Here is a 72,089-nt window from a genome sequence, read left to right as displayed (position 1 = left end):
AACCTATTTTCATTTCTATGTCTGTGTTTTCCTCTTAACTCACCGTCATTATTTGTGGGGGCTGCTCTCACTATGGGGAAAATTTCTCTGAGGCCAGTGAGGCTTTGTTTCTCTCTAGGGGTAGCTAGTTTCTCAGGCTGTGCAGAGGCGTCTAGGCCGAGTTAGGAACGCTCCACGGCTGCCTATAGTGTGTGTTGATAGGATCAGGATTGCGGTCAGTAAAGTTCCCACATCCCCAGAGCTTGTCCTATGTTTTGGTTTACCTATCAGGTCAGTTCATGTGTTCTTACCACCAGAACCATAACAGGAATGCTTGCGGTCAGACGGAGCCTGGTCTCCTGCCGACCGGGTCATTACAATAATTAAACTATTTTCACTTTGCTTCATTAAATATGTAATTGTACTTGTACTTCTTGTCATATAATAAGGGTTTTTACCTAAAAGTGGGCATTCCGACTTGAGGAAAGTAATAGGGTCCAAGATGACCATTTGGAATATAATTTTTTTAAAGAATTATTTCTGAGAGCGCAAGAATGTTCAGAAGAATTATTCTTTTCATTATTTCTGAAATGGAGGGAACATCTATTGATTTCCACTTAGATGCCATAAGTATACAACATTTTCAAAACATCACCATATGTTTTGTATTGAGTATGAACACCACGGGCAGAAATACACCCACTTACCTCCCATGTGTTAAGCTAGTTACTACGCACGGACAAGCCGTGAAGCAGGGTAGTCAAGAGGTCTGGGGTCAAATACCATGAAAGCTTGTCATAAACTAAGGGGAAAGAAGGCACAGTCAGGTCACGGTCTGAGGTCAGAATTCCAGGAAAGTAGCGTATTGAGACAAAGGGGCTAGGGAAGTGGATGGTCAAAGGCAAGGTCTGAGTTCAGACAGCAATAGATCTGAAACAGCACAGAAACACAAGGCACACAAACACCACTGAGCTAAAGCTACGACTGTCAGTGATCAGATATAAATAGCCAGATAAATAGCCAGGTAATAACCAAGGACAGGAGGCATATGGAGAAAATCCAGCATGCCTCATGCCTGATTGGACGGCTGGATTGTCACTTGTAACCCTGATTGCTCAGCAAGCCCTAGCCTCAGATTGGACAGATGAGCTGTCAATCACAATACCAATAGCTCAGCATGCCCGTGCCCCAGATTGGAAGGCTGAACTGTCCCTCACTGCAACAAAATCATAATGCATTGTGGAATCATGACACAATGTCAGGCAATCAATGGTGTTATTAAAGGTTGCCTGTGGAATGTTCACTTGGGCATGCACACATCAAGATTCGCTGCTGGCAGCTCGATTTGCAATCGAGACACTATCACGATCCCTCATGAAGGCATATTCTTGGTGTTCGCCTTGTGGTCTCCAGGTGATACCCCAGTTATAATTGCATCTAAGGGACTCATCGCTGAAGATGATTGACCTCCATTCCAGCCTTCATTATGCTCTGCACCAGGATAGCTTTTGAGATTGGTGGCATTAGGTCAATGGAACATCTGTACTGGATGTTTAGCTTGTAGCCCGATTTTGTGCTAAAACTTTCTGATGGTTTGTGTAGATACTATTTGACGCCTTCATCGTAAAATGTAATGTCCAATTTCATTTTCCAAAATTACTATGCATCATTGTTTGAATATGACAAGATTAAGTGTACAATGTCTTTACAAGGGACATTCACATTAGTTTACTTCCGGGATTATGGTGTGGGGTGGTATATCTTTGGTAGGCGGAACCCTCTAGTCTTCATTCCAGGTACAATAACAACTTGACGTTACATTGATTTCTTCATGGTACCATATGTATGGCCATTTCTCCAAAGTGCCAGGAGCATATTTTCAATGCATAAATGTAAGGCTGCTTATGCTACTGCAAGCAGTCTGTATGACCTAAATATGCTAATATGGCCTGCAGTATCTCAGGACTTATTTCCTGCTCCGCACATCTTGGATATCATTGGTCGGCAATTGCTATTAGCTATCTTAATGATGTCACAACTGGTCACAGGTAGAGCTTCTCATGCTCTGCTCACTGTGAGCCGGCTGGAAAGGAGAGCAGATGCATCACTGATGTGACCACTCTCCAAACCATCCAGATCATTGTGGGACTTGGCTATTAATGGATTATCGGCGGATAGGTGAGTATAAGGGTGCTTTCACACTAGCGTCGTACGATGCATGTCGCAATGCGTCGTTTTTGAGGAAAAACGCATCCTGCAAAGTTGCCCGCAGAATGCATTTTTTCTTCATAGGCTTGCATTAGCGACGCATTGCCACATGTCGCATCCATCGTGCGATGGATGCGTCGTGTTTTGGCGGACCGTTGGCACAAAAAAACATTACATGTAACGTTTTTTTGTGCGTCGTGTCCGCCATTTCTGACCGCGCATGCGCGGCCGGAACTCCGTCCTCTCCTCCCAGGACATTACAATGGGGCAGCGGATGCGTTGTAAAACTGCATCCGCTGCCCCCATTGTCCTTTTTTTTCACAGCATGCGTCGGCCCAAAAATGGGCCAGACAAAAGTATTGGCACCCTCAGCCTAATACTTGGTTGCACAACCTTTAGCCAAAATAACTGCGACAAACGGCTTCCGGTAACCATCAATGAGTTTCTTACATAGCTCTACTGGAATTTTAGACCATTCTTCTTTGGCAAACTGCTCCAGGTCCCTGATATTTGAAGGGTGCCTTCTCTAAACTGCCATTTTTAGATCTCTCCACAGGTGTTCTATGGGATTCAGGTCTGGACTAATTGCTGGCCACCTTAGAAGTCTCCAGTGCTTTCTCTCACACCATTTTCTAGTGCTTTTTGAAGTGTCATTGTCCTGCTGGAAGACCCATGACCTCTGAGGTAGACCCAGCTTTCTCATACTGGGCCTTACATTATTCTGCAAAATTTGTTGGTAGTCTTCAGACTTCATAATGCCATGCACACGGTCAAGCAGGCCAGTGCCAGAGGCAGCAAAGCAACCCCAAAACATCAGGGAACCTCCGCCATGTTTGACTGTAGGGACCGTATTCTTTTCTTTGAATGCCTCTTTTTTTCTCCTGTAAACTCTATGTTGATGCCTTTGCCCAAAAAGCTCTACTTTTGTCTCATCTGACCAGAGAACATTCTTCAAAAATGTTTTAGGCTTTTTCAGGTAAGTTTTGGCAAACTCCAGCCTGGCTTTTTTATGTCTCGGGGTAAGAAGTGGGTTCTTCCTGGGTCTCCTACCATACAGTCCCTTTTCATTCAGATGCCGACGATTAGTATGGGTTGACACTGTTGTACCCTTGGACTGCAGGGCAGCCTGAACTTGTTTGGATGTTAGTCGAGGTTCTTTATCCAACATCCGCACAATCTTGAGTTGAAATCTCTTGTAATTTTTCTTTTCCGTCCACATCTAGGGAGGTTAGCCACAGTGCCATGGGCTTTAAACTTCTTGATGACACTGCGCACGGTAGACACAGGAACATTCAGGTCTTTGGAGATGGACTTGCAGCCTTGAGATTGCTCATGCTTCCTCACAATTTGGATTCTCAAGTCCTCAGACAGTTCTTTGGTCTTCTTTCTTTTCTCCATGCTCAATGTGGTACACACAAGGACACAGGACAGAGGTTGAGTCAACTTTAATCCATGTCAACTGGCTCCAAGTGTGATTTAGTTATTGCCAACACCTGTTAGGTGCCACAGGTAAGTTACAGATGCTGTTAAGAAGCACCACATGATTTTTCGAACATTGCCAATACTTTTGTCCACCCCCTTTTTTATGTTTGGTGTGGAATTATATCCAATTTGGCTTTAGGACAATTCTTTTTGTGTTTTTTCATTTATGACAAATTAAATGAAGATAATAATACCAAACAATTTGTGTTTGTTAGGGCTAGCGGAACGCACCGAGTAAATATAGATGTTTATTATTATTGATGCGTTCGCAGCCCGGGGTTCACCGTGCAGGGGGACCTGCTGCTAGTAAATGGTGGCACTATTTGGTGGTATAGACTAGCTCTGTTACCTCAGAGTAGCCAAGGAAGGAAAGCTCTGCGCCCTGTTAGACTTCACAGGAGCACAGGTTAACTGCCCATCAGAGAGCAGTCAGTGGTCATGCAAACATACAATCTCCTCACCGGAGGAGCCGGTATTCTAGGGGCTTATTTCAGCCGGGGCCCTAAATCCATGCACACAATCTCCTCGCCGGAGGTGTCGGCATTCTAGGGGCTTATTTCAGCCGAGTCCCTGAACACACATAAATGACCACACTGGCGCATGCATGTAACAGATTCAATACTAGCGCATGGCCGTGCGGTCATGAGAGCCTTAAATAGCTGCAGCAAGTACAGGACCTTCCTAGAAGGACCAATGAGAGGCTGCTACAGAGCCTGAGCACCTTCAGGACCTTCCTGGAGGACCAATGGATTTAGCTGCAGTATCTGAACATGTGACCCTCAATCCCCACTGAGAGATCTTACTCTGGGCATGCTCAGAACGAGAAAAGCAGGACTTAGTCCCAGAAGCGTCTGCTCGCCGCTGCCCAGCACTGACTTCAATGGCAGAAGCTGGAAAAGCAGCAGTAATCCTTTGTACAGAGTCAGACTGAGCGAGACACTGGGACTGACGTCTCTGCTGAGCAGGCTCCACTGCGGCAGGAGAAGAATGGGAGACCGCAGCGGAGATGGCCTGAGATTCCCCCTATGCAGAGGTGGGAACTCAACCCCTAACAGTGTTTACAATCATTTTCAGGAAGAATGAAAGAGTATTATCTGACAGAATTGCAGGGGTGTCAATACTTTTGGCCACAACTGTAGATATGTGGTGAGCATTTTGAACGCCCAAGTACTTCACAGAAGTTGGACGCAGAGCCATGAAAATGAAAAATCATTTTTCCCCCACAAAAATGATTTTTTAGCCCCCAATTTTTTTTCTATTTCGTAAGGGTAACAGGAGAAATTGGACCCCAAAAGTTGTTGTCCAATCAGTCCTGAGTACGCTGATACCCCATATGTGCAGAGCTCAGAAGGGAGGGAGCACCAATTGACTTTTTGAACGCAAAATTGGCTGTCGCGTTTGGAGACCCCCTGATGTACCTAAACAGTGGAAACCCCCCAATTCTAACTCCAATCATAACCCCAACACACCCCTAATGCTAATCCCATCCCAATCCATAATCCTAATCAAAACCCTAACCACAAAACACCCCTAACCCTAATCTCAACCCTAATCACAACCCTAACGCCAAAACACCTCTAACCCTAATCCCAACCCTAAACAAATCCCTAAGCCCAACACACCCCTAATCATAATCTGAACCCTAACCTCAAATCTAACCCCAACCTTAACCCTAATCCCAAACCTAACCCTTATCCCAAACGTAACTCTAATGCCCACCTTAACCCTAATACCAACCCTAATCCCAACCCTAACTTTTGCTCCAACCCTAACCCTAAGTTTAGCCCCAACCCTAACCCTAACTTTAGCCCGAACCCTAGCCCTAACCATAACTTTGGCCCCAACCCTAACCCTAACTTTAGCACCAACCCTAACCCTAGCCCTAACTTTAGCCCCAACCCTAATTGGAAAATAGAAATACATTTTTTTATTTTATTATTTTTCCTAACTAAGGAGGTGATAAAGGGGGGTATTTACTATTTTTTTTTATTTTGATCACTGTGATAGGATTTCAGAGTGACCAAAATAAAACAAGAGGAAGAATCTTCCTCTGCCAGCTGGCACATCACGGCGGGTGCACTGCGCCCATTTTCTTCCCGGAGGAAGAAGCCGGCGGCCAGGAGGGGACGGAGGAGGACCCAGGGACACCGGTAAGTATGATAGGGTCCCTGATCCCCCTATTTCCCTGTCCTCTGATGTGCGATCACATCAGAGGGCAGAGAATGACACGCCTTTTTTTTTCTTTTTGTGGTCGCCGGTAAACTGTTATTTACCGGCGATCACAAAACAGGGGGTCTGTAAAAACAGACCCCGATCATGTTCTTTGGGGTCTCAGCTACCCCAGCAGCCGAGACCCCAAAGATCTTCCGGGTGCCGGCCGGCGCACTGCGCCCGCCATTTTTTCCCCGGAAAAAGATGGCGGCGCCCATCGGGAGCCACGAGGAGCATCGGGGAGACGGGTGAGTATCGGGGGGCTATCTGGGACCCCATTTCTCTGTCCTCTGATGTACGATCACATCGAAGGACAGAGAAATTAAATGGGAAATCGCGTTTTTTTTTTTTTGCGGCCGCCGGTAAACGGTTATTTACCGGCGATCGCAACCAGGGGGTCGGTAAAAACCAACCCGAATCATGTTCTCTGGGGTCTCGGCTACTCCTGGCAACCGAGACCCCAGAGAAATTCTGACTCATTAACGGCGCTGTGGCTTAGATACCCTTAACTGCCGCAGTTAAAAGGCGTATCGGCGGTCGTTAAGGGGTTAAAGGACTTATACTGTCTGTGCTTTTATTACATTTGACTACGGAGTTAACAATAAGGGGTGTCTTATAGATGACTCTCCATTACAAACCCATAGGCTTAATGTCAGCGGCCATAAAACAGCTGACATCAACTCCACAACTATTACCCCACTTCCTATCATACCAGGGAATGTGGGAAGAGCCAGTCAAAGTAAAGATGTGCCTTACCTGGGGCAGCTGCAGGCTGCTATTTTAAGGCTGGGAAGGGCCAATATCCATGGTCCCTTCCAAGTCTGAGAATACCAGCCCCCATCTGTCTGCTTTAGCTTGGTTAGTTGTCAAAAATGAAGGGATCCATTTTTTTTTAACCCCTTAAGCCCTGAGGGTGGTTTGCACATTAATGACGGGGCCAATTTTTACAATTCTGACCACTGTCCCTTTATGAGGTTATAACTCTGGAACGCTTCAACGGATCTTGGCGATAATGACATTGTTTTCTCGTGAGATATTGTACTTCATGATAGTGGTAAAATTTATTCGATATAACTTGTGTTTATTTGTGAAAAAAACGGAAATTTGGCAAAAATTTTGAAAATTTCACAATTTTCCAACTTTGAATTTTTATGCCCTTAAATAACAGAGATACGTCACGCAAAATACTTAATAAGTAACATTTCCCACATGTCTACTTTACATCAGCACAATTTTGGAACCAACATTTTTTTTTGTTAAGGAGTTATAAGGGTTAAAAGTTGACCAGCAATTTCTCATTTTTACACCACCATTTTTCTTTAGGGACCACATCTCATTTGAAGTCATTTTGAGGGGTCTATATGATAGAAAATACCCAAGTGTGACACCATTCTAAAAACTGCACCCCTCAAGGTGCTCAAAACCACATTCAAGAAGTTTATTAACCCTTCAGGTGTTTCACAGGAATTTTTGGAATGTTTAAATAAAAATGAACATTTAACTTTTTTTCACACAAAATTTACTTCAGCTCCAATTTGTTTTATTTTACCAAGGGTAACAGGAGAAAATGGACCCCAAAAGATGTTGTACAATTTGTCCTGAGTACGCCGATACCCCATATGTGGGGGTAAACCACTTTTTGGGGACATAACAAAGCTCGGAAGCGAAGGAGCGTCATTTGACTTTTCAATGCAAAATTGACTGGATTTGAGATGGGACGCCATGTTGCGTTTGGAGAGCCCCTGATGTGCCTAAACATTGAAACCCCCCACAAGTGACACCATTTTGGAAAGTAGACCCCTTAAGGAACTTATCTAGATGTGTGGTGAGCACTTTGACCCAACAAGTGCTTCACAGAAGTTTATAATGCAGAGCCGTAAAAATAAAAAATCATATTTTTTCACAAAAATGATCTTTTCGCCCCCAATTTTTTATTTTCCCAAGGGTAAGAGAAGAAATTAGACCACAAAAGTTGTTGTGCAATTTGTCCTGAGTACAATGATACCCCATATGTGGGGGTAAACCACTGTTTGGGCGCATAGCAGAGCTCGGAAGGGAAGGAGCGCCATTTGACTTTTCAATGTAAAATTGACTGGAATTGAGATGGGACGCCATGTTGCGTTTGAAGAGCCGCTAATGTGCCTAAATATTGAAATCCCCCACAAGTGACACCATTTTGGAAAGTAGACCCCTTAAGGAACTTATCTAGATGTGTGGTGAGCACTTTGACCCAACAAGTGCTTCACAGAAGTTTCTAATGCAGAGCCGTAAAAATACAAAATCATATTTTTTCACAAAAATGATCTTTTTGCCCCCAATTTTTTATTTTCTCAAGGGTAAGAGAAGAAATTAGACCACAAAAGTTGTTGTGCAATTTGTCCTGAGTACAACGATCCCCCATATGTGGGGGTAGACCACTGTTTGGGCGTATAGCAGAGCTCGGAAGTGAAGGATCGCCATTTGACTTTTCAATGCAAAATTAACTGGAATTGAGATGGGACACCATGTCGCGTTTGGAGAGCCCCTGATGTGCCTAAACATTAAAACCCCCCACAAGTGACACCATTTTGGAAAGTAGACCCCCTAAGGAACTTATCTTGATGTGTTTTGAGAGCTTTGAACCCCCAAGTGTTTCACTACAGTTTATAACGCAGAGCCGTGAAACTAAAAATTCTTTTTTTTTCAGAAAAATGATTTTTTTAGCCCCCAGTTTTGTATTTTCACAAGGGTAACAGGATAAATTGGACCCCAAAAGTTGTTGTCCAATTTGTCCTGAGTACGCTGATACCCCATATGTGGGGGGGAACCACTGTTTGGGCGCATGGCAGAGCTCGGAAGGGAAGGAGCGCCATTTGGAATGCAGACTTAGATGGATTGGTCTGCAGGCGTCACTGTGCATTTGCAGAGCCCCTGATGTACCCAAACAGTACAACCCCCCCACAAGTGACCCCACATTGGAAACTAGACCTCCCAAAGAACTTATCTAGATGTGTTTTGAGAGCTTTGAACCCCCAAGTGTTTCACTACAGTTTATAACGCAGAGCCGTGAAACTAAAAATTCTTTTTTTTTTTTCAGAAAAATGATTTTTTAGCCCCCAGTTTTGCTTTTTCACAAGGGTAACAGGATAAATTGGACCCCAAAAGTTGTTGTCCAATTTGTCCTGAGTACGCTGATACCCCATATGTGGGGGGGAACCACTGTTTGGGCGCATGGCAGAGCTCGGAAGAAAAGGAGCGCCATTTGGGATGCAGACTTAGATGGATTGGTCTGCAGGCGTCATGTTGCATTTGCAGAGCCCCTGATGTACCCAAACAGTATAAACCCCCCATAAGTGACCCCATATTGGAAACTAGACCTCCCAAGGAACTTATCTAGATGTATTGTGAGAACTTTGAACCCCCAAGTGTTTCACTACAGTTTACAACGCAGTGCCGTGAAAATAAAAAATCCTTTTTTTCCCACAAAAATGATTTTTAGCCCCCCAAATTTTTATTTTCCCAGAGATAACTGTCAAGGTGAAAATATATATCTTTATACTCTTTTTGTACTGCTATACTCTTATACTGTGAAACAATAAGTTTTTCCTAATTGCTTGCTAATGTAAATGTAACTGTATTAAAGATGGCTGCCAGTGTTCATTCTTCATTTCAGTTAGAGTCCAAAAGGGTTAACTTTCATTTCTTCAGAAATGAAACTTAAGGAATGAGAAGAAAAGGAGAATCCACCAGAAGATGTCCAGCGAATCAGGAGGAGATTGAGCACTAGACGTATACTGTTCAAACCCCGCCTAATGCACGCCTTCCCCTAACACTCAATATAGTATTGTGTATTTTAGAATAAAGCCAGTTGGTGTGACCGTTGCGGACATGTGTGGACGCACGGGGCATTAACTAAGTTTGAACCAGCTACCTGTCTGACTCATTCTTATCCGGTACCAGATGCCTTGCACACATATTAATTTGGAATGACTGGTGAATGAGGGTATATTGTCGTTTACGACCCCGACAATTTGGCGCCCAACGTGGGGCGTGGCCAGCGATCCGAGACCCTCTGGACCCATGCCTGGATGTCTGTGGATGATACCCGTAGTGGCTGACCTCGAGGACTGATCACCCTCCGAACACGGTAAGTGGCGATCATGTACACTGTATATGTCACACTTGCTAGTGTCTCAGCCGTTATTGGTTTGTCTGTGGTCTCCTTGGGTCCGGGAGGTGACCGATCGAGTGGTGAGATCGAATGTGATCCTGTGCCATGCTCTGAACCAGCAACTGAGAGACGTCGCATTTTGCGCGTTCTCGTGTACACCACGCCTCCTCCACCGGTCATTGTACTCCGTTCAACCACCCTACCCATGACTGTTGTCTAGTAGTGAAGTGGAGTGATAGATTGAGCTAGTTGTAGATTGTGGGGCGGTTTAGAGGAAGGGATAGGAGACGCAGCCTCTGTGATATTGTGCTGACAGGTAACTAAGGCGTTCCGTGAGGGGACCACCTGTCCAGACAGGTAACTAAGGCGTTCCGTGAGGGGACCACCTGTGCTGACAGGTAACTAAGGCGTTCCGTGAGGGGACCACCTGTCCAGATCGGTAACTTAAGACGTTCCGTGAGGGGACCACCTATATTTTTGTGGAGGGGTCTCATTAGGAGGCTGCCTCCCAACGGTTTAGAATATCGTGGCAGGATAGTCTGTTAATCACTGTGTTCAGGTTAGGGACAGGAAATATTGAGCGCGAGGCTCTTTTCTTAGTACGTTGAACGTGAGGCTCCGTACTGTGGAACACCAGTGTTGACATCGCTGCCAGTGGTTTTACTGCAGAAAACCATAGTATTCTGTAAGAGTCATGCTACGTCTCTTAAAGCAGAAGAAGTCTGTGCCCCACAAGTTAGATGAGGATTCTGTGGAAGTCAAGGCAATAGTGGAGTCACGGGAGGGAAAGAAGGCAGTCAAGAATGTTGAGAGATTGTATAAGCATGTAGGATTGCCCTCGTCAGGGAGATTGTAGCCGGCTATGTGGCCCAATCTCATAGAAAATAAAAGGGGCATGTTGAAAGATAAAGGATTGTTAGAACAAGCGCAAGCTCATCTGCGAGTTGCGCGAAGCTTAAAGAATGAAGGATGAAAATAGGTTGATGGAGAGGAAGGATCAGACAATATAGAACCCGTGTTTGGTTATAAAATGCCTTTGAACTGTGATTTTACAGATTGTAAAATGGCCGCCGTGCCACTGATGATGAAAATGCAGTCCCAGCCATCGCCCTGTAATGGCGGCGGGATGAGCTTTCCAGAAACGTAAGTGTGTCCTGTTTGTGTTGTGCAGAATCCAACCTGGGTGGAAACCTGCTGTGTGTGTGCGTACGGACCGTCCTTGGGGCTCCGCCCAGATCACGGAGGATCATAGGAAAGTTTTGTAGAAATTAAGTCTGAAAACTGCTGTAATTTGTTACTTTGTAGAAGATACTGAGCTTCTATTAATGCTATGTAGGAGATAGGAGGGGCGGAGCGGACCGCTGCGAGATTTCTTTGTCAGTTCTCCTCTTTTCTCCTTATCTGCGCAGAGGAATGCAGTACTAGATGGGAGGGGGTGAGTGAATCCCTGCGCGACCTGCTTGCAATTTTTCCCCTCGGTGCTGCGGGCTAGAGGGACGGGGAACCATGTATTGCATTCCAAAGTTTTCTCTGTCCTTGGTTTAGTACACGCTGAGAGATTTGTGTTTAAAGCAATAAGTACTGTATGAAATTGAAAGTGAAATAGACCTGTGCCTGGTCTTGGAGGAAAACTTGTAAATAATTGAAAGATTGGTAAATTAAGCCTCTTCTTCCGACTGTAAGCTCTGAGCCCCTCAATCCCAAAGCACCAATATATACTGGGTTGCCAAAACTTAGTGTGCCTCTATTCTATGATCCTGTCGGGTGGATTTGTGATGTATGCGGAGTTACTAATTCTCAGTGTAGAGAGGTCTGTTACAATTGTGGAGCGAGTAGATTCAGGGTCGTAGCCCCCACCTTTCGCTTGCTAAACGCTGACAGCAATTCCCCGCTCCAAATACAGCCCCCACCCCACCGCAGTCCGCAGTACAAGGACGAAGCTTCATTCCTTATCAGAGTTCAGCCCCTGCCCTCTCCACCTTACACAAATCTAGTCTCATACTAAAATATCCCTTTTAACCCTGTCTGGGAATCTCCCTCCCCAGCCCCATGTCAATTTTCAGACCAAGAGCTTGCTTTAATCAGTGTAAATGGCAGACCCCCCAGCCCAGAAAGGCCCCTACATCTCCTCTTCCCGTGAAACCTTTACACCTACAAGGCCAGACTTTCCAGGAATCTGAAGTTTGGTTCCCCTGTCATTCACGCTACTACATCACACCTCAGGAATCCCAGGTTCTTTTCTCAGTGGGGTATGGGGACATGATTACCTACCAGGTAGGAGCTATAAGTGAACCCAGCTAACTCTACCCTGTCATATAGAGGGTGTTTGGCCCAGCAGATAGCCAACAAGGGAAGCCCAGCCATAGCCCAAGAGTGTCAGGCCTACCTTGCCACTTATGGCCCCTTGTATCCAGGAGACGCTATGTCCACCCAAAGAGGGAATTTGCCCTGTGATATAGTGTTACACACCGCAGGCCCTGTATATGATTACAAGACACCCGAGCACTGCCGTACAGTATTGCAGACTGCCTTGCAGACAGAGCTCACCTATGCAGGACATGCTACAGGTGTGCTGACTCAGCTTCATGGAGACAAACAGAGATCTGTTGCTTATTACAGCGGCCGCTTGGATACGGTGGCAAGAGAAAGCCCCTTCTGTGTTCGGCCCGTGTTGTCTGTCCAGCTGTTGCTACACAAGTCTTCAGAGATTGTTTTGGATCACCCACTGATGGTCCACACCCCACACGATGTACATAGTATCCTTAACCAAGTACAACCTAGCCACATGTCCATGGCCAGGCAGCTGCGACTTCAGTGTGCTATTCTCATGCCTACTAATGTGACTTTGAAAAGGTGCACTGTCCCGAACCCCGCTACTCTTCTCCTAGTTCCTATGGATCCAAAGGGGGGAGGAGTAGGTGACATGAGCAAGGACACTCTTTTTCTTTTAAGAATGGATCCAGAGGAACAAGATTAGGTTTCCAAACCCCATGATTGTCTAGAATTGATGTCTCAGGAAACGGCTGGTCTCTAGTGTGCCTATTCTAATGCTGATTTTGAGCTTTTTGTAGATGGATCCCGTCACCAAGATGACCAAGGACGCTTCTGTATCAGATATGCTGTGGTCTCAGAACATGAGGTAATCAAGGCAGAGTCAATGCCAGCTCATATGTCTGCACAAGAAGCAGAGCGTGCAAACTAGCAGAAGGTAAGACTGTAAATATCTACACTGACTCCAGGTATGCTTTTGGCATTGCACACGATTATGGGCCTATCTGGAGAGCCAGGGCTTTCCTGACAGCAAATGGCCACCCCTTTAAACGTGCTGAGGCAGTCCAGCAACTTATGAATGCATTACAGTTTCCCACCCAAGCAGGCATTATAAAGGTAAAGGCACATACCAGAGGCACTGATGGACGGACAAAGGGTAACGCACTGGCAGACCAGGCTGCCAAGAAAGCAGCAAGCACTCCTGTAGCCTCTAGAGTACATCACCTAGACACCCCACCATCTCCACTTGTGTTGAAAGACATCTTAGCCCGGTTACAAGAACAGGCAAGAGAGGAGGAGAAAAATAGGTGGCAAAAGATAGGGGCTTGCTCTGATACCATCACTGGACTATGGGGGAGGGGTGAAAAGGTCTGCCTACCACAGGTACTGTACCCAATGATGGCACAGGTTCTGCACGGGAATGTGCACCACTCGAAGACGGCCATGTGTGACACCCTACAGAAACAATGGATTGCCCCCGGGTTTTCCACCTGCGCAGAAAGGCAGGTACAGAGCTGCATGATATGTGCCACACATAATCAGGGTAGGACAGTGAAAACTCCATCCAAACACACTCCCCGGCCCTTTAACCAATTCCAGAGACTGCAGATTGATTAAATTCAGTTACCCAGGGTAGGGACGTATGAGTATGTGTTGGTCTGCATTGATTTATTTTCAGGTTGGCCAGAAGCCTACCCAGTTGCCAAAGCTACGGCAAAGACAACGGCGAAGAAACTGATGGCTGAGATCACATGCAGGTATGGAGTTCCTGAAGTCATTGAAAGCGATCGGGGTTCCCATTTTACTGGAGAGATCATGTCAGAGGTAATGGCAGCACTGGGGGTAAGTTAAGCATTGCATACTCCATCCACAGAGAAGTGGAAGAGTGGAGAGACTAAATGGAATTTTTAAGCTTAAAATCCAGAAGGCAATGGTAGAGACTGGTAAACCACGGACAGAATGCCTTCCTCTAGCTTTGTTTTCAGTAAGATATACCCCAAACAGGAAGACAGGACTGTCACCGTATGAGATTCTGTTTGGCAGGAGCCCCAATTTTGAATGTTTCTTTCCACAACAGTTGCAACTCAAGTACCAGGACTTGACTAGCTATGTGCAGGCCTTACATGGACACCTTGCCAAAGTGCATTTAACTGTCTTCAGTTCTCTTCCAGACCCAGACAAGGTTCCTGGACACCATCCCTTTGTGCCAGGAGACCTGGTGTATGTGAAAAAGTTTGTGCGCAGAGATTGTCTCCAGCCGAGATTTGAAGGACCTCACACGGTGATCCCGGTCACCCCCACTGCAGTAAAATTTGAAGGAAAGAGCACCTGGATCCACGCCTCATATTGTAAAAGAGACCGAACCAGTGTTTAGTCACAGTAGTGACTGAAGGGAAATGTTGCTGTTGTTTTTGGTCCTGGGGCTGGGGGCCATCCTCGCCCCTACCTCTTCGTCCCCTATTGCAAAAATAAGAATTTTGGTCCCACTATTCTCTGGGTAAACCTGACAGCCCTGGTGAATATCTGGCGATTTGATTTCTGTGATGTAGTCAAGTGCCTCGAGACTGAACGGGTGGTAGAGGGAATCATCCAGTTTTATATATGTGTTACCAGAAATGACAACAATAATCGTTATTATTGGTCAGATGCTGCCTGGAATACGGGAGATGATTGGGGATATAAACCTAGCGAAGCCACGTTCCCTAAGGATGGGACGGGTAGGAGTCATCGTGGGAGAATGCATCTAACAGCTTTTCCGCAACCACTTAGGGGTTGTAAATGGGGTAGAAGCTGTCACCCCCTTTTCCTGAATCTTGAAACCCCCAATCTGCTGATCTGCAGACGTATGTACTGGGAAGGCATTATAATTATGTATTTAGTAGTGGATATTATGGGAATTTAGGCCATGTACAGCTCCAGTATATTAGCTTCAGACCAACCATGACCCCTGTTACCAGTACAGTTAAAAACGGGCCCAGGTGAGCGTTTGCAAAATGTAGTTAATGAAGTGATACCCATTCCAGGTCTCAGTTGGCGAGAGGTTTTCTCCATAGAAACACAAACAGCCCCAAGGAAAAAACCTATGGTTAGAATGGGTGAGATACAATGTAAGAGTCCAGAATATCTCTGTAGGATGTATTGCTTGTGCTGCTGCGAATACACACCTATACACACATGCATTGCTTTTTCCTGATGACAACACCACTGCCTGTGTCATGAATCGGTTGAAAGGTTTGAAGCCCACTGATTGCCCAGATTACGTTCCACTAATTCATAAGGAACCTAAACTAAAGGTCCCAGGAGAAGTAACCGTATTAGCTGACAATTACACCTGCTACAATTCCCACAACACCACAGGTATACCAGTAGGGATCTTCGAGACAGGTTTCTGCAAGGAGAACAGTTCTCTAGATACTGACTTGCTAATCAAACATACACATTATATGTACGACATTTATTGGTTATGTGGAGACGGTAAGCTCCGTCCTAGGTTGCCTAATGCCTGGATAGGCCAATGCACCCTTGTTAAACTAGCCATGCAGTTCAAGATTTTATCTTGGGATCCAAAGATACCTGATGAACCTACCAGAAAAAGGAGAAGTCTCGATCAGCTCCACATGAGTTATGAAGAAGATCCACTAGTATATATTGATGCCATTGGAGTGCCAAGGGGGGTGCCTGACCAGTTTAAAGCCCAGAACCAGATTTATGCCGGCATTGTTTCTATAATCCCATAGGTGCAGATTAATAAAAATGTTGAATGGATCAATAATATATATATTACAGTGAACAAAGATTTGTTAATTATAGCTGTGATGCCTTTCAGGATATAGTTGAGGACTTGGGCCCTAACACTTGTATGACCCGTGCTGCAACCCGACCTAAGAGAATTACACTGAATCCTGTCCAGACAAGATCACATGTAGTGATATAAGAAGCTGACACAGGATTGTGGTTGGTGGATAGTGGGGACATTAACTTTTGGAAGTAGGCTGACAGTAATCCTTTTGGGAAGGAGCTGTAGACCAGCATGTCATGTCGCCCCCACCACCAGAGAACCAACCACATCAGGTAGGGTAAGACAGATACAGGAGTGTTATCCCTGGGGGCCCTCTGACTAGCTAGCTATGCAAAAACAAGTGGCTGACCCTGAGAACCAACCTTTCTCATTTTACAAACAAATAATGACAATATGATAGATGTATAAGTGCACCTAGGCAGGCCTAGGTAGTTAGTGAAAGCAATCCCGACTGGCACCTTCCTCAATCAAGAAGTAGACCCACCAGAGTACGATGGTACTGATCCAGGGGAGATCCCTAAGTATATTCCCCTCAAGAGAGTAGACAAAACCCCCCATTCTTAGATGATGCTAAGAGATTTAGTTTAGGGACAGTGGGAGAACTCCATGTGAGGTTAGTGAAGGGTTCAGCTGCCTGGAGGCCTCTCGCTAGGGGAGAGTTTCTGAGGTGTCTGGATGAAGAAATCCACCTCCCCTTTTCCCATCACATGGACAGTCTCAAAGGATCTTTCTTTAAGGGAAAAACTTAGTGTTTAGGGGGGATTGTCAAGGTGAAAATATATATCTTTATACTCTTTTTGTACTGCTATACTCTTATACTGTGAAACAATAAGTTTTTACTAATTGCTTGCTAATGTAAATGTAACTGTATTAAAGATGGCTGCCAGTGTTCATTCTTCATTTCAGTTAGAGTCCAAAAGGGTTAACTTTCATTTCTTCAGAAATGAAACTTAAGGAATGAGAAGAAAAGGAGAATCCACCAGAAGATGTCCAGCGAATCAGGAGGAGATTGAGCACTAGACGTATACTGTTCAAACCCCGCCTAATGCACGCCTTCCCCTAACACTCAATATAGTATTGTGTATTTTAGAATAAAGCCAGTTGGTGTGACCGTTGCGGACATGTGTGGACGCACGGGGCATTAACTAAGTTTGAACCAGCTACCTGTCTGACTCATTCTTATCCGGTACCAGATGCCTTGCACACATATTAATTTGGAATGACTGGTGAATGAGGGTATATTGTCGTTTACGACCCCGACATAACAAGAGAACTTGGACCCCAAAAGTTGTTCTCCAATTTGTCCCGAGTACGCTGACGCCTTATATGTTGGGGTAAACCCCTGTTTGGGCGCACGGGAGAGCTCGGAAGGGAAGGAGCACTGTTTTACTTTTTCAACGCAGAATTGTCTGGAATTGAGATCGGACGCCATGTCGCGTTTGGAGAGCCCCTGATGTGCCTGAACAGTGGAAACTCCCCAATTCTACCTGAAACTAATCCAAACACACCCCTAACCCTAATCCCAACTGTAACCCTAACCACACCCCTAACCCTGACACACCCCTAATTCTAATCCCAACCCTAATCCCAACCGTAAATGTAATCCAAACCCTAAACCTAACTTTAGCCCCAACCCTAACCCTAACTTTATCCCCAACCCTAACTTTAGCCCCAACCCTATCCCTAACTTTAGCCCCAACCCTAACTTAAGGGGGGTTTTATTTACTTTTATAGCGTTTTTTATATCGGATTTTTATGATTGGCAGCTGTCACACACTAAAAGACGCTTTTTATAGCAAAAAAGTTTTTGCGTCTCCACATTTTGAGACCTATAATTTTTCCGTATTTTGGTCCACAGAGTCATGTGAGGTCTTGTTTTTTGCGGGATGAGTTGCCGTTTTTATTGGTAACATTTTCGGACATGTGACAGTTTTTGATCACTTTTTATTCCGATTTTTGTGAGGCAGAATGACCAAAAACCAGCTATTCATGAATTTCTTTTGGGGGAGGCGTTTATACCGTTCCACGTTTGGTAAAATTGATAAAGCAGTTTTATTCGTCAGGTCAGTACGATTACAGCGATATCTCATTTATATCATTTTTTTTATGTTTTGCCGCTTTTATACGATAAAAGCTATTTTATAGAAAAAATAATTATTTTGGCATCGCTTTATTCTGAGGACTATAACTTTTTAATTTTTTTGGTTATGATGCTATATGGCGGCTCGTTTTTTGCGGGACAAGATGACGTTTTCAGCGGTACCATGGTTATTTATATCAGTCTTTTTGATCACGTGTTATTTCACTTTTTGTTCGGCGGTATGATAATAAAGCGTTGTTTTTTGGCTCGTTTTTTTTTTTCTTACGGTGTTCACTGAAGGGGTTAACTAGTGGGACAGTTTTATGGGTTGGGTCGTTACGGACGCGGCGATACTAAATATGTGTACTTTTGTTTTTTGGGTTTTTTTAGATAAAGAAATGTATTTATGGGAATATTTTTTTTTTTTCTTCTTTATTTTAGGAATTTTTTTTTAACTTTTTTACTTTGTCCCAGGGGGAGACATCACAGATCGCCGATCTGATAGTTTGCATAGCACTCTATCAGATCGGCGATCTCAGTCACATCACCGCAGGCTTACCAGCACCTGCACGGCACCCGGAAGTACTTCCTGCAGGACCCGGATGCAGCCCCGCGGCCATTTTGGATCCGGGGCCTGCAGGGAGGAGACGCTCGGTACAAGGTGAGTACATTCCCTTGTACCGATCGTCTCAGGGAAGCCTGCAGGGAGCCCCCTCCCTGCGCGATGCTTCCCTGTACCGCCGGTACACCGCGATCATGTTTGATCGCGGTGTGCCGGGGGTTAATGTGCCGGGGGCGGTCCGTGACCGCTCCTGGCACATAGTGCCGGTGTCAGCTGCGATAGGCAGCTGACACCCGGCCGCGATCGGCCGCGCTCCCCCCGTGAGTGCGGCCGATCGCTATGACATACTATCCCGTCACTGGGAATTAAGTTCCAGGTCACCTTGATGGGATAGTACGTCATATGGGATTAAGGGGTTAATTATTTTAAAAAAAATGTATGGGGACTTCTTTATTTTTGATAACCAGCCAAGATAATGCTGAAAGTTGAGGACTGCAGTCCACAGATGTCTGCTTTACCTGCACTGATTATCAAGAATAGAGGGGACCCCACGACATTTTTTTTAATTATTTTATTCATTTATTGCACAGCCGCAGGCTATCAGTGACACCAGGTGTAAAATAATTAGAGTAGTACTCATCAGCTGATGCCTGTGAATGGTGGTAACCTTTTTACCTCCAAAGATGCTGGCTCCCATGCTATCATCTGTGTGACAGTGTGTGAACTGCAGCACTCTGGTCGGCGGTAACAAACTTACCGCCGATCAGAGCAGGTGTTTCTCGGGCTGTCATACAGGTGACAGCATGTGCAACGCCCGATGTTCAGGCACCCCATTCATTTCAATGAGGTCTGACGGACCCGAACATTCACGGGTTCGCCCATCGCTATATATGAATAAAAACATAGAGCATAAATGAATCAATCTCAAAATACACCATTGAAATGAGAAAAAAACGTGAAAATAAAAAATATAAAGTGCACCAACCAAAAGTAGAAAAAATATGTTTTATTATATTAATTAAAATGAATCTGTCACTAGGATGACCGTTCATAAGGTATCTATATGGTTAAGCTGTTCATGTGAAGTTGAATAAAATGATAATTTGCATTTTTTTGCATGAAATAAGTATTTGATACAATAGAAAAAAAACTATTTCACCTGATTTTTTTTTTTGCAGGAGATATTCCACACTATGTACTTTAACTTCATGAGTGTCAATAACTATGAGCAGGACTGTATATTCAGTAGGGCACAGATAGGACAATCAGGCAACCACTTAGCGCAGGGGGGTTAATGTGTCCTTTCTAATGGCCCTAATCTCGGTAAGCGAGCAGCATTTGTAAAGAATAAATAGCACAAGAAACAGTTAGGGTACCGTCTCACTATACGATTTACCAACGATCACGACCTGCGATATGACCTGGCCGTGATCGTTGGTAAGTCGTTGTGTGGTCGCTGGAGAGCTGTCACACAGACCGCTCTCCAGCGACCAACGATGCCGAGGTTCGCTGGTAACCAGGGTAAACATCGGGTTACTAAGCGCAGGGCCGCACTTAGTAACCCGATGTTTACCGTGGTTACCAGCGTAAAAGTAAAAAAAAACAAACCCGTACATACTCACCATCTGATGTCCGTCAGGTCCCTTGCCGTCTGCTTCCCGCTCTGACTGAGTGCCGCCGTAAAGTGAAAGCAGATCACAGCGGTGACGTCACCGCTGCGCTCTGCTCTCACTTTCCGGCCGGCAGTCAGTCAGAGCGGGAAGCAGACGGCAAGGGACCTGACGGACATCAGATGGTGAGTATGTACGTTTTTTTTTTTTTTTACTTTTACGCTGGTAACCACGGTAAACATCGGGTTACTAAGCGCGGCCCTGCGCTTAGTAACCCGATGTTTACCCTGGTTACAAGCGAACGCATCGCTGGATCGCTGTCACACACAACGATCCAGCGATGACAGCGGGAGATCCAGCGACGAAAGAAAGTTTCAAACGATCTGCTACGACGTACGATTCTTAGCAGGGTCCCTGATCGCTGCTGCGTGTCAGACACTGCGAGATCGTAACTATATCGCTAGAACGTCACGAATCGTGCCGTCGTAGCGATGAAAATGCCACAGTGTGACGGTACCCTTAAAGTGCAAGTGATAAGGCTAATAAAAGGATTGTCCTCAGAAGGGTAGATCTGGTTAGGTAATGTAGTATTATTATAAGCATACAGCAAAAACATCTGCCTTTTTGCCTGACCTCGTAGGTTGGCCACTTTAAAGTAGAAACACAATGTGGCGCCCCTGCTCGTGTGTTGTCTGCCACTATATAAATATTCTAACAAATCACCTACTCTAAATAATACACTGCCACAAAAACTAATATAAAGTATGCGCAAGTGTGTACAAATGCCAGCATCTCATATCTAATGCTGCAAAAGTAATCCGAAATCAATCAGCAGGTAAGACGTAATCACCCCTCAGTAAAGGAATACCTTACAGTGGGGGAAATAGGAGTGCACCAAAATTCCTCCTGACATGTGCACAAACATCATCAACTACAACAAACATGACTGCTGTGCTTGCCAACAAGGGTTTTGCCACCAAGTCTTAAGTCTTGTTTGCCAGACCAGAGGGATCAAATACTTATTTTTCACAGAAAAATGCAAATAAATTTATATAATTTATACAATGTGATTTTCTGGATTTTATTTTTGATATTCTATATCTCAATGTTAAAATTAACCTACCCTTAAAATTATAGCCTGTCCATGTCAGTGGGCAAGCTTACAAAATCATCAAGGGATCAAATGCTTATTTCCCCCTTCTGTATCTTTCAAGATCTGTAGCATCTTGCTCTGATGTGTTTCCCTTCACAATCTAGAGGTTCATCAGGGGGGTTCGCTAGTAGTGATGAGCGAATATAATCGGTACTCGAGATTTCCCGAGCACGCTCGGGTGACCTCCGAGTATTTTTTTTAGTGCTCAGAGATTTAGCTTTCCTCACCGCAGCTGAATGATTTACAGCTATTAGCCAGCCAGCTTGATTACATGTGGGGATTCCCTAGCAACCAGGCAACCCCCACATGTACTTATGCTGGCTAACAGATGTAAATCATTCAGCTGCGGCAAGAAAAACGAAATCTCCGAGCACTAAAAAATACTCGGAGGACACCCGAGCGTGCTAGGGAAATCTCGAGTAACGAGTACATTCGCTCATCACCATTCCCTAGCAGTAGATATATATGGGATGATGCTATTTGCACGTTTCCACTTTTTTACCTTTCAGGAAAATGTGACATTTAATGTAATTTCTTTGACATTTTTTCCCAGTGCAGTTTTAGTGAAGTTCCATGGAAACTTGGAAAAAAGTGGCATTTAAAAATATGGCATAAATGAACACTTAAAACCCACTAAATTGGAAAATAAGGTAACGAGGACAGTTGCGGAGAATAAGCAGTCTAGGAGTTAAATTCTATATATGAATGACAGCTCGCACAGCACCCAGCTATGTGCCCTCTCTCCCCATGGGTGCAGGCAAATATCTGGTGGATGAGGATTTACCACGTATCAGCAGATGCTGCTTCTGCTGTGCAAAGTGAAGCTGTCAGCCTTTATTAAGATGCCGAGTGACAAGAGACAGGATGCAGTGTGTCAGCCGACATAGCAGTATGTGTTATGTACAAGTAAATGTGTAGACACAAGGCAGAAAGATAAAAATACCCTGCAAAAGTCAAGGGTATATATGTATAGTTTTACATATCTATCTAGGTGGTTCTTCTGCCATGTTGATATGGAGGAAGGCAAAAACCCACTTGAAGCAGAAGCCATTATTCCTAGTTTTGGGGAAAAAATCCTTTTCTCCATTAACATCTTATTTTTACACTCCTCATTGAAATTGCAGCATCAAGGGCAAGCCATAAGGTTATGCAAATCACGGAAGTAGCAGGTGTCGGTAAAATCTGCAAGGAATGAAGTTTTCAAGCACTTATCTGCAATCTGTGGCTCATGGGAGAGGCATAAGAGCCAGATTGAAATCATTTTTTTTTAAGCTCATAAAACCTCAAAAAGCAGATCAAGTCTTATGGAAAGATTGCATGATGCCTCCTGTTCATCAACATGCCAGTTAACCCCACTTGTCAAAAACTGAGAGGGACACGATCCTTGAAATAAGGTACCTGAACAAACCATGGGAAGGCATTTGCAGAACATTGGGATTCAGGCCAGATGTCCAGATGCAGGAATTTCACTGACCTCTTGCCATCGCTCACAAAGGCTATGATGGTGCAGAGCGAGACAACAATGGAGATCTATCCTTTTTGATGAGTAGGTACAATTATAGCCATAGATTGGTCTAGTAGCCATATGGGCAAAGCCATGAAGAGGCCTTCAAGAAGGAGAGTCACACTGGTTCTACTCCTGGGATTATGATGTGAGGTGGCATATTGCATAGTTTCCGGACCACTCTAGCCTTTATTCCAGGTACACTATCGGTTTGGAGTTACATGGATTTCTTGGTGGAACCAGTGGTAAGGCAAGTTCTCCAGTGTCCCAGGAGCTGTTTTCAACACAATAATGATAGGCTGCGTGTTCATCAAGCATGGTCAGCAGCATGTATGGTTTAAACATCCTACCATGGCAGCATCTCGGACTAGTCTCCCATCGAGCACATCTGGGACAGCATTGGACACCAACTATATAGGGAGCTGCCTGCACCAAATCTTGATTATTTGTGTGCATAAGAGCATTCATTGTGGAAGAACATTCCTCAGGCAAACATTAATAACCTTACTCATGCCAAAGTGTGTAAGTGTATGTATTTCTGTGTGTGGTGTATATATATTCGATAGTGAATTAATAGTTGGTAGAACCATCCTGGTTTAATGCTCCTTTGACGCATTCCATGAGCTTGTATTGGTTAGCACACTGGTTACTACGGCTGAGCTTACAAGTTCTTTCAAATGTCAACTTTATCGAAGGACTGCTATTCTTAAGATATGTACACTCTTTCAGCAAGTCTGCAGGAGCAGATCTTCACCAAGTGTTTCTGATAATTTCTCCACTAATGATGAGTGAATGTGCTCAGATAACGTGTTATCCGAGCATGCTCGGGTGTTAACCGACTATCTTGGACGTGCTTGGATAATATATTCGAGTCCCTGTGGCTGCATATTTTGAGGCGGTAGACAGACGCAAAAAATCTGGGGATTGCCTAACAAACAGACAATCCCTGCATGTGTTTGGCTGTCTACCGCCGCAAAACATGCAGCTGCCGGGATTCAAATATATTATCCGAGCAGGAGACTGTTGGAGCATCCGCACTGTGTCGGCTGGGAATGTTCAGATATAAGTAGTGCTTACTTTGCCATATTATAAGCGTCACAGCTGTTTTTCCCCATCATTTAAACGAGCCTTTAAAAAACACATTTCTAAATTTTGCCAAGCACCTGTTTTGAGCTTCAATGCTCTATTCTATTCTGTTAGAGGAACAAAGAAATGGAACTCATTAGGAAAAAAGGGTCTTCTGCAAAATAAAGCAGAAAGGTCCAGGTGACTGCGACATGGTCTGCCTAGTTTCAGCTTTGTGCCGCAGTATTATTCCCAACCAATCCTTGCTTTGAAGCACTACAATAATGAATGACCACAAATGCCACAAAAGGGACACCATACAACAATAAAGAAAATACAAACTTTTATTTAAAAAGAACACAATCAATAAAATCCATCTGAAAGAGAAGAAACAATACTTTTTTTTTTTTGTTTTTAATTTTCAAACATTAAATAATTCCTTAATCCCTCAAAAAAATAGAGAGAACGCTTAAGGCTCAATATTTTTGGCCCATTTTGTGCTTTATATGGATTAGAGCCTCTGCTATCAGGGGTGGCATACTCTATAGAGACATAATAAAGGTGGCCATACTTCCAAGTCAGCAATATGTGATGGCTGGCAAGTCATTCTTCTGCACTTTACACGAGTTGGTCTCATTTATTTGAACTGGTTGTCAATCAGCGTTCCTTTCATTTTTGCCTTCTTCGCTTCTAATTCAGCCTGGGGGAAAAAAACACCAGTAAATAAATAAGTATAAAATGAACCTTGAACCAAACGTCTGGCAATCTTAAAGCCCCTGAGGCATCGCAGGAGTGAAACATATGGCACCTGTGCACAGAAACAGCATACATTATCACCATTACATGACTCTTAATGAATGACTAGATGCTAATGAAGGGCGGGTCAGCACACAGAAGACGGGCCAAATTATAGTGAGATGTGGCAACTGGCTAGGTTTACAGTATCAGGGGTACCAAGAAGGATGATCACAGGGGACAAATAGTGTGAAGTGGCAGATGAAGGATTAAAAACTTTCTGCTTTTATCTTTAAGTCAAGGTTTTTTTTTACAAAAATATTACATTAACCATTTCAGAATTAGAGCCCATTGAGTCGTCTGTGAAAATCGGTCCGAGATCAGACTGCAATGCACGGACTGGCACCGGAGCGCGATAGCCTCATAGAAATATGGTATATGAAGTGGTCATGCTCAGTTTTGGAGAGCCGCAGGAAGTCTTGGCTTTATCTATCCGTAGACACTTGTTACAGAACTGGGCAAGACTTTGGCAGCTTTCCAGTCAGACCTTTCTGTTCTTGATCGTTCGTATCACATAAATATTCAGAAAGAAGTCTTAATCGTGGACTTTGGGCAAGTCAAGAACACCCAAAAAGATCAGTGTACCATCACCAAATGTTGGAAAGGGGTTTTCTTTGCCAAGAAAAGAGTTCAGGGATCATTCTCCTTAGTTGCCTGACATGGGCTTCTAGGTCTTAGGTGTTACTGAACTCACCGGTTTCTTCTTTATTTATTTTTTAATGTACCTGATTGCTGATTTGACCTCTCCTAAAGTTTCTGCTATTTCTCCCATAGAGTGATAGTTTTGCACACTGCATTTTTTTCAGTGTTTTTCCAACTTCATTATACCTCAGTTTGCGCTTTTTTGCTTTGTGATGCTTTTTCTTTACGTATGGTTCATTTTTTTAGTGCGTGACAAATAATCTTTCAAAGCACAGCATGGTCTAGGTGTAGAGTTTTCTTCACGCATTTTCCCGCATAGATCGTGAATGTTAACAAAAATGCTATCCAAAAACGGCATAATTTTAATGTCCTTTATATAAGGCAACAGAAATCCACCACTAAGTGTATAAACAAAGCCAATGTCATGAAATACTGGGATGACTGGCCAGACCAGACCATGAAATCTTTTATAGGCAATTTTCCAGTAACTTTTGAGCCTGTGAAAATTATGGTACAATGTACATAACCTATGCAATTCTTAAATGACTAATACAATATATGTTTGTACAAAAGTTGGAACTGAAGCTGAAAGTCCAGCTTTCAAAAATTAAAAAAAATAAATTAATTAATTCACCCTTCCAAGGTCAGTCACAGGGTCTCCACTCACGTCACCAATCAGTGAACTCTATGGCTCATGCTAGCTATTCAGGCAGAGCTCCTGAGCTCACTAATTAGCTGCAGCGCTGTTCACGTGACATTACCACTGCAGATAATAAAAGACACTGGGAGCAGAGGTGTAGACTCAGCGCGGAGCCCGCGAAAGGTGAATAAAGCAAAATTTGTCTTTTTAAGACAAGTTGTGCTTGGGGACACAGGCATTCTGGAAGTGGAAAGCCCCTTTAATGGCTTCATTTCAAATGTGACTATGCATATACACCTGGACGTACAAGTATATATAATAAATTATATATTCTCCAAATTGTGATTGTACTGCATCAATATTAAAAACGGCTTTTTCAGGTTAAAGGGTTATTTTCAAGATGGTACACTAGCCCCTGTAAACACTATTGCTGGTGGTCTGACTTCAGGTCCAAAAGAACAAGGTTCTGTAGTCATATCTTGAAAGGAGATGGGATGTGAACATCCCACCTTTGCTTCGTTCACGGTCATTCAATTGCAGTGCTTTTCAAACTGTGAAGCTTGCATAACCAATAAGGCGCCACCTAGCTGCTGGTGAGGCGACACCTAGCTGTTGGTGAGGCACCACCCAGCTGCTGCCACCCAGCTGCTGGTGAGGCGACACCCAGCTGCTGGTGAGGTGACACCCAGCTGCTGGTGAGGCGACACCCAGCTGCTGGTGAGGCGACACCCAGCTGCTGGTGAGGCGACACCCAGCTGCTGGTGAGGCGACACCCAGCTGCTGGTGAGGCGACACCCAGCTGCTGGTGAAGCATGCTCACAGAAGTGATTATAAGTAGCACAGTCCTTCTTTGGCTTCAGCATGCTGAAGTTAGGTAACATGATTGCCTCGCTTTGTACTTATTTTGTTGTACTACAGAGACAATTAAAATACAATTTGTGAGATATTTTTAGATTTTCTATTGGCTTCAACTACAATTTCTTTAGAGCTTGTGGAAATGGACATTACATTTTTGTGGAAAAAGTTTGAGAAGCCTTTATCTATGAAACTGGAAGAAATGGCCAAGCACTGTACTCCTTTTCTGGCAGCACCATAGACAATAAAGGTAAGGTCACACAACGGTTGGCATAGTTGGAGAAATTTCCAAATTGTGCATCAAAATAAATGGTCAGTATACTGAAGTCACAGATCTTCCACGCCAGCTCTAAGCACCAGTTCACACTGACTACATACCAGTTCCTGTAGTCTTCTCTTGCTCATGCCTTTTCTCTCCAATTGCTTCTCAATCACTTTAGCATTCTGGGCATAGGAGTCGGCCACCTCCCTCTGTAAAAAGCAGGGAAATATTGTAATCTAGCATCTGCAATGTGTGTTTTTTTTCCCAAAATGTCCGATAGACAAGGCGCAGTGTGGATTGTGCATAAGATGGTACGGTAATACACCTACCGCCTCTATCTCCTCCTCTTCTTCATCAATGGTGGAAACAGTAACAGAGCTAAACTTGCCCATGTCTTTGGTGCGTTTGGTCATCATCACCTAAGAATGAAAGGGAACACTATTAGTAGCAGATAAGTGATGTAACACTTGCATGAAGATGTCACAGCAAAACAGACCATAACAACAACCTCCTGCTTCCTCTCCACCTTATACAAGGCCATGTTTTGACCCCCTGTATCTCCTCCTCCACAGGAATATTTAAGTTGAGACTTTAAAGAAGCAAAGAAAGCCTTCTTGAAGAAAAAAAAAATAATAATGTTCCTTATCACTCCAAACCTACACTGCTCTGGTGGTCTCTACCAGGACTGGAAGTGATAAAGTCCCAACTGTCTTCCATGTGTAGCTTTGCAGGCAATTAGTCATCTCCGTAGTCCGGTCACTGCCAGATGGAACTTCATCACATCTGTTCCTGATAGACACCACTGGTGTGGTGAGGGATTATTAACAGTTATTAGTTACCAGTTACTAGGTTTTAGAAGGATATCTTTGCTCTAGACAATGTTGAAAACTCCTGGAGAAACCCCTTTCATTATCATAATAGCGTAGATGACATACCTTTTTAGGTGGATCAGGTTTTTGGGTATAGATGTTGGTTTTGCCGAAACCTTGTCCAAACTTGACCAGAGCTCCATTGAAAATAAAGGTTGCAGGGGCATTCTTTAGCTGGTGCTGGTAGAATAGAGGAAGGCTGCACCTGTGGATGAGCACAAGCACATGGTCAAGTACAAAACTGTTCCCGTACTATTACTAGAAATGTGCATGGTGCAGGGGAACAGCAGGGTCTGACAATGAAACATGAAGTACTCAACCGCACAAAGCGTGTAGACATTAAGGTGGGAAGTTGTGGTTTGCAGGGCAGGGTAGGCTTTAGAGCTGGAGAACCATTGGTTGCATGATTCTTAAATTAATCTTGTTTATAAGGGATATTTTATTTATTTTTGTTTTATTACTGGAGACGAGGGATTCAGTGGAATGGGCATTAGGCGAGTATAACTGTGTCTTATTACATTAACCCCTTCACCCCGAAGCCTGTTTTCACCTAAGTGACAGGGCCAATTTTTACAATTCTGACCACTGTCACTTTATGAGGTCATAACTCTGAAACGCTTCAACGGATCCTGGTGATTCTGACATTGTTTTCTCGTGACATATTGTACTTCATGATAGTGGTAAAACTTCTTCGATATGACTTGCATTTATTTGTGAAAAAAACAAAAATTTGTCGAAAATTATGAAAATTTAGCAATTTTCAAACTTTTAGTTTTTATGCCCTTAAATTAGAGAGGTATATCTCATAATATAGTTAATAAACAACATTTCCCACATGTCTGCTTTACATCAGCACAATTTTGGAAACACAATTTTTTTTTGTTAGGGAGTTAAGGGTTAAAAGTTGACCAGCGATTTCTCATTTTTGCAACAAAATTTGCAAAACCATTTTTTTTTACAGACCACCTCACACTTGAAGTGACTTTGAGGGGTCTATATGACAGAAAATGCCCAAAAGTGACACCATTCTAAAAACTGCACCCCTCAAGGTACTCAAAACCACATTCAAAAAGTTTATTAACCCTTCAGGTGCTTCACAGGAATTTTTGGAATGTTTAAAAAAAATTGAACATTTAACTTTTTTTTCACAAAATTTTTACTTCAGATCCAATTTGTTTTATTTTACCGAGGGTAACAGGAGAGATTAGACCAAAAAAGTCGTTGTACAATTTGTCCTGAGTACGCCGATACCCCACATGTTGGGGTAAACCATTGATTGGGCACATGGCAGAGCTCGGAAGGGAAGGAGCGCCATTTGACTTTTCAATGCAAAATTGGCTGGAATTGAGATCGGAACCCATGTCGTGTTTGGAGAGCCCCTGACGTGCCTAAACAGTGGAAACCCCCACAAGTGACACCATTTTGGAAAGTAGACCCTCTACGGAACTAATCTAGATGTGTGGTGAGCACTTTGAACCTCCAAGTGCTTCACAGAAGTTTATAATGTAGAGCCGTAAAAAAAAATTCATATTAATTTTCACAAAAAATGATCTTTTTGCCCCAAATTTTTTATTTTCCCAAGGGTAACAGGATAAATTGGACCCCAAAAGTTGTTGTGCAATTTGTCCTGAGTACGCTGATACTTCATATATGGGGATAAACCACTGTTTGGGCGCATGGCAGAGCTCGGAAAGGAAGGAGCACCATTTGACTTTTCAATGCAAAATTGGCTGGAATTGAGATCGGAACCCATGTCGTGTTTGGAGAGCCCCTGACGTGCCTAAACAGTGGAAACCCCCACAAGTGACACCATTTTGGAAAGAAGACCCCCTAAGGAACTTATCTAGATGTGTGGTGAGCACTTTTAACCCCCAATTGTTTCACTAAAGTTTAGAATGTAGCACTGTGAAAATTAAAAAATCATTTTTTCTTTCCACAAAATGATCTTTTAGCCCGCAATTTTTTTTTTCCCAAGGGTAACAGGAGAAATCGGACCACAAAAGTTATTGTCCAATTTGTCCTGAGTACGCTGATACCCCATACATTGGGGGGAACCACTGTTTGGGCGCACGGCAGAGCTCGGAAGGGAAGGAGCGCCGTTTGAAATGCAGACTTAGATGGATTGGTCTGCAGGTGTCATGTTGCATTTGCAGAGCCCCTGATGTACCTAAACAGTAGAAACCCCCCCACAAGTGACCCCATATTGGAAACTAGACCCCCCAAGGAACTTATCTAGATGTGTTGTGAGAACTTTGAACCAACAAGTGTTTCACTACAGTTTATCACGCAGAGCTGTGAAAATAAAAAATATTTTTTTTTCCACGAAAATGATATTTTAGCCCCCACGTTTTTATTTTCCCAAGGGTAACAGGACAAATTGGACCCCAAAAGTTGTTGTCCAACTTGTCCTGAGAACGCTGATACCCCATATGTTGGGGGGAACCACTGTTTGGGCGCACAGGAGAACTCGGAAGGGAAGGAGCACTGTTTTAGTTTTTCAAAGCAGAATTGGCTGGAATTGAGATCGGATGCCATGTCGCGTTTGGAGAGCCCCTGATGTGCCTAAACAGTGAAAACTCCCCAATTCTAACTGAAACCCTAACCCCAACCCTAACCCCAGCCCTAACCCTAGCCCTAACCCCAACCCCAACCCTAACCCTAGTCCTAACCCTAGCGCTACTTTCACACTAGCGTTTTTTTTGCATACGTCGCAATGCGTCGTTTTGGCGAAAAAACGCATCCTGCAAAGTCATCTGCAGGATGCATTTTTTCCCTTACAGACTAACATTAGCGACGCATTGCGACGTATTGACACACGTCGCAACCGTCGTGCGACGGTTGCGTCGTGTTGTGGCGGACCGCCAGCAGCAAAAAACGTTACATGTAACTTTTTTTGTGCCGACGGTCCACCATTTCCGACCGCGCATGTGCGGCTGGAACTCCGCCCCCACCTCCCCGCATCTCACAATGGGGCAGCGGATGCGTGGAAAAACAGCATCCGCTGCCCCCGTTGTGCGGCGCTTGCACAGTATGCGTCGGTACGTTGGGCCGACGCAGCGCGACGGCCCCGTACCGACGCTAGTGTGAAAGTAGCCTAACGGGAAAATGGAAATAAATATATTTTTTAAAATTTTATTATTTTTCCCTAACTAAGGGGGTGATGAAGGGGGATTTGATTCACTTTTATAGCGTTTTTTGGGCGGATTTTTATGGTTGGCAGCCATCACACACTAAAAGACGCTTTTTATTGCAAAAAATAGTTTTTGCATCACCACATTTTGAGAGCTATAATTTATCCATATTTTGGCCCACAGAGTCATGTGAGATCTTGTTTTTTGCGGGACGAGTTGACGTTTTTATTGGTACCATTTTCGGGCACATGACATTTTTTGATCGCTTTTTATTCCGATTTTTGGGAGGCGGAATGAACAAAAACCAGCAATTCCTGAAATTCTTTTAGGGGGGCGTTATACCGTTCCACGTGTGGTAAAATTGATAAAGCATCTTTATTCTTCAGGTCAGTACGATTACAGCGATACCTCATTTATGTAATTTTTTTATGTTTTGGCGCTTTTACACAATAAAAACTATTTTATATAAAAAAATAATTGTTTTTGCATCGCTTTATTCTGAGAGCTATAACTTTTTAATTTTTTTGTTGATGATGCTGTATGGCGGCTTTTTTTTTGAGGGACAAGATGACGTTTTCAACGGTACCATGGTTATTTATATCCGTCTTTTTGATCGCGTGTTATTCCACTTTTTGTTTGGCGGTATGATAATAAAGCGTTGTTTTTTGCCTTTTTTTTTTTTTTTTGCGGTGTTCACTGAAGGGGTTAACTAGTGGGATAGTTTTATAGAGCGGGTCGTTACGGACGCGGCGATACCAAATATTTTATTTTTATACATCCTATTTTTTTTTTTCTTTACTTTTTACCATTGTCCCAGGGTGGGACATCACTGTTTTAGATCAGATCGTTGATCTGACAGTGTGCATAGCACTCTGTCAGATGAACGATCTGACAGGCACAGTACAGAGTCTTGTCGGCGCCTGCTCTCAGCAGCTCTCAGCACTGCAGGCGCCGGCAAGCCAGGTCAGTAAATGACCCGGAAGGAGTCCCGCGGCCATCTTGGATCCGGGGACTCCTTCCAGGTCACCGGAGCAGCGCGATCTCATCGCCTTGCTCCGGTGGGAGAGCGCAGGGAGCCCCCGTCCCTGCGCGATCCCCCTCTATGCCGCTGTCACTATTGACAGCGGCATCAGAGGGGTTAAATGCCCGCGATCGGCGATAGCGCCGATCGTGGGCATTGCTGCGGGGTGTCAGCTGTCATACACAGCTGACACCCGCACCCGATCACCGCGGCGCTCAGCGCGAGACCGCAGTGATCGATGTGCCGTACTACTACTGCGGCTGGCACAAATGCAGTGCCGGCAGCGCAGTAATAGTACGGCGCGTGTCGCGAAGGGGTTAAAAAGAGAAGAGTGTGTTTTGTTCTCATTTCAAATAAAATACTTTATTCTGGCTGTGTTTTTATTTACCATATAACTATAAGACTAGTAATGGATAGGTGTCTTATAGATGCTTCTCCATTACTAATCCATGGGATTGATGTCACCAGACAATACAAAGGTGACATCAACCTCACCAATATGAACCCCACTTAGGCTGCTTTCACACTAGCGTCGGCCCGCGTGCCAACGCGCGTTGTGAAAATAAAGCCCGATGTGGGCAGCGGAAGCAGTCTTACGACGCTTCTGCTGCCCAATTGTAAGGTCTGGGGAGGAGGGGGCGGAGTTCCGGCCGCGCATGCGCGGTCGAAAATGGCGGACCTCACACGCAAAAAAAGTTACATGTAACGTTTTTTTGTGCCGACGGTCTGCCAAAACACGACGCAACCGTCGCACGATGGTTGCGACGTGTGGCCATACGTCGCAATGCGTCGCTAATGTGCAGACAACTTTGCAGGATGCGTTTTTTTCTCCTAAACGACGCATTGCGACGTACAGCCAACAACGCTAGTGTGAAAGTAGCCTTACCACCGCTATAGAGTAAGTGGGAACAGCTGGGCAAAGTGCCAGAATTGTTGCATCTAATAGATGTGACTTTTCTGGGCTGCTGTGGGAGGAGCAATATCCATGGCCCCTTACCAGCCTGAGAATACCAGCCCTCAGCTGTTTACTTTAGCTAGGCTGGTTGTGAAAAATGGGAGGTCCCCACGCCGTTTTTTAAATTATTTAAATAATAATAATTTAAAAAAAAAAAAATAAAAAAAAAAAAACAGCATCAGAACCCCTCTATTCTTGATAACCAGCCTTGCTAATGTGACAGCTGAGGGTTGCAGCCCCCAGCTGTGGGTTTTGCCAGAATCAAATCAATCCATTTAAAGGGCTTCGTTTATCAAAATGTTAACGGGAGAACTGGCCTCGTTGTTCATTGCAGCCAATCACAGAGCAGCTCTCATTTTCCTTCTGCAGTCACAGAAATGATGAGTGACGGATTCAGTTTGTCTCATACATTTGGGGAAAGCACGTAAAACATTTTCATATCTTCATGGCTCTCTGTGGACTTCTATGGACACCCACTATATGACAACGTGCGTTGTGTGCTCGCCACTTCTCGTTATTTCTTGTGTTCAGCGCAGTAACATAGGGACCTTTCCAGATAACTGGGCCCCTTAAATATGTCGTCACTGGAGATATTATATATAAGATAATTAGACATCACATAAATGAGCCCCTAATGTATGTGCCACTAGTCAATATGCTGTAGTTTTCACAAGCTATCGGGGCAGTACAACTCATGAGCAGTGCGTAGCCGGCCCTCCACCACCTGCTGACTGGAGAGTCATGGTGCCATGTCATTTTTACCACAAAATTAATGCTGTAAACAGCAGAACAGCGTTTTTTTTTACTATTTTATCTTAGTTGGAAATTATTTTCCTGGTTATTCAGTTCATTGCTTGGTAAAATGAATGGTTCAAACCTACAACTATATGTAGACAGAAAAAGAAAAAAAAAAAAAGTTATAGCTCTTGCAAAAAGCGGACGAATAAAAAAAAACACCACTCGGTTGTGAAGGGGTTAAGTGGAACAACAGACGGTATTGATATCACTTCAAATGGCGAGTTTTTTTTTTTTTGGTAAATATGAATATTTATAAATCTGGATTAACACATTATCGTCTGCTTACTTGCCACATTTCTTCCGATACTGCCGCTCAATGCCATCTGGTCTGCAAGAAAATGAAAATAAACATGAGAAAAATGTAAATTCATTGTTCTATTTTATTTCTTTCATCAAAAAGGAGGAAACCTCAGTGGAAGACTTATTGATGTGAATGGTAATTGAAAGCTAGCCTATCTGGTGCAATGCCAAAGAAAATCTGCAAAAAAAGTTGCAGAAAACGGTAAAGCTGGGCTATGATATAAAGGTGTCAGACGGCCGCGCATCTCAGCTTGGCACCAGAAGCACTATGGTAAAGAGACAAGCTGATGGAGGCAGTATGATGCCTGCTGGGAAATTCTTGGTACTGGTCATTGAGACATAAAACATTGTTGCGTATCAAGTGTCTTCTTGGAAAAAAAAAGCCCAGTTCATGGAATCCTCATTCCACAACTTATAGAACTTAAGAGGGAGGGTCTGAAGTAAAGGAGAAGGGCCTAAAATGGTCCCTAGAACTGGGACCCTAACTATTCCTGACCCGGGGTACTCTTGATGGTAGAGAGGCCTGAGTTTCCAACCTTACTATGTCCCTGTTAAACCCTAAGTTGTCCCCTTCCTTCACCCCATGAGCCATGGGACAGAAATGCAAGGGAAACCAGACACAAAGACAGAAACCCACCATCATACAAAAACACTCACCAAAAATAGGGAGGAAGATATGGAAAGGGAGGAATAAACAAACTAAATAGGAATAAGGACAAGGAGATAAACACTCCAGACTACAGCACACAGAGCACTTCAACTAGTACTCCCAACTACTCAGCTCACTTTCCAAGAAGATTCTTTCACTGGCTAGGAAGAAACACCCAGAGCTTGAATATATAGGGAGAGTAAATGATTTTAGCATCTGCAGCTGGGAGCAACAACCCTGTATGTTTCTAGTCAGCAAGGAAAAGGTCCATAACCCTTTCAGCACTGATGGAAAGGAAATCCATTTAAAATAGGACACACAGTCTCTAAAGAGGACCTGCGATTTATTACCCGTTGTGACCTCCTAACCCAAAGTTTTCCAAGGGGACGTGACACAGGTACCACAGATAGTTCTTGTGGAGCTCATGCCATGATGGGTCAGAGAAGATTTACTGGTAATTGAAGACCCAAGTACTATTTTTTTTAATGTTATTGCTGATTGGTGCATATACAGTACATATGATTCATGAAACCTGAGGGATCTGAGTATGAGGACATAAAGTTACCCTCTAAAAGCAAACGTGGTTGATCCAGACACAGACGTATAATTAGTACCTGTAAATCCCGTATATTAGTAATAGATCTCCATGACTTTTTTTGGCTAGCTGCCATTAAAGGATCTTACTCACAGCTAGTTTTATTACCCAGGAGAGCCTGCTTCATTAACTCAATCATCCAAATCGTCTAATTAACATGTACATGTCATTCTGACATTGATTATCATATGTTAATGAGCACAGAAGCACCTTCACCACAGGACACCATTGTGTTGTGTTCACATGTAGTTTCTGCTTTGAGAGAAATGCCACGCAGTAACAGAATCATCTACAGAAGCACATGGTCAATTTCTAGGTAGTAACAGATTATTCCTTATACATTGCAAACTGGAAGTGCATCGAACGATCTGCATTTAATAGGAAAGATATTGGATATCACATTTGTCAGTGATATGGCCATCAAAAGTGGGACTGTATTTCAGAAAGTAGACCTGACCAACACAGCAAAAAGCCCAGAATGTGGTGAGAGAAGAACGGCTTCTCTCAAAGGGGTTGTGCTAAATACAACAAATTTAGTCTATCCACAGACTTGGAGATAAATATTTGATTGTTGGGTCCCTACTAGTGATGAGCGAGTATACTCGTTACTCTGGTTTTTCCAAGCACGCTCGGGTGCTCTCCGAGTATTTGTGAGTGCTCGGAGATTTAGTTTTTGTCGACACAGCTGCATGATATACGGCTGCTAGACAGACTGAGTACATGTGGGGGTGGCCTGTTTGTTAGGGAATCCTCACATGTATTCAGGCTAAATCATGCAGCTGCATGGATAAAAACTAAAATCTCTGAGCATGCCAAAATACTCAGAGACCACCCAAGCGTGCTCGGGAAAACACGAGCAACGAGTACACTCACTCATCACTAGTTCCTACCGATAAGAAAAACCCAAGGTCCCAAACTCCCGTGTGTGAACAGAGATACTGAGCATGTGCAGCCACTGCACCAGTCACTATATATGAGAGTGGTTGTCATAAGTGCTCCCTAATGCGCCATTCACCCAGGGGACTTTGGGATCCCCATTCTCAGGATCGTAAAGGTTCATACACATCATCTATTCTGTCAATATGTAATAAATGCTGTTTATGAGGCAACCAAACTATTCTGTGCAGATAAGTTTGTGATTTTGGACTTTATCCTAAGTCATGTGACAAGGCTCGTTCGAGTCGATATTGACTTTTAGGATTTCTACTTCCTATAGGTGGCGCTAGAGTTCTAGTTCTCTTCCTCTCTGCAGAGACACTTGTGACATGTCATTTTTCTCATACTGGTTTTCATTGGTTTTAGGAATCCTGTTTTTGGCGGTCACTGTTAAAAGAGACACTTAACACTGAAGTTCCACAATATATACCGTATTTGCATATTTTGACATACTGTTGAAAATCTATCCTACCCCCACATTTGAGCTCTGTCAACATTGGAATATCGGGTTAACATTTTACATGATCAAATTGATTATAATGGGTCTCGTCAGGTTTCTCTTTTGCTTTCACCAGGTACAATTGTTCAGGATTTACCACTATTCAGAACAGTCGGTGTGAACACAGAAGGAACAATTTTGACTACAGGTCCTTCTCAAAAAATTAGCATATAGTGTTAAATTTCATTATTTACCATAATGTAATGATTACAATTAAACTTTCATATATTATAGATTCATTATCCACCAACTGAAATTTGTCAGGTCTTTTATTGTTTTAATACTGATGATTTTGGCATACAACTCCTGATAACCCAAAAAACCTGTCTCAATAAATTAGCATATCAAGAAAAGGTTCTCTAAACGACCTATTACCCTAATCTTCTGAATCAACTAATTAACTCTAAACACATGCAAAAGATACCTGAGGCTTTTAAAAACTCCCTGCCTGGTTCATTACTCAAACCCCCCATCATGGGTAAGACTAGTGACCTGACAGATGGGTAAGACCCAGAAAGAAATTTCTCAACAAATAGGCTGTTCCCAGAGTGCTGTATCAAGGCACCTCAATGGTAAGTCTGTTGGAAGGAAACAATGTGGCAGAAAACGCTGTACAACGAGAAGAGGTGACCGGACCCTGAGGAAGATTGTGGAGAAGGACCAATTCCAGACCTTGGGGAACCTGAGGAAGCAGTGGACTGAGTCTGGTGTGGAAACATCCAGAGCCACCGTGCACAGGCTTGTGCAGGAAATGGGCTACAGGTGCCGCATTCCCCAGGTAAAGCCACTTTTGAACCATAAACAGCGGCAGAAGCGCCTGACCTGGGCTACAGAGAAGCAGCACTGGACTGTTGCCAAGTGGTCCCAAGTACTTTTTTCTGATGAAAGCAAATTTTGCATGTCATTCGGAAATCAAGGTGCCAGAGTCTGGAGGAAGACTGGGGAGAAGGAAATGCCAAAATGCCTGAAGTCCAGTGTCAAGTACCCACAGTCAGTGATGGTGTGGGGTGCCATGTCAGCTGCTGGTGTTGGTCCACTGTGTTTCATCAAGGGCAGGGTCAATGCAGCTAGCTATCAGGAGATTTTGGAGCACTTCATGCTTCCATCGGCTGAAATGCTTTATGGAGATGAAGATTTCATTTTTCAGCACGACCTGGCACCTGCTCACAGTGCCAAAACCACTGGTAAATGGTTTACTGACCATGGTATTACTGTGCTCAATTGGCCTGCCAACTCTCCTGACCTGAACCCCATAGAGAATCTGTGGGATATTGTGAAGAGAAAGTTGAGAGACGCAAGACCCAACACTCTGGATGAGCTTAAGGCCGCTATTGAAGCATCCTGGGCCTCCATAACATCTCAGCAGTGTCACAGGCTGATTGCCTCCATGCCACGCCGCATTGAAGCAGTCATTTCTGCCAAAGGATTCCCGACCAAGTATTGAGTGCATAACTGAACATTATTATTTGATGGTTTTTTTGTTTGTTATTAAAAAACACTTTTATTTGATTGGCCGGGTGAAATATGCTAATTTATTGAGACAGGTTTTTTGGGTTATCAGGAGTTGTATGCCAAAATCATCAGTATTAAAACAATAAAAGACCTGACAAATTTCAGTTGGTGGATAATGAATCTATAATATATGAAAGTTTAATTGTAATCATTACATTATGGTAAATAATGAAATTTAACACTATATGCTAATTTTTTGAGAAGGACCTGAATATGGCACTTAGATGGAAACGGGAGGTGTGGAGGTCTATAACAGGAAAATACACCACTGACCCCCTATAAAGATAAGCTATATGGACAAGAAGTATTGGGCATACTCACCTTCCAGTGCCCCCACGGATCCAGTCCCGGAAGCAGTGCCTGCCCCCATTCTGAAATCACCGCACCTCCACAGCCTCAGCTGGCTGCAGTAGTCATCGGAGTGATATCTGGTGACACACCATTCTAGTGCCGTGACACCAGGCCTCCATTTATTACTTTTTAATCAATACTTGCCAATAAAAAAAAAAAGAAATACATTATTTTACTGTTGGAGAACTCATTTATGGTTTTTCAATTAGTTCAGTTACCACAGGTGTATAAATTCCAGACCATTGCCATGAGGTCTGCCTAATTAACATTTGTGAAAGAATGGGTCCTTCTAAAAAGAGTTCACGATTGGAAGCGTGGTCCTGTAATACGAGGCCTCCACTGCAACAGTTCCCCATCAAGAAATGTCTTCCCTCCTCAGAAGTTCACAGTCAGTAGTGATAGTCCATGAGCCAAGAACCAAATTTGACGATATCGGTACCAAGCGGAGTGACTAATTCTCTTTGGTATTTTTAGGTAGATGCATGTCTGTAGTTTATTTTTTGATATGATAGCCCTTACATATACGTAGCTTATTAACCCCTTCAGCCCTAGGCCTATTTGTACCCAAGTGCCTAAGCCAATCTGACCTGTGCCACTTCATGGGCTAATAACTTTGGAACGCTTTCACCTATCCAAGCCATTCTGAGATTGTTTTCTCGTGACATATTGTACTTCACGTCAGTGCTAAATGGGAGTCAATATATTTTACCTTTCTATATAAAAAAATGCTAAATATTCGGAAATTTTGGAAAAATCGGCAATTTTTTAACTTTGAAATTCTCTGCTTTTTACAAAAATACTGATACCCCCCATAATAGTTATTAATTTACACTCCCCACATGTTTACTTCATATTGGCATCATTTTGAAAATGAAACCTTATTGTTTTACGACGTAATAGGGCTTATAGTTTTATGCGCAATTTTTCACATTTACAGCAAAACCCACTTTTCAAAGGACCAAGTCACTTCTGAAGTCACTTTAAGGGGCTTACATAACAGAAACCACCCATAAATTACCCCATTTTGCAAACTACACCCCTCAAGCTGTTCAAAACTCATTTTTAAAAACTGTTAACCCTTTAGGTGTTCCACAGGAATTTTAGCATGAGCCAAGAACCAAATATGACGATATCGGTACCACCCGGAGTGACTAGATGTAGTATTTGTAACAAAATTTAATCCAAGTTATGTAAATACACACTGAACATGTCATGTGCATATATATATATATATATATATATATATATATATATATATATATATATATATATATATATATATATATATATGTTACTCCATAATATCTTCAACATCGGACTCTGAATCTGACTGTTGTTCTACTGGCTCGTCTTCAGTACCCTTGTTCTGGCATGTCTGTAATCTGCACATGTCTGTGCACTTCAGGCCATTGCTGAGGCAAGTACACTGAGGAAGTTCACATGACCGCACACACTTGCAGGACAGTAGCTGTATAATAGCTTCTGGTGCTGGTGCCCCTTGCATCCACTTGACAACAAGCTTTCCGTCGTTATCTATCATCCAACCGCAGTCTGTTGGGTTTGCAACCCATGGCTGGCTCTGCAGACTTCTCCTCCAGATCGCAGCCTGGTAGTTTGCACGCAGTGCATGCATGAAAAGGCAGTCCTGGCAAGGAGGGAGTTGACTTGACTCTACCACTCCACGTCTGGCACAGAACAGCTGATAACGGAGCCTGTTTACCTCAGTTGTTTGGGTAGTTGGCAGGTACATGTGGCAGGTGATTTCCTGTAACTTCTCAAAAAGTTCGGTAGACACTTCCCATGAACGACCAACTTCCTGAAAGGCATCCTGGTATGTCTTGTTCATCTTCAACTGCTTGAGTGTCGTCATCTTCCCACGGCCAGCGAATGCACTGACGGTGTCACAGCCTGTAAATGCATGCATACCAATCAATGAATCACATACGCTGCCTCCCAATGTTCGGCTCAGAGTGGTGATATCCAGGAATCTTGTCCGGTTCTGTGTACCGCATTTCTGGAACAGGTGGGATGGGATTTTGTGGCACATGCCCAGACACAGGACCATGACATCAGTATCCTCCGAAGTGATGATGACCGACTTGTAACCAGATTCTGCTGCATGAAGAGCATGGAGAAGGAGGCGTGTGTCTGCTTCTTCTTGATTTGACTTAAGGTCAGCAGCCTCTTCCCACTGTTCTTTGGTGATCTTAAAGCAGAGCTGCTCACATGTGACATACAGCTCCTTCTCCTCAAGCTTCTCCCTGTGGTGTTTCGCCTTCCATTCTTCTACCAGAAACTTTATGAGACTTGCCTTGTTGGAGGAACTACTTAGAAGCTTTTTCCACTGCTGGATGTTGTGCCCATGTTGAATGTTCTTGAAATGGATCCCTGTGCCTTCATATCTGTTGACTCTTTCTGTATCTTTGATGGATGTCTCCTTGTAGACGTCAAAGACAATATCAATGCGCTTGCTCTTAGCACCCTCATGGATAGCGCGACTCATTGCTGTGCCTGCTAGCTGGCCAAATGTTGCATTGTTTCCCTTCAGTTTCTGAACCAGGCTCATCCCATCAATGATGGTTGCAGAGGGCTCGGGGATCACTTCTGCAGGACGAGCATTCCTCTCCAACTCCCTTGCGAGGGCAGCCTTGTTGGTCTTGCGGATAGACCCATCACCATTGGCAAGTGCCCATGGCAATGGACCCAGGGGATGAGTCAAGACATCACTCATTTGTAGCTTTCTGTTCTCAGCTACAAGTATCATCTGGCCAAATAGGTTTCTGTCAGCCTTCAAAATTACCTCCTTGCCAAGACCTTGTCTGCGTGTCTTCATTTGGATGTTAGAGAACGTTTTAAGTTTGTTCTTCGTCATCTTGTCATGAAACAATGTAGTTGGCTTATCGGTACCCAAACGCTCATCCTTGAATGTTTGATATGCATCCTCTCCTATACTGTATGCCCCTTGAAGGTCTTTGGCTACATCTGGTGGTGCTACAGTCGCTGTTGACAAACTGATAAGTTCACCATTATGCTCTTTGTTGAAGGGGTTCACCCAACCTGTCTCCAGCAGTTGAACGAAAGATTGGACATCGGCTTCATCTCTTCTAATCCTAGACACCTGTAGGTCTGAATGGCTGAAGTCAGTATATTGTTGGCCTACCAGGGCCCTCAGCTGCCTCAAGTACATACTGCGGTACTCTGATGTCAGGTAGAACCTGGAAACAGCTCCAACTTTGAGGCTGAAGCCTTTTGTGCCCCCTGGTGTCTGGGTGTCTTTGTTGATTGTCTCTTCAATGGTCTGGTCCACAGGAATTCGTCCAAAAGGATTCTTGCTACCGATCTGGACCGAAAAGCCACCTTGCATGAAGTATTCATGGACCTCTGGGTGTTCTATGGGCAGCCGAGACATTGTGGCATAGTAATAGGTTAGGTATCGGGCATAGTTGACCTTGTCATAGGCAAAACACCATGGTATCATCTGTCGGATTGCTCAGTGTGTGTGCGTGTGTTGGGGCACCTCAGGGTGTCTTCAAATGTGACATAGCCCCCTAGATTTCTTCCAGTAAAATTTGCACTCCAAAAGTCATTTGGCGCTCCTTCCCTTCCGAGGCCTGCCGTTCCCCAATACTGCAGTGTACGACAACATATCGGGTGTTGTTGTGTTCGGGAGAGATTGGTGAACAAATAGTGGGGTGCATTTTTTGCTGGTACACCTCTTAAAAATAAAAAAATGAGCCTAAAATGACACCTTCATGTAAAAAATGCACTTTTTCCATTTTCTCAACCAAGTGTTTCCAACTACTGTGAAACACTGGTTGGGTCAAAGTGGTCACTATACCCCCTAAAAGATTCCTTGGGGGTGTAGTTTCCAAAATAGGGTCACTTTTTGGGGTTTCCACTGTGGGGGTACCTCAGGCAGCCTTCAAATGTGACATGGCCCCCTAGATTTCTTCCAGTGAATCCGCCACCCAAAAACCACATAGCGCTCCTTCCGTGTTGAGCTGTGCTGTGTGCCCATACTTTAGTTTACGAGTACATGTGGGGTGTTTCTATAAACTGCAGAATTAGGGTAACCAAGTTTGGGTTTGCCGTTAACCCTTGCTAGGTTGCAGGTAAAATTGGATTACAATGTAATATCTGGAAAAAAAATGAAATTTTGAAATTTCGCCTTCATTCTGCTAAAATTCCTGTGGAACACCTAAAGGGTTAACAGTTTTTAAAAATGAGTTTTGAACAGCTTGAGGGGTGTAGTTTGCAAAATGGGGTAATTTATGGGTGGTTTCTGTTATGTAAGCCCCTTAAAGTGACTTCAGAAGTGACTTGGTCCTTTGAAAAGTGGGTTTTGCTGTAAATGTGAAAAATTGCGCATAAAACTATAAGCCCTATTACGTCGTAAAACAATAAGGTTTCATTTTCAAAATGATGCCAATATGAAGTAAACATGTGGGGAGTGTAAATTAATAACTATTATGGGGGGTATCAGTATTTTTGTAAAAAGCAGAGAATTTCAAAGTTAAAAAATTGCCGATTTTTCCAAAATTTCCGAATATTTAGCATTTTTTTATATAGAAAGGTAAAATATATTGACTCCCATTTAGCACTGACGTGAAGTACAATATGTCACGAGAAAACAATCTCAGAATGGCTTGGATAGGTGAAAGCGTTCCAAAGTTATTAGCCCATGAAGTGGCACAGGTCAGATTGGCTTAGGCACTTGGGTACAAATAGGCCTAGGGCTGAAGGGGTTAATAAGCTACGTATATGTAAGGGCTATCATATCAAAAAATAAACTACAGACATGCATCTACCTAAAAATACCAAAGAAAATTAGTCACTCCGGGTGGTACCGATATCTGGCCCGGCTCATGGACTATGAGGGGTATTAGTGAAAAGTAGAAGCATTTAAGAACCAGAGCAACTCAACCATGACATGACAGAACATATAGTTACAGAGCGGGGTCATACAACATAGGTCATAAATACACTACAGAGTTCGGAACCTCCTCTGCACAAAAAAAGGTCATTATAATTAGTGGTAAATTTGGCATTCTGGATGTTTAGGGATATGGTACAGTCTCAAACTTGAATTTTTGAGATGTTAAGAATTTGATTAAAGGTTTTAAATGAACGATTGTTCTGTGAGATCCATTTTTTTTTTTTACCAGAAAAAGTGAATAAAACCCCCTTTTGTCGTCTTCTGGGGGAATTGTCAGTAAGACGTCTTTTTCCAAGTGGGGAGAAAATGTCCTTGTCAATGGCAGATCAGGATAAGAGGTTAGGGACTTTGTGACCATCAACCTAGTAAGGCTGGTTTCACACTTGCGTTTTGATCTGCAGCGTTTGTAAAAAAAACCGCAGGTGGTGAAAAAACGCATGTAAACGCGTGCAAATGCTGCGTTTTTTAGACGCATGCGTTTTTGCATGCAGTAAAAAAAGCGGCGTTTTGACGCGTTTACATGTGTTTTTTCCTGCGTTTGCGTTTTTGAAACGCATGCTGAGAAGTGTGTGACAGCTGCCAATCATCAAAATCAACTAGAAAACCCACTATTAATAGAATTAGGGTTAGGGTTAGCTTTTTATTACAAGAATGTCCTGGTCACCAGGTCACTGATAAGCCACCCCCCACCATCAAGGTGATAAAGGGATCCAAACCCTAACCCTACCCTACCCCTAACCCTAGGGATCCAAACCCTAACCCTAACCCTAGGGATCCAAACCCTAACCCTAACCCTACCCCTAGGGATCCAAACCCTAACCCTATCCCTAGGGATCCATAGGGATTGGCTATTATGTTGACCTGGTGACCAGGACATTCTTCTAATAAAAAGCTTTGTTCAATGTGGACACCCCAAGATATTCGGTATTGCTATAGAGTACTAAACATATAGACTCGGAGAGTATTCACTGTCATATTGTTAGGGTTAGGAGTAGGGTTAGGGGTAGGGTTAAGGTTAGGGTTTGGATCCCTAGGGTTAGGGTTAGGATCCCTTTATCACCCTGATCGTGGGGGGTGGCTTATCAGGGTGTATTCTTGTTTTTTTTCTATAAAAACGCATGCGTTTAAAATGCAAGCAAACGCATGTACGCAAAAACGCATGCGTTTCCATAGACAATGTATTTTTTGAAGCAAATCAAACGCAATTGAACGCATGCGTTTTTTTGCGGCAAAAAAACGCCTCTAGAAATTACTACATGTTGCATTTCTGCGACTGAACGCATGCAGCAAAAATGTTATAATGTTAAACATAGGGAAAAAAAACACATGCGTTTTTTTCGGTAGAAACGCTGCAGATCAAAACGCAAGTGTGAAACCAGCCTAAGAGGACGGAAACTGAACTGCACTCTTGAATGAATGACGCCCAAGTCCCACTGATTGTATCGCCATCTACAGCCCTTAGTTTCAGCTTTAAGGTTAAAAAATAAAATAAAACTATTGTTTTGGGGTATTAAGTGTGTGTGTGTGGGGGGGGGACTCTCTTTTTAACTCCAGTCTTAACAAAAAGATCATCCAGTACTGTCCTGAAGAGGCAGACTCCCTCGTGAGGAATGTTGGACAAGCGACGTTTAGAAGCTGTCTTTCCTGACCAACTTTTTAGCATAAAGCCCATATAGCGGAGTTAAAAGGGAGGCTGATCTAGCCCAAAATCTTAATACATCAACAGACGTATCTGCTAGAAAACCTACTGCTGTGCGAAGCAATGGCTTAGAGGAAAGTAAACTATCTCTAGAAGCTTTACTTTGAATAAGTATTTCTAATTGATTGAGCCGCGCCGGGAGCGATCTATGCAAGTAGATGACGAATTAGGCTTGAAGGCAGCTGTAGCAGATTCCAAAGCTTTTTTAAGGAAACTTTGCTCTTCTATGCATATAGTCCTTAAGGGACTCCATGTTCTCAAAATATATTTTAACTCTACAAGACATTTTAGCAAACAGAACCTCAATTTTCAGGGCAATATCTCAGATGCTAGTTTGATCTTTATCAAAAAGGATATTTTCTTTTTACAGCTTTGGGGATAAGCAGTTTTCTACCTGGTTTCTTCTATCCTCACTTTAAAGGGAATCTGTCAGCAGGCTTTTGCTATGTAAGCTGAAGACAACATGATGTAGGGGTTAAAACACAGATTTCCAGGATGCCACTCTTATCAAGCCGCAAAGAGGTTTAGTTTGCTTGCAATGATTGTTTTAGCACCAGAAGCTAATCATTGCTGGGACACAGCAGCTCATGTTTCCTGGTCTGGCAACGCCCCCTCCTGCGACAGGCAGCTCACTGTCTATGGACATTGTATATACAGAGCCTGGTGTGGGCTTATACTGAGGTCAGATTGAGTCTGTGCACTCCAATTGGTGAGATCGCAATAATCAGAGCTGGGCCTGGTGATGCTGGGCTTCAGCCTATGATTGATGTCCAACCTATAATTAGTGCTGTAACATCTTCAGTGTTTCAGGTTTTTTTTTCTTTGCTTGAAGCACTGAAAATGTTGTGATTGGCTGTTCAGAATTGAACAGGCAATCAAAGCAACCATAGTTGTGGAGAGGTGGGGTGGGAGCAATGAAACCCCCCTCCCGTGGTGACAAGTCCCGGTGCCATGCTGTGAGAAAACCGCAAGCACCTTCATGCGATCACCATGCCTTCGGACATGGTGGCCACATGATTGCCATCCTGTAACTGTACGTCAGCGTTCTGAGAACCACTTCCAGACCATGAGGTATAGGAACGTCAAATATCGTGAAGGGGTTGAAAGAATTGTTCTGTCACTAAACTATTTAAAAAAAAAACACAACAAAAAAAGGCCATCTCAAAATGGTAGTAAAGAGGTCATCAGAAAACCCAGGCAGCGTGAAAGGATGTGGTGGGGAATCTGCACGGTCAGGTCACAATGCGCCAAAAAAACTACTGCAATATGTAGTACAGTATTCAGCAAAATGGCAAATTAGCACACAGTGCTAGAACCATGCTAATTAATTTCACATACATTATTCAGAATATATGGTGCATTATGAAACCGATTCCCAGGAGTTTAGCCAAGAAAGGTTAAGAATCTCTCTCATAATGAAGCTCATTTTTATAGTACCAATTGCACCAGTCTAGCAAAAGTATTTTTTTTTTTTTTTCATTAAAAAAAAAAAAAAAAAAAAAAAAAAAAAAAGATTCTTACAGATTTGTGTCTATTTGAAGCAGAAAGGAAATCGTCTTCAGTAATTAAGGTCAATCAGCTGAAAAATAAATGATGGTGGGACGCACATTGCCGAGGAATAGCAGCTCAATTATACCTCCTACTGCGACTAATAGGAATTAGTACACTGCTCATTCAAACATATCCCCGTGAACATAAATATCCACGCTACAGTCACCAGCGGCTACGTCCCAAGGGCTGAGATAGAAAAGGCAAAAAATACAACTAAGCCAGGGAAGAACACACAGTATAACAGTGGAACCACAGTGTGATGATATATTTATAGAAATAAGTGTATTCCTAGGATATTGGGAAAAGGGAGCGACTGGGGGGAGGGGGGGGGGGGGGGGGAAATCGATATATATACACACACACACACATTCGGTATCACTGCGTTCAGAAAGGTCCAATCTACCAAAATATAAAGTAAATTAAAATCGATCTGTAAACAGCATAATAAAAAAAAAAAATCAAAACATCAGCATTACATTTTTTGGCCGCAGCAAAAATCTAATAAAGTGCAATTAGAGGAGATCAAAAGTAACTCTGTATGTACCACAAAACTGTATCATTAAAACCGTCACTCACTGTGCAAGAAAATCCTTGCACAACTCCATATCCCAAAAAAATGAAAGGGAAAGGAAGGGACCCAAGATCTGGTGCTGGACGCACTGATGTAGGGGAGGTTGTTATATGTGTGACTACAGTGTATATTGGGTGTGTGCATGCATGTATATATACACAGTGTGTGTATATTCTGGTTGCTCTTCCCATTTACTGTGTTCTGTGGATGGTCTCTTTCGGCTGTATTTCTTCCTCCGAAAGGACTGCCTGAAGGACAAGAAGAGAAGTTTTGGGAACCCTTTCTTCTTACCAGCAGCTTTTTCTAAGATGGCATCCAAAGTTGAACCAAATAAGTATTGACCTTCACAAGGGAGAGAACCTGGTTTCCCTTTTGCCTGTACGTCCCCTGGGCAACCTTTTAAAGGGAACCGGTCACCAGGTTTAGCCGATACAAGTTACGGCCACTGCCTTTCAGGGCTTATCTACAGCATTCTATAATGCCATAGATAAGCCGCCGATCCGACCTGCAAGAGAAGAAACATAACTTTTATTATACTCACCTGGGGGCGGTCTGGTCCAATGGGTGTTTCAGGTCCTGGTCCAGTACCTTCCATCTTCTTGCGATGCCGCCCTCCTGATTGCTTCATGTGAATGACGCGTCCATGCCTCATCCACATGGGCTCCCTGGCATCGCGCTCCTGCGCAGGCCTACTTATCTGCCCTGTTGAGGGCAGAGCAAAGTGTGCAGGCGCCAGGAAAGGTCAGAGAGGCCCAGGGCCTGTGCACTGCAGGAAGTTGCTCTGCCCTCAACAGAGCAGATAAGTACGCCTGAGCAGGAGCGCGACCCCGGGGAACCTGTGAAGCAAGCAGGAGGGTGGCATCACAGGAAGATGGGAGGCGCCGGACCAGGATCTGCAACACCCATCGGACCGGACCAGAAAGGCAAGAGGACAGAGAAGGAGAGAGGGAGAGAAAGAGTTTTGCATTATTAAAATAACATTCTTGCAGCTCACTCACCACTCGTAGGAAAATTGAAGGGTACCGGAACAGGAGGTAGGATGTCGTCCGAAAGGTCTCCTTTAGGGACTGCGGAATCTTCCATCTTGGTAGACCTGTGCCAACTTGGCCTAGAGTCTTTGGGCCTGCGTGCCCTGCTGGAGCATCCAGAACTCCTATCCTGGTGTGGTCGCATCTGACGTCGCTGCGGCTGCTCTGGCTCCAAATGCTGCTACTGTGGCTGCAGCCCTTACTGCGGCAGCTGTGGAGAGGGCTGCTGTGCATCCATCGCTGCACTGGCGCCCCTGCCTGGCCGGTGATCTACCCTTAAGTATTGTGCTGTAGGGGATTTGCCGGCGTCCTCCTGCAGCTTCCAGTAGCCGCCCCAGAAGTGCTCCGGGTAAAAGGTCCCGGCCACGTCAGAGTGCGACTTCCGGTTTCCGGCTGCACTCTATGACCGCGCCGGTTCGCGGAGCGGATGGCTAACCATGCGGTGACGACCGACGGCGCTTCCAACAATCTCGGTGCTGGCCGCAGCAGAGAGTGTGCCTTGCCCCAATCGACCGGCCAAGGTCTGGGAACTTGCTTTTCTTAATCTTCTTTCTTCTGCCGCCATGCAGGACTGAAGGAAACCACTGATGCAGAGAGAGGAGCCACCCTTTGTTATCTTGAAGGTTTCCTGTCCTTGAAGGGCGGATCCCCACTCTCCGTGCTGTCATGGGTGACTGGAAAACAGTGTTTTCCATGCTGTCATGCACATGGATGTTCGGGCCATCCATTCAAGTGAATGGGGTCTGGGTACTGTTCTGGTACAGAAGAGGCCCAATCCCACCAATGTTGGTATCCCTTTCAGGATGAGCTCCAGCAGCGTCCAGAGCCAAACAGAAGTTTTCAATCTTGTGCACAGTTCACACTTAACAGACTGCAGCATCCACATGGTTCTCTTCTGCTCCAACACACAGACTCCTCAGCTTTCTGAGTTCACCCATGGAGTCTCCATTCAGAGAGAGAGACCTCCAGCACGTGTCTTTCTCAGCTACAGGTCATATTTTAGCTGGACAGTCACCAGTTTGTAGTCAAAATAAGGCAGGTGCATGTAATCAAGACTTGAAGTCCTGTCCTACCTGGCTTTGCTAAATGGGCAGCATGAATCAGAACCCAGCTGGTGTATATCTTTCTATGAAAAGCTCCAGCACTTCAGAGGAAATATCCTCTAATGTTCTTGTTCCAATATTTTTATTAGGGTTTTAACAGTTTAACTGGGTAAGGTAAACCAGGAGGGGGAGGGAGGGAGGGGATATGAATTTAGGAAAGGAAATCCCTATGAAAATAGGGGGAAAATGGCAGGTTTACAAACGTATAGAAGTCATATTTTTACGATACATCCTGAAACAGAGTTCCTATGCGTACGTTAGCTTATGATATAAAGTATTATTGAAAAAGCTTAAACAGTGTAACTGAGATATAAGATTGTGTTGTAGCTTCATTAAACCAGAAACAAGAGTTCCTACATGCGTACATTAGCTTATGATGTAGCATAAAGTATTATTGAAAAAGCTTAGACTGTGTAACTTAAATGTAAGATTATGTGTTATAGCTTCATAGAACCTGAAAACTAGCATAAAATAGATTTCTTATATGAGTACATGAGCTCGTGTTTGTGAAGTTATTATGTTCACAACGCTTCTCTCGTGAAAATAATTATTCAAACTGAAGTATAAAACTAAAATCTGTATCACTCAGTAATACGTGAAAACCTGCCCGGCCCAGAGTCACCTGAAGTGACCCGGAAACCTCTTGGAGGGCAATGTCCGGTTCAATATCAGTAAGACATTCAAGTAGAAAGGACACTTTTTCAAGTAGGGTATGCTTCTGGTGTGACCAGAGGGACGGCATCAGGTGAAATTGAAGAAAACGATAGCCCCGCTCTTTTAAGGAGAGTCATTCCCTCCTCGGGGCTTGAGAGGGTGAACGCCCTTGAAGCAATTTTGACATATAGGTTGGAAGACTTTGTCCACAGGTAGCGGATTCCAGCTTGCGTGAGACTCCGGGTGGTTTGGAGAAAAGATTTACGTCTTTGTAACGTTATTTTTGACAGGTCCTTAAAAAAGGATAAGTTGCTGTATGGGGCCGGGGAGAGCTTTTGAGTTTCTTGTCAACCCCAGAAGGTCGTTTTTAACCCCTGTGGGGAAGAAGGACACAATGACGTCACAGGCAAGATGTGGAGGAAGAGATGGAGGCCTTTGGATTCTGAAGACTTTCTCAATTAAGTTTTCCCCTCCTCTTTTGGGTAACAGGTGAGAGATCATTTTAGAAATAAACTCTTTTAGTTGTGCAGGTTGAATCGATTCGGGTATGCCCCTTATTTTGATATTGTCTTTTCTTCTGAAGTCCTCATAGTTGGCCAGATAATCTCTGAAGAAGGTGATGTCTTTTTGAATCCCCTCCAGAGAGTCCAAGAATGCGTGCGGATTGTCAGTCTGGGCAGGAAGCGAGGCACGATAATTTTGGACCGGGGGTTCCATCCTCCTTTGGTCTAGAAGCAGAGTACCGCTGTCCCTGTTAGGGCGAAATGTAGAGTCACCAGCAATAAAAAGAGCAAAATCTTTGAAGAGCTGTTTAATAAATGATTCAGAGGCTCTTTCCGTGTTTGGTTGTTGAGAAACTGAAATTTTTGGTTCATAACCAGTATGATTATTACCCCTCTTCAGGATATTTGTTGATGTTAAAAGAGCTCTGCATATGTCGATCATAAAGCTTTCGGATGGATAGTCGTCGGAAGCTGGGATGCTATCTATTGAAGTAGTCGGAGAATGGGTCACGGGTCTCTCTTCCTGATTCTTTTGACCTTGTTTTGTAGGCACATGAGTCTCAAACTCCAAAGGGCTCCCCCGGAAGGGAATTCTGGGTGGAGATTGCATTAGAATCTGTGGAATTGTGGAAGTCACTGTCCTCACCATCAGAGTAGTCTGTCATTTTTATAAATTCTTCAGAGTGGAAATTTCCTGACCCCTCTGATAAGTCAGAGGAGTTATCTGAGTCATAGTTTACAACCTCCTGTTCCTTAAAAGGGGTGAGATAGGGGGTAAATACTGTCGACATTTCTCTGAATCCTCTTTCACATATCAGACTGATATTTTCTAGCAACATATTACGTTGTGTCTTGAAATATGTGAGAGAATCACCCCCTGGAGTATCAGAGGGCTGGTCGCAGTCACAGGCATTTGACTTCCCATCACTATTAGTAGTCCCAGTTAAGTCCCTTGTCTTGTGCCCATTGGGGCTTGGCAGCTCTGATGGGGTGTTGGAGCGACTTTTCCCTGGTGTGACCACGTGGATAGTATCCGCATTTACATGCCCTGTAATTTTCGTGCCTCTATCGGGGGATTTAGGGGTGTCACAACTTGTTTGAAAGTTATGGGGCTGCTGCATACTGTGGCGGTGTTGTAGCGGTGTAGTGGTCACCTCATCTTGTATTGTCTGAGTGACACATCTTTTTTTCCCTGGTCTCCGTCTTTGTGGGCATATTGAGGGGTTCTGAGTCAAACATATGGTGGTCTTTTGTCTGCATAAGGGGCTTGCTGCGGGTGTCATAGATGCTGCAGCGTTCATGAGCGCCTCCATCCCCCTGCAGAGTCTCATAGCTGACAGCCGCCGCCATTATCCCCCTCCCCCTGCGGTCTGATCTTCCCGGGTATGTTCCACAGCTGGCTCCCTCGTTCTTACCCGTCTGCAGCTTCTTGGAATGGTCTTGCTGCAACGGCGTGCTGTCCCTCTTTGGCGCTGCTGGGTTCCGGTGCTGTGTCTCTTCAGCCGCCCGCAGCCCCGGCACAAACTCAGGAGCGCTGTGCCTGAGCTGCGGCGGCGTGGGCGCCATTTTGGAGATGCGGGCGCGCTGACCGGTCGCTGCACTCCTTCCTCGGCGAGCGGTGCCCCTTTCTGTGCCCTCTGTACTGCGGTCTGTGCCGCGGTCTCAGTCCGGGTTCCTGCAGCAGCTAAGATCTTCGGCACAAACTTCTGTGCCTTGTGGATTAGGCTACTGCTTCTGTTCTGGTCGGTCAGCTGTTCCTTGCCGGGCGGCAGATGCAGGGGAGTCGGCGCTTTGTTCCCTGTTGCCGCCTGCTTCTTCCCGGCGCCCGAGTCGACCGCAGCTCCATACCTCTTTCTACAGCTGCTTGCGAGTGGCTGCGCCGCTGGGAGAGGAGCCTTTAGCCCGGTCTGTGACCCGAAAGACCGCTGTACTCCAGAGGTCTCAGGCTTAGCTGGGGCTCCACTTAGAGACAGCTTACAGGAAGCAGGTCCGCCATGTTTGATTCCATGCAGGGGCAGCGCTCCTCCAGAGCCGCGTCTGATTCTCTGTCCTGGAGAGGGATTTCTCTCCACAAATTTGGATCCCTTCTTCTTATAATGAGTACCAGGCATGTTTATAAATGCTTTGGTACCAGAATTGTCCACTTTTGTAGGCTTTTTAGTAGCTTAAGTCAGGGAAATTACAGGAGCTTCTGTAAAGTAGGTCCGCTCCTATTCCCGTGCAAACCACGCCCCCCATATCCTCTAATGTTCTGGCCGAGAACCATAGCTGGAGACAAGAATACTTTGGCACCGCCCCTGGCCGGCCATTCTCAGCGCCAGTCATGGTGATTGACAGGTCTCTGCTTCATGTGTACATATAGAGACCTGTCAACCACCCTTAGCAGCGCTGGGAAGAACCAGTCACGGAAAGTGACAGTCTAGTCTCGTTTCTGGCTCTGGTCCCCGGACGGACTTTTAAAGTGTATTTTCTCTGAAATACTATACCATTTCAAAGAATAATATACTTAGCTGCAATTGTGCAGCCAGGCTATGATTAATGTTGCCCGTGTTTTGGGCACCATGAAACAGGTGACAAGTTCCTCCTTTAAGTTAGTGAAAAACTGGTGGTAGGGGGCGCCATTTCATTTTTTGCATCAGGTAATCTAGGATCAGCCCTGCCTGAGACTTCTGCACAGTGGAGCGGCTGGACACATAGGAACTTTGACGGCTTTGTAACTCTGCACAGTCCTGTTCCCAGACCCTCAAGTAGCTACAGACACATACTACATGGCAGCACTGAAAATCTGAGAATAACAGACATAAGAAATGTAAAAAAGGATAAAAGTAATAAGCAAATTGATGCAGTCAAAAGGTTATTACCATTTGATTAATCACTGCGTAATAGAGCTGCTACATGCCCTTGTGCAGGGGCAGGGGGTTGGCTGTCACACATCTAGGCTCCCTGCAAAGAAGGCAGACATGATTTATTATCAAGTCTACCTTTTCAATCAGCCATGAACAAGCGGTGTGTATACAGATTAGGGAGGGATTAGGGAGCACTTACCTTGCTTCCTCCTCCAAACCTGGAGATCAGGTGACCTCTGGGTGTGGGGAAAGAACATGAGCTGCTAAGTCCTAGGAAACCCAGACCGCTCTACTGTGCAGAGAAGAGACTGATTTCTCCTGTAACTGGGGCTAACATACCAACCCCATTTATAGGGGAAATCAGATATAAAACAAACACATTAATGTGTTTAACTGCTCCCCCCAAAAAGTCTTACAAAAAACATTAAAAGGTGCATAATGTACAAAATAAATAAAAAAAATAAATTGAAAAAGCATGATAAAAAGAACAAAACAAAGACACTAAGTCCTAAATGCTTTTTCTGCCTGTATTTAAATAAATACGTCCAATATATAAAAAAAAATAATAATTTCAATAGAAAGGGGAACACAATTTTAAAAGGTATTTGGTGGTTCGTATGAATATCAAACAATATAATATTTTTGATGCATTAAAGTGCATGTATGATACAGATTTTTTGCTTTTTCTATAGTGTTCAGAATTTTTTTTAAACCACTAAAATCTAGAAAACCCTACAAGTGCACTGTGCAGTACAATGAAAGCCATAAAAATACAATTATAGTACAGTTTTAGGGTTATTTTTTACTATCCTGCTTACTACCCTTTTACGTTTTCAGCACATTATATGGTAAGAAGAATGGAGTCACTCAAAAGTACAACTTGTCCCACAGTAAGCGAGCTCTCATACAGAAAAAAAGAAAGAACAGAAGGGGAAAAATGGCAGGGTCTTGGTAAAGTCTAGAATGTTCTCCACTTAATATGTTTGTAAAATATAAATGTAAAGAAGTCAGACCAGCGGCGGCCCGGACTTCCTCTTCATGTTTCCGCCGTACGAAGGCGGGGACAGTGACGGCAGCGCTGATTGGGCGACGGGGTCACATGTCACAACACCGCGACGGCGAGTGCCGACACGGTGGGAATGGCACCGACACAAGAGGTGAGTATAGGCTTTATTATTTTATCAGGGTCAAACATTTAGAGCAAGAACGGGGTTGTCCTAGTAGAGGACAATCCCTTTAACATGGTGGAGACCCAAAGCCGACGGCTCCTTCTCTGCAGTTATTTCAGCAGCATTTATGACGGTCCGAGATAAACACACGTTGTTCTAAGGCACTGAAGAGGTTAATTGTAGCGGTCACATGCACAGCATCACTGCGGGATAAGTCAACAGACCGATTCATAGTCAATTTTTCCCCGTTTTGAGTATTTTTTTTTTCCAAATCCTAGATAATTCTAAGTAAATCTGTCATCAGGTTTTTGCAATCCCATTTGAGAGCAGCATGACGTAGGGGCAGAGACTCCAATTCAAGCGATGTATCACATACTCGGCTGATTGATATCATTTTGATAACATCATTATTTTATCTGCTGCAGTTCTCTGAACGCTGAGCTCTGTATAACCCCGCCCACGCCACTGATTGGCAGCTTTCTGCTCGTGCACAGTGTATGCAAAAAGCTGCCAATCAGTAGTGGAGGCGGGGTTATACAAAGCTCATGAATATGGAGGACTACCTGGCAGCAGGATCAATAGTCCTCTAGTGAGAATCTCCTGCTGATAAAACAGTGATTGTATAAAAACTGCAGCAAGCAACCCAGTAAGTGACACATCGCCGGATTCAGGATTTCTATCTCTACATCATGCTGCTCTCAGATTAGGGGGCAAAAACCTGGTGAAAGATTCTCTTTAAATGGATGTCCAGGCAAAAAGGTGTTTGGATCTGTAAAAAATAAACTAAGGGAGAATCACCTACTGACACCCATCTGGATCCAGGGTCTGTGCTGACACTGGAAGACGAGACATCACTGTTCCACCAGCAGCAGGACCACTGCAGCCTATGATTGGCTGCAGCAGTGACTTGAGCAAAACATCACACTCCTCAGCAGTCCTGCTGCTGGTGGAACAGTGGGGTCTCCTATTCCTGTGTCAGCGCAGACCCTAGATCCAGGTGGATGATGATAGGTTAGTATCACCCGATTTGGTATTTCTTCAGGCTCCGAACCACTGGAGAACTTTTCTTTGTGCCAGCTCATGAACTGGTTAAAGAAGAATGCCAGTAAAAAAAATTTAAATCTCCCCATCTATTAGCAAATTGCAGAAAACTTTGTGAATAAATGAAGTAATAAAAGAAGTGTTGTGAGGTAATGTACAACTTTCCTGATAAGTCATGTGTCGGACGTACAAGGCTTGATCCATAGGCCCCAATGTCTGACAGAAATCACTTCGCCGCCGACACACTTGTCATGGCGCAGTAAGATATGGAAAGACTGTAAGCTGCTTTCTGACACAAGAAATTCACAGAGGACAGATAAAGGTATAACAATAAAATCGACATGGACGGCAATAGAACATATCTGTAACAGGGCAAATGGAGGCAAAACAGGAAACGAGGCCCGGGGGAGCTACCTGCGCAGAAACACCGCCTCCTCCTCTTCGGTGTTACAGAACTTGTGAGCGTGCTTTGCTGCATCGATAACTCTCGCTCTGTCCCGAGGCCTCATGGGAAGCTTTTCCAGCTGGCAGTCTGAAAGCGAGGAGCAGAAGCGAAAAAATACATAAGACACGGTAACACGGATATAGCAGATATAAGGTGGATATGTGCCCCCTGCTCTCCTCTGGGCACAGCAGCTGGTGGGCACCCCCTCCTGTCAATCTACATCTATGGCACAAAATAAGGAGACAGCCGAAACCAACAGTGATGAGCGAGCGTGCTGGGATAAGGTGTTATCTCATCATGCTCGGGTGCTAACCGAGTGTTTTCGGCATGCTTGAAAAATATGTTCGAGACCCCGCGGCTGCACATCTCGATTCTTAGGCAATCCCTGTATGTGTCGAACAGTCACAAGACATGCAGCCACGGAGTCTGGAACACATTTTTCTACCACGCCGAAGTCACTCGGTTAGCACCAGAGCATGCTCAGATGACACCTTTATGCTCATCACTAGTAACCAGTGACCTGGCCTTGGAGCCATGGAAGGAGGAAAATATGTATTTTGTTCTTTGCTTAGTGGGGGTCCCTGACGTAGGCCCCAAAATGATCTAACAATTGTCAATTATTCCAGTGTGAACTTATGTAGTGCAAAAAGAGGAAAGCATTCACTAGTGGAACCCCATTTTCCCCAGATTGGGGTCCCGTGACCGTACCCTTAGCTAGAAGCCATCATGTGGCCCCAGCAAATCGGGGCATCTAACAGAACGTCTGCCCCTCATTCCCTTGGAGCCCACTCGGGTTGTGCCATGTAATCAGAAAATGTCCACCTGCTTCAGTTAGGACAGCGCCACTTGTGGGGTCCCAGAAACTTTTGTGGATTTGTGAAAACATACACAGAAAGGCTTCAAGGACGCGGAGGGGTTAGACCGCTACAGCTCTCCGGGGCATAGGACGCATCATTATTTCCCGCAGACAGCAGTAATGGGGGTCTGGTCATTACCACTGAAAGGTCTGTGATGAACAGAACATTTAAGCGGAGAATCCTTATCGGCGCGGCGCTGAGCAGGGTCACAAATTAAATAATTACTGCAGCACAGCAGGCAGCGGAGCCGGCGCACACAAGGACTCAAATCCAATTACATTAGCGCACCACTCGAGTGCCGCCTGCCTAAAGACCCCAGCTCACAAGACTTCACTCTGCGATGAAACGCAAATAATCATGGATGTCATCTTAGAAATATGAATATTTTCAGGGAACGCTCCAAGGGCAGATAACACGGCACAACCGCAGGGCGTCAACACCAGCTGGGCTTAGGGCGAGAGAACGGCATGGGATGTCCGCCGTCCTCCCCATGCCCAGAGCGCAAAGAAAAACTCAAGGAATTTTATTTAAAGGGGTTGTCCAGAAATGATAAATATTGATTACCAAGTCTAAGAATAGGTCCTAAGTATCAGATCGGTGGTGGTCCGACACCCAGCAACACCATCGATCAGCTGTGCTCAGCTCCGGAGGCGGACGGATGTAAACAGAGCCAGAATAGCACAGCTCACGGTGTAGTGTCCATTGCCAAGAACCGCAACTCCACTAAGGATAGAGCACCAATACTAGAAGTCTGCACAACCCCTTTAATGGGAAAAACACGGATTTACTGAAACCAACATGTAACACTTTAACCCTTCGCCGCCACAGACAATTTTCAATTTTATGTTTGCATTTTTCACTCCCCTTCTTCTAAGACGCGTAACTTTTTTTTTTCTCTCTCGTATACCTATATGAAGATTCGTTTTCACGTGGGACGAGTTCTAATTTTGAATGACACCATTCCCTTTATCGTACAATGTACTGAAGAATGGGGAAAAAAAAAAGTGAACAGAATGATACGGTGAAAACAATGCAAGTCTGCCATTGCTTTTGGGGTTTGGTTTTGACAGCATTCATTCTGTGTGATAAAAATGTCCTGGCAGCATGACGCGATTATAGCAATAAACAGGAACATACTACGGTATATATTTTATTTAAGTGGTGAATAAAAGTTCAGCAATTTGTGAAAAAAAAAAAAAAAAAAAGTTTGTGTTGCCATTTTGCAAGACCCTAACAAAATGTTACGGGGCTTGGAAAATGGCGACACAAACCGCCAATGTGATTTTTCCATGGATGGAGCTGTTTGGGGGCTTTCTTTTCGCGTGATGAGCTGAAAGTTTTATTGACTTCAATTTAGGGTCCGTACACCATTTTTTTCTCTTTACAGTATTTACTGAATGGGTTAATTGTATATTTTGACAGACTGAACTTTTATGGATGTGGTGATACCAGATATTGTCTTTTTTTTTATTTTAATAAAGAGAAGGGAGATTCAAATGTTTATAATTTATAAAAATGTTTTATATTAGAAAACTAGAAAGTCCCCTAAGGGGACTTGATACTATATACTGCTAGACTACTGTATGGCAGTATATAATGAAAATGGCAGTCTCCTATGAAAATCAGCATGTGGCTCTGCTTCCAAGGAGGACCAAGATGACAGTGACAGGGGGAATGAAGGATGTCACTGGCTGCCATGGAAGTCGCTCCGTCTAGATGTTGCTTAGAAAGATTGACAGCAGCATATAAATAGTTAACAGCGATGAAGGCACAGCTCCAGATGCTGCCGTTAGTAACAGATAACATGGCTGACATATACCGCCTGTGGGGAGGAGAGCTCAGCTCCTAAGATGTCTCCACATGCAGTGACCCCAGGGCTCACATGCATGTACGTCACTTTGTGCTATGATGTTTAAGGGGGTCTATTAACCACATTCAGCACCAAACGTACATTTACATGACTGGCGAAAGGTAGCAAGGCTGACATTCAGCTGTAATGTCAGGGATCAGAGCCAATTCTGTTTCTGGTCACTTAACCCCTTCATGACCCAGCCTATTTTGGCCTTAATGACCTTGCCATTTTTTGCAATTCTGACCAGTGTCCCTTTATGAGGTAATAACTCAGGAACGCTTCAACGGATCCTTGCGGTTCTGAGATTGTTTTTTCGTGACATATTGGGCTTCATGTTAGTGGTAAATTTAGGTCAATAATATCTGAGTTTATTTGTGAAAAAAACGGAAATTTGGCGAAAAATTTTAAAATTTTGCAATTTTCACATTTTGAATTTTTATTCTGTTAAACCAGAGAGTTATGTGACACAAAATAGTTAATAAATAACATTTCCCACATGTCTACTTTACATCAGCACAATTTTGGAAACAATTTTTTTTTTTGCTAGGAAGTTATAAGGGTTAAAATTTGACCAGTGATTTCTCATTTTTACAACAAAATTTACAAAACCATTTTTTTTAGGGACCACCTCACATTTGAAGTCAGTTTGAGGGTTCTATATGGCTGAAAATACCCAAAAGTAACACCATTCTAAAAACTGCACCCCTCAAGGTGCTCAAAACCACATTCAAGAAGTTTATTAACCCTTCAGGTGTTTCACAGCAGCAGAAGCAACATGGAGGGGAAAAATTAACATTTAACTTTTTAGTCACAAAAATGATCTTTTCGCAACAATTTTTTTTTATTTTCCCAAGGGTAAAAGGAGAAAGTGGACCACAAATGTTGTTGTCCAATTTGTCCTGAGTACGCTGATACCTCATATGTGGGGGTAAACCACTGTTTGGGCGCACGGCAGGGCTCGGAAGGGAAGGAGCGCCATTTGACTTTTTGAATGAAAAATTGGCTCCAATCTTTAGCGGACACCATGTCGCGTTTGGAGAGCCCCCGTGTGCCTAAACATTGGAGCTCCCCCACAAGTGACCCACCCCATTTTGGAAACTAGACCCCCCAAGGAACTTATCTAGATGCATAGTGAGCACTTTAAACCCTCAGGTGCTTCACAAATTAATCCGTAAAAATGAAAAAGTACTTTTTTTTTCACACAAAATTTCTTTTAGCCTTAATTTTTTCATTTTCACATGGGCAACAGGATAAAATGGATCCTAAAATTGGTTGGGCAATTTCTCCTGAGTACGCCAATACCTCATATGTGGGGGTAAACTACTGTTTGGGCACATGGTAAGGCTCGGAAGGGAAGGAGCGCCATTTGACTTTTTGAATGAAAAATTATCTCCATAGTTAGCGGACACCATGTCAGGTTTGGAGAGGCCCTGTGTGCCTAAACATTGGAGCTCCCCCACAAGTGTCCCCATTTTGGAAACTAGACCCCCCAAGGAACTTATCTAGATGCATAGTGAGCACTTTAAACCCTCAGGTGCTTCACAAATTGAGCCGTAAAAATGAAAAAGTACTTTTTTTTTCACACAAAATTTCGTTTAGCCTCAATTTTTTCATTTTCACATGGGCAACAGGATAAAATGGATCCTAAAATTTGTTGGGCAATTTCTCCTGAGTACGCCGATACCTCATATGTGGGGGTAAACCACTGTTTGGGTGCACGGCAAGGCTCGGAAGGGAAGGCGCGCCATTTGACTTTTTGAATGGAAAATTAGCTCCAATCGTTAGTGGACACCATGTCGCGTTTGGAGAGCCCCTGTGTGCCTAAACATTGGAGCTCCCCTACAATTGACCCCATTTTGGAAACTAGACCCCCCAAGAAACTAATCTAGACGCATAGTGAGCACTTAAAACCCCCAGGTGCTTCACAGAAGTTTATAACGCAGAGCCATGAAAATAAAAAAATTATTTTTCTTTCCTCAAAAATGATTTTTAGCCCGGAGTTTTTTATTTTCCCAAGGATAATAGGAGAAATTGGACCCCAAATGTTGTTGTCCAGTTTGTCCTGAGTACGATGATACCCCATATGTGGGGGTAAACCACTGTTTGGGCGCACGGCAGGGCTCGGAAGGGAAGGCACGCCATTTGGCTTTTTGAATGGAAAATTAGCTTCAATCATTAGCGGACACCATGTCACGTTTGGAGAGCCCCTGTGTGCCTAAACATTGGAGCTCCCACACAAGTGACCCCATTTTGGAAACTAGACCTCCCATGGAACTAATCTAGATGTGTGGTGAGCACTTTGAACCCCCAAGTGCTTCACAGAAGTTTATAACGCAGAGCCATGAAAATAAAAAATTATTTTTCTTTCCTCAAAAATGATTTTTTAACCCACAATTTTTTATTTTCCCAAGGGTAACAGGAGAAATTGGACCCCAAAAGTTGTTGTGCAGTTTCTCCTGAGTACGCTGATACCCCATATGTGGGGGTAAACCACTGTTTGGGCACATGCCGGGGCTCGGAAGGGAAGTAGTGACGATTTGGAATGCAGACTTTGATGGAGTGGTCTGCGGGAATCATGTTACGTTTGCAGAGCCCCTGATGTGCCTAAACAGTAGAAACCCCCCACAAGTGACCCCATTTTGGAAACTAGACCCCCCAAGGAACTTATCTAGATGTGTGGTGAGCACGTTCAACCCCCAAGTGCTTCACAGAAGTTTACAACGCAGAGCCGTGAAAATAAAAAATCATTTTTCTTTCCTCAAAAAAGATGTTTTAGCAAGCAATTTTTTTTTCACAAGGGTAGCAGGAGAAATTGGACCCCAATATTTGTTGCCCAGTTTGTTGTGAGTATGCTGGTACCCCATATGTGGGGGTAAACCACTGTTTGGGCGCACGTCAGGTCTTGGAAGGGAAGTAGTGACATTTGAAATGCAGACTTTGATGGAATGGTCTGCGGGCGTCACGTTGCATTTGCAGAGCCCCTGATGTGCCTAAACAGTAGAAACACCCCATAAGTGACCCCATTTTGGAAACTAGACCCCAAAAGGATCTTATCTAGATGTGTGGTGAGCACTTTCAACCCCCAAGTGCTTCACATAAGTTTATAACGTAGAGCCATGAAAATAAAAAATAATTGTTCTTTCCTCAAAAATTATGTTCTAGCAAGTAATTTTTTTATTTTTGCAAGGGTAACAGGAGAAATTGGACCCCAATAGTTGTTGCCCAGTTTGTCCTGAGTACGCTGGTATCCCATATGTGGGGGTAAACCACTGTTTGGGCGCACGTCGGGGCTTGGAAGGGAGGGCGCACCATTTGACTTTTTGAACGCAAGATTGGCTGGAATCAATGGTGGCGCCATGTTGCGTTTGGAGACCCCTGATGTGCCTAAACAGTGGAAACCCCTCAATTCTAACTTCAACACTAACCCCAACACACCCCTAACCCTAATCCCAACTGTAGCCATAACCCTAATCACAACCCTAACCCCAACACACCCCTAACCACAACCCTAACCCCAACACACCCGTAACCCTAAATCCAACCCTAATCCTAACCCTAATCCCAACCCTACCCACAACTGTAACCCCAACACAACCCTAACCCTATCCTTAACCCTAACCACAAGCCTAATCTTAACCCTATTTCCAACCCTAGCCCTAATTCCAACCCTAAGGGTACCGTCTCACATAACGATTTACCAACGATCACGACCAGCGATACGACCTGGCCGTGATCGTTGGAAAGTCGTTGTGTGGTCGCTGGGGAGCTGTCACACAGACCGCTCTCCAGCGACCAACGATGCCAAGGTCCCGGGTAACCAGGGTAAACATCGGGTTACTAAGCGCAGGGCCGCGCTTAGTAACCCGATGTTTACCGTGGTTACCAGCGTAAAAGTAAAAAAAAAAAAAACGTACATACTCACATTTCGGTGTCCTTCAGGTCCCTTGCCGTCTGCTTCCCGCTCTGACTGAGTGCCGCCGTACAGTGAGAGCAGAGCGCAGCGGTGATGTCACTGCTGTGCTGTGCTCTCACTTTCCGGCCGGCAGACAGTCAGAGCGGGAAGCAGACGGCAAGGGACCTGAAGGACACCGAAATGTGAGTATGTACGGTTTTTTTTTTTTTACTTTTACGCTGGTAACCACGGTAAACATCGGGTTACTAAGCGTGGCCCTGCGCTTAGTAACCCGATGTTTACCCTGGTTACAAGCGAACGCATCGCTGGATTGCTGTCACAACGATCCAGCGATGACAGCAGGAGATCCAGCGACAAAAGAAAGTTCCAAACGATCTGCTACGACGTACGATTCTCAGCAGGGTCCCTGATCGCTGCTGCGTGTTAGACACAGCGATATCGTATGGATATCGCTGGAACGTCACGGATCGTACCGTCGTAGCGATCAAAGTGCCACTGTGAGACGTTACCCTAACTCTAATTCCAACCCTAACCCTAAGGCTATGTGCCCACGTTGCGGATTCGTGTGAGATTTTTCCGCACGATTTTTTAAAAATCTGCAGGTAAAAGGCACTGCGTTTTACCTGCAGATTTACAGCAGATTTCCAGTGTTTTTTTGTGCGGATTTCACCTGCGGATTCCTATTGAGGAACAGGTGTAAAACGCTGCGGAATCCGCACAAAAAATTGACATGCTGCAGAAAATACAACGCAGCGTTTTTGCACGGAATTTTCCGCACCATGGGCACAGTGGATTTGGTTTTCCATAGGTGTACATGGTACTGTAAACCTGATGGAAAACTGCAACGAATTCGCAGCGGCCAATCCGCTGCGGATCCACAGCCAAATCCGCTGCGGATCCGCGGCCAATCCGCTGCGGATCCGCGGCCAATCCGCTGTGGATCCGCAGCCAAATCCGCACATGCCATAACCCTAACCCTACCCCTACCCGTAACCCTAACCCTACCCCTAACCCTACCCCTAGTTCTAACCCTAACCCTAGTTCTAACCCTAACCCTAGTGGAAAACGAAAAAAAAAATATATATATATATTTTCTTTATTTTATTATTGTCCCTACCTATGGGGGTGATAAAGGGGGGGGGTATTTATTATTTTTTTTATTTTGATCGCTGTGATAGAACCTACCACAGCGATCAAAATGTACTTGTAAGGAATCTGCCGGCTGGCAGATTCGGCGGGCGCACTGAGCATGCGCCCGCCATTTTCCAAGATGGCGGCGCCCAGCGAGGAGACGTACGGACACCGGGAGGATCGGTAAGTATGAAGGGGTGGTGGGGGGGTGGATTGGAGCACAGGGGGGGTGATCGGACCACAGGGGGGGTTTATTCAAACAAGGAGGGAGCGGGCAGGAGGACGGGGGAGCCGGCAGGCGGACGGAGGGGACCGGACCCCATAACGGAGCACTGGGGGGGCGATCGGTGGGTGTGGGGGGGACATATTAGGTTTTCCAGCCATGGCCGATGTTATTGCAGCATCGGCCATGGCTTGATTGTAATATTTCACCAGTTTTTTAGGTGAAATATTACAAATCGCTCTGATTGGCAGTTTCACTTTCAACAGCCAATCAGAGCGATCGTAGCCACGGGGGGGTGAAGCCACCCCCCCTGGGCTGAAGCACCACTCCCCCTGTTTCTGCAGATCGGGTAAAATGGGAGTTAACCCCTTCACCCGATCTGCAGGAACGCGATCCCTCCATGACGCATACGCTGCGTCATAGGTCGCATTGGCACCGACTTTCATAACGCAGCGTATGCGTCAAAGGTCGTGAAGGGGTTAAGCCTCACATGCAACGATCAATATGACCACTGGTTAGATAAAGAGATAGCAAAAACCTTTTGCTTTAACCTACCTCATCTGAGCGCATGATGTAGACAAAGAGACCCTGAATCCAATGATGTATCACTTGGATTACTGGGTGTAGCCATTCTGACATCAGGGCGTTTAGATTTAGGAATGCAGCAGAGCTGAGAAAGCTAACCCCGCCCACACCGAGCTTTGGATATATAATGTCCATAGACAGTGAGCCGCTTATCACAGGGCGGGGTGAAGTCAGATGATTGCTGTGACCATCAGGCGGGCAATGATAATCACCAGGTGATTAATCCTTCATTGTAAGTAAACAGCACACAGCTATTGAAGAAAGCTGGCTCTAACCTTCTATGGGGGCATGCGCTTTTTTTTCCCTGAATAAGGACTCCTGCTTTTGAATAGTTAATGTCAGGCAGGGGGAAGGTAAATACCCCAGAGATAATCTCTGATAAGGTCCCATTGGCCTCAGCTAACACCCTCACAATGGAGATCATCAAAAACAAAACTATGTTTTATTCAGCTCTGCAGTGATTATTCAATAATGTAGTCAGTTTAACGAGAACAATCTGGTAAAAGGTCATCTTTGAGTTGAAAAAAAGCAGCCAATATACTGCATCGCAGGGAAAAAGTGAATGCGCATAAACAAAGAGGACTAGAGATGGGCGAAACCAAACAGAAATGTTCGGTGTTCGCACCAGAAAGTTACTGTTCAGGCACCTGAACGCCGAACACGTGCCTTCTGCCGAAGTCCAGTAGAGTGTTTGGGCCAAGTCCGTGGTCGTGCGGAGGAGAGACAGATTTCTTTTTCATTCTGGACATCCATATCCACTATTTTCAATGGGTTTCGGGTTCTGGTGGAATTTGGGTAGTGTTCTGGTGCCCAAACCAAACATTCTAAAAAGCGTGGGTCAGGTACCAGAACCCGAACTTCCACTGGTCCACACCCAAGAGGATCTATCATGAGTAGTAATAATATCCTTATCGCGTATAGGTCGTACCCAAGGCACAGATGACAATGCTCCGCAGAATTCAGGTCTGAAATTCTTTATATAGAGGTCCCATCATGCACGGGCCTCTCCATAACCCCTCAAGGTGACATCCAGTGAAAAGCATCAAAATCTTCAAGTTCTCACTGAAAGAGCGTGATCTACAAGTGCTATACACAGATAGTCCTGGGATAGGTCCTCTTTAGCGGATGATCCCAGGTGGAGGAGAAGGGTCCAGCGATAAACACTAGCTGCACGGTGGTGCACCCCCTGACCTCCAATGCTCAACAGTCGTGTTTTTGGGGAAAGACAGAGAATGAGAAGACAGCACATATACCACTATATGAAAGACGCAATACCACACAGAGATGGCGCGTCCTTATGTTGCCCTGCCGTTAATAGCAGAAATGTGCGTCACGACCGCACTTCACCATTCACCACCATCTCCCAAATGACCTGACCCACATTGATCCACTCCTCATGCCGGAATAGAGAAGTGCTGGGTCATCAGATGTGACATTAATACAGAGTCATCCAAAATACCCTCGGCTGTAACAGGAGATGGCCGAGGCGAGGGACGTGCATTTTTTTGTCTCAGTTCACACTGATGCCACACTTCAGTTCTAGCGTAAAAGTCCACCTTAAAAATGTTAGTCAATAATTTTCCAAAAAATATATACGGTACATTTCTAATATAGTCCAGTAATTAGGTCCCTGCTTCTGCAACTTCCAAGGATTTATCCATGCGTTAACGAATGACGGTGGCGTAATGTGCTTTTTTCGTCTCCTGGCGGTATTGTCGTTGTATTTCTTCTACATGGAAAGAGAACCTGTCACCAGGGTTATATACCCCAAACTAAAGGCATGCAAGGTGCTTTTAGGTGGACCTCGATAACATTTTTAAAGTTTGGTCCTGAAATATTTGGACAGTGACAAGTTTTGGCATTTTCGTTGTTTGCCAAAAAATATTCAAGATGCAGTTCTATGTTCAATATGGGCTTAAAGTGCAGACTCTCAGCTTTAATTTGAGGTATTTACATCCTAATTGGAGTAAGGGTTTAGGAATTAGAGCGTTTTAATATGTAGCTACCTCTTCTTTTAAGGGATCAAAAGTAATTGGAAAATAATCTCAAAAGCTCTTTAATGGGCTATTTTCTTGTTAATTTGCCATCAATTAAGCAGGTAAAAGGTCTCGAGTAGATTCCAGCTGTGGCATTTGCATTTGGCAGCTGTTGATGTGAACCCACAACATGCGGTCGCGGGAGCTTTTATTGGGAGAGACACATACCCTCATTAGGCTGAAGAAAGAAGAAGTCCATCAGAGAAATAGCAGAAATGTTATGAGTGGCCAAAGCAACAATTTGGTACATAATGCATAAAAAGAGTTTGGGAACTCAAAAAGTCCTGGGCGTCCAAAGACGACAACAGTAATGGATAATCGCAAAATCCTTTCCATGGTGAAGAAAAAACCTCTTCCACAGCATCCACCCGAGTGAAGAATACTCTCCAGGAAGTAGGTGTCTCAGTATCTAAGACCACCATAAAGCGAAGACTTCATGAGAGCAAATACAGAGGGTTCAGCACTAACCATTAATCTGTGTTAGGCCACGGTCACACTATCAGTATTTGGTCAGTATTTTACCTCAGTATTTATAGGCCAAAACCAGGAGTGGGTGAGAAATACAGAAGTGGTGAAGTGTTTGTATTATTTCCTCTGACTGTTTCACTCCTGATTTTAGCTTACAAACACTGGGGTAAAATACTGACCATATACTGAAGATGGGAACGTGGCCTTAAAAACAGAAAGGCCAGATTAGACTTTGCCAAAAAAACATCTAAAGAAGCCGCCTAGTTCTGGAAAAGCATTCTGTGGACAGATGAGACTAATATCAACCTCTACCAGAATGATGGTTAGAAGAAAGTATGGAGAAGGCTTGGAACAGCTCATGAACCAAAGCACAGGACATCCTCTGTAACACATGGTGGAGGCAGTGTGGTGACATGGGCATGTATGGCTTCCAATGGCGCTGGGTCACTAGTATTTATTGATGATGTGACAGAATCAGCCGGATGAGTTCTGTAGTGTACAGGGCAGTACTTAATGCTCAGATTCAACCACATGCAGCAAGGTGGATTGGACGCTTCACAGGATAGAGGACAAGGACCCAAAACATCCTGCAAAAGCAACACAGGAGAAAGCAAAGTGTAATATTCTGCAATGACCATCACCGGATCTCAATGCCATTGAGCAGCATTTCACATGCTTAAGACAAAGCTTAAAGCAGAAAGATCCACAAACAAGGAACAACTGAAGTCAGCTGCAGTGAAGGGCGGCAAAGCCTCACAGAGGAGGAAACCCAGCGTTTGGTGACTTCCATGGTTTCCAGACTTCAGGCAGTTGTTGTCTGCATCAGATTTTCTACAAAGTATTAAAAATGAAAATTGTATTTATGGTAAAGTTAATTTGTCCAATTACTTGAGAATTTGTAGATAAATAGCTGCAAGTCCTAAACGCTTCGCAGTCTGCACTTCAATTGCATCTCAGCTGTTTCATTTGATTCATTCATTCCCAAAATTCTCAATTCACTGCTCAGATCTGTATTTAGACTTTCCCATTACTGAGACAGGAGATGTGATGGCAGCTACTCCTGTACAGACTCTATAGGCCAATGGAGCAATACTAATCGCACTGCGGCCGCTGGAGATATTACATGGCTCTCCATGTCCTGTATTAGTAGAATAGTTACCTATATAAAACATACAAATAGCGCCAAGATATTTCTGTATGTCAATGACAACTGCTTAAAAGGCAACGCCCTGCAAAAAAGGGCAACAACTAAAAGGGCAACTCCCAGAAGTAGCTAAACACTACACAATAAAAAAAAAAAAAAAAAAAAAGAAAAAGAAAAAAAAAAAAGAGATCAACTAATAAGAATAAAAAAAAAAATAGAACAACCAAAAAGGCAATATCAAAATGTCAGAGCCCGCCCACTGCAATTACAACTTATTAGCAAACAACATTAATTATGAATTTCACAAAAATGGCAAAACAGACTTGTACAACCAAGGTAAGGACTCACTCTGCATTAAAGAACCTTCTCTTCACACGCCATTAGTTTGGGGTATAAATCCTCATTACGGGTTTTCTAGTTTCAGAAAACCCTTACCCCCTGGAAGCAAATTGTGGTTTTGTTTTATTTAAACATTGCTGGATGATGGTGACCTTAATGACCACTAATTCCACAGGCCGGCCAGGCTGCAGCGTCCCGATTCCACAGGCCGGCCAGGCTGCAGCGTCCCGATTCCACAGGCCGGCCAGGCTGCAGCGTCCCGATTCCACAGGCCGGCCAGGCTGCAGCGTCCCGATTCCACAGGCCGGCCAGGCTGCAGCGTCCCGATTCCACAGGCCGGCCAGGCTGCAGCGTCCCGATTCCACAGGCCGGCCAGGCTGCAGCGTCCCGATTCCACAGGCCGGCCAGGCTGCAGCGTCCCGATTCCACAGGCCGGCCAGGCTGCAGCGTCCCGATTCCACAGGCCGGCCAGGCTGCAGCGTCCCGATTCCACAGGCCGGCCAGGCTGCAGCGTCCCGATTCCACAGGCCGGCCAGGCTGCAGCGTCCCGATTCCACAGGCCGGCCAGGCTGCAGCGTCCCGATTCCACAGGCCGGCCAGGCTGCAGCGTCCCGATTCCACAGGCCGGCCAGGCTGCAGCGTCCCGATTCCACAGGCCGGCCAGGCTGCAGCGTCCCGATTCCACAGGCCGGCCAGGCTGCAGCGTCCCGATTCCACAGGCCGGCCAGGCTGCAGCGTCCCGATTCCACAGGCCGGCCAGGCTGCAGCGTCCCGATTCCACAGGCCGGCCAGGCTGCAGCGTCCCGATTCCACAGGCCGGCCAGGCTGCAGCGTCCCGATTCCACAGGCCGGCCAGGCTGCAGCGTCCCGATTCCACAGGCCGGCCAGGCTGCAGCGTCCCGATTCCACAGGCCGGCCAGGCTGCAGCGTCCCGATTCCACAGGACGGCCAGGCTGCAGCGTCCCGATTCCACAGGACGGCCAGGCTGCAGCGTCCCGATTCCACAGGACGGCCAGGCTGCAGCGTCCCGATTCCACAGGCCGGCCAGGCTGCAGCGTCCCGATTCCACAGGCCGGCCAGGCTGCAGCGTCCCGATTCCACAGGCCGGCCAGGCTGCAGCGTCCCGATTCCACAGGCCGGCCAGGCTGCAGCGTCCCGATTCCACAGGCCGGCCAGGCTTCAAATGTGCCCTGAGCGATCACTATACTGTTCTGTGCACACAGACTGCCATCATCCTCAGCAGCACGGGTCTGTCTACACAGGACAATGTGCTGCCGAGAACAAGGAATGTTATGCACTCTGTGGTAGAGACTGCGGCCTGATTACATCGGCCGATTATCAGGATAGCAGTGATCCCAATAACCACCATATCCACATGCCCAGCACGGAGATCTGTAGGGGCAGCTCATCCTGGCACCCTGAGGGGCAGCTCATCCTGGCACCATCTCCTGAGAGGCCCCATACACAATCCTACTGTGGAGGCAGCACCCTGTATAGTATGTATACGCCGGTGTGGGCAGCAGATGACAGGCGGGCGACAGCCATCACCTGCAATAAGGCGCCTCTATAGAGCCCCGTGCAGATGAGCGGTCACCAGGCACAGCAGAGGCGCCGGCACATAACCGCAGCACACACTGATAATGGCTCTCCGGCGAGGCCGCACTCACCCAGCACCAGCACCATCTGACCGCACAGGCAGTAATACACGTGCAGCGGCTTCTCGCCGTCGTCATACTCCTCCCGATCACGGGTGTCCGAGCAAACCACCGACCGAGACACCACCTTCGGCATCGCGACACAAACACGGACCGCCGCGGTGAAGATAGAGCGCTCTCACATTGGTCGCGGTAAGATGACGTCACCGCAGATTTTTCTTTACAACTTTATTGATACTTAACAAGAACATTTCATAGCGTGAACGCAGCAGACTCACTCACGCTGCAGACCCGGCTCCCATCGTTCACAGCAGGGAGCCGGCTCTTTGTGTCGGCTCGTTCACGAACGACACATCACTACAGCAGAGCTTCAGTGCACAGCGAGGAGCGGGTGTCACCCTCACCCAACCTGTCTGTGGGCTGAAGTCCGGGAATCCACTATTCTCATACAGACGGGTGATCGTATGGCAGCCCCTGACTATTCTCATACAGGCTGTGATAGTATGGCAGCCCCCGACTATTCTCATACAGGCAGTGATAGTATGGCAGCCCCTGACTATTCTCATACAGGCTGTGATAGTATGGCAGCCCCCGACTATTCTCATACAGGCGGTGATAGTATGGCAGCCCCCGACTATTCTCATACAGGCAGTGATAGTATGGCAGCCCCCGACTATTCTCATACAGGCAGTGATAGTATGGCAGCCCCCGACTATTCTCATACATGCGGTGATAGTATGGCAGCCCCTGACTATTCTCATACAGGCAGTGATAGTATGGCAGCCCCCGACTATTCTCATACAGGCTGTGATAGTATGGCAGCCCCCGACTATTCTCATACAGGCGGTGATAGTATGGCAGCCCCCGACTATTCTCATACAGGCAGTGATAGTATGGCAGCCCCCGACTATTCTCATACAGGCAGTGATAGTATGGCAGCCCCCGACTATTCTCATACATGCGGTGATAGTATGGCAGCCCCTGACTATTCTCATACAGGTAGTGATAGTATGGCAGCCCCCGACTATTCTCATACAGGCTGTGATAGTATGGCAGCCCCCGACTATTCTCATACAGGCGGTGATAGTATGGCAGCCCCCGACTATTCTCATACAGGCTGTGATAGTATGGCAGCCCCCGACTATTCTCATACAGGCGGTGATAGTATGGCAGCCCCCGACTATTCTCATACAGGCGGTGATAGTATGGCAGCCCCCGACTATTCTCATACAGGCGGTGATAGTATGGCAGCCCCCGACTATTCTCATACAGGCGGTGATAGTATGGCAGCCCCCGACTATTCTCATACATGCGGTGATAGTATGGCAGCCCCCGACTATTCTCATACAGGCGGTGATAGTATGGCAGCCCCCGACTATTCTCATACAGGCAGTGATAGTATGGCAGCCCCCGACTATTCTCATACAGGCAGTGATAGTATGGCAGCCCCTGACTA

General features: G+C 44.7%; 1 protein-coding gene across 1 annotated transcript; it reads right to left on the bottom strand.

The window, feature by feature from the left end:
- Positions 1 to 24,400: 24,400 nt before the first annotated feature.
- On the bottom strand, positions 24,401 to 70,836 carry STEEP1 (STING1 ER exit protein 1). Its single transcript, XM_077284938.1, has 7 exons — positions 70,646 to 70,836; positions 56,400 to 56,517; positions 34,329 to 34,370; positions 28,204 to 28,342; positions 27,598 to 27,687; positions 27,385 to 27,477; positions 24,401 to 24,774 (listed from the first exon to the last, which is right to left on the bottom strand). The coding sequence occupies exons 1-7, from the start codon at positions 70,767 to 70,769 to the stop codon at positions 24,712 to 24,714; spliced, it is 669 nt and encodes a 222-aa protein (XP_077141053.1). The 5' UTR covers positions 70,770 to 70,836; the 3' UTR covers positions 24,401 to 24,711.
- Between the last annotated feature and the right edge of the window lie 1,253 nt (positions 70,837 to 72,089).

This window comes from Ranitomeya variabilis, chromosome 2 (genome assembly GCF_051348905.1).
Source record: "Ranitomeya variabilis isolate aRanVar5 chromosome 2, aRanVar5.hap1, whole genome shotgun sequence".
NCBI lineage: Eukaryota > Metazoa > Chordata > Amphibia > Anura > Dendrobatidae > Ranitomeya > Ranitomeya variabilis.
The sequence above is the reverse complement of the archived record's forward strand: the minus strand, read 5'-3'. Positions and strand labels throughout refer to the sequence as shown.

Coding starts and splice junctions, on each gene's coding strand:
- STEEP1 (XM_077284938.1), bottom strand. CDS start 70,769: ATGCCGAAGGTGGTGTCTCGGTCGGTGGTTTGCTCGGACACCCGTGAT. Junction 34,371..56,399: donor GAGGCGGTGTTTCTGCGCAG/GTAGCTCCCCCG, acceptor ATTTTCTTGCAG/ACCAGATGGCATTGAGCGGC. Junction 27,688..28,203: donor AACCTGATCCACCTAAAAAG/GTATGTCATCTA, acceptor TTTCATTCTTAG/GTGATGATGACCAAACGCAC.